Source organism: Staurois parvus, unplaced genomic scaffold, assembly GCF_062004578.1.
Source record: "Staurois parvus isolate SC_StPar_1 unplaced genomic scaffold, SC_StPar_1.0 ptg000720l, whole genome shotgun sequence".
NCBI lineage: Eukaryota > Metazoa > Chordata > Amphibia > Anura > Ranidae > Staurois > Staurois parvus.
In genome coordinates, this window is record NW_028318516.1 from 965,483 (window position 1) to 1,037,571 (window position 72,089).

Below are 72,089 nucleotides of genomic sequence, written 5' to 3' on the forward strand. Positions count from 1 at the left end.
AGCTCAGTGACACCGCACCTTCCAGTGGCCATCCTATGATAGCAGCCAGCAGTTCAGTGACACCGCATCTTCCAGTGACCATCCTACGTAAGCAGCAAGCAGTTCAGTGACACCGCACCTTCCAGTGACCATCCTATGTTAGCAGCAAGCAGTTCAGTGACACCGCACCTTCCAGTGACAGGTACCTAGAACCACATTCATCACCAGCGGCCAGAGACACAGGGACATCCATACTGACCATAATCAGTGGTTTCCACTGCAGCCCGCTGTGCATTCTTCACATCATCCTATCTGCTCCACAGCCTGTTCACCCCCCTTTCCTGCACCACAGTATTATCTTCAGTCATGATTGGTGGAGGGCGATTGTACAACCTTCACTCTGTGCCTTACATATGGACACTGCTAGCAGACACCTCTACCCTCCCCCACCCCCGCTCTACTTCTCACACATGGACACCGCTAGCAGACACCTTTACCCTCCCCCACTTCTGCTCTACTTCTCACACGTGGACACTGCTAGCAGACACCTTTACCCTCCCCCACTTCTGCTCTACTTCTCACACATGGACACCGCTAGCAGACACCTATACCCTCCCCCACTTCCCCTCTACTTCTCACACGTGGACACCGCTAGCAGACACCTTTACCCTCCCCCACTTCTGCTCTACTTCTCACACGTGGACACCGCTAGCAGACACCTCTACCCTCCCCCACTTCTGCTCTACTTCTCACACGTGGACACCGCTAGCAGACACCTCTACCCTCCCCCACTTCTGCTCTACTTCTCACACGTGGACACTGCTAGCAGACACCTTTACCCTCCCCCACTTCTGCTCTACTTCTCACATGTGGACACCACTAGCAGACACCTTTACCCCCCCCCACTTCTGCTCTACTTCTCACACGTGGACACTGCTAGCAGACACCTCTACCCCACTTCATCCAATGAGATCCCATTACTCCATCTTCTCTGCAGATTTGACCCAGTCATTATCATCCCCTATACTCCAACTGTTGAAGGGCCCCATCTATAGCCGGCAGAAGATGAACTCTCCTTGATCTCCATATACTGTATATCCATCGGTAACCCAGAGATGCTCCCACTTCCCATTAGCCAATCCCTGCTCCTCATCCCTCCACACCCGCCCCATATACAGTCCAGGCGTGGCAGTCCCGGGAGTGCAGCTGTAGCTGCGTGAAGCCTGAATGTCCCAGTAGGAGGAGTTCTGCCCGCAGTGTGAGCTGCACTCCTGGAGGACCCTGTTCCAGTCTATGCTGCACCACCCACAGCTTCATGATTGGCCTTCCTCTGCCTCATTGTCTGATATCAATTGTCCGTGTATTGCTACATGTTGGGGATTTCTGCTACAAATCTGAACTAGGAATAGAGAAAGGTAGAAAGGATGGCGCTCTACTTCCTGCTCTCTGTGCTTTCCATCCCCCATCAACCAATCACAATGTGTCCACAATCACCATGGAAATGATCAGATCAATAAAACATTTGTCATAGACAGACCATCATGTGCCGATCATATACACAGACATTTGTATCACGGGAAACACGTATGGAGAAAGACACGGGAAAGTCCCAATATGTGCATTCACCAATCACTCCTTCATTCCCGGTATACACACAATTCCATTGCTTCCATGTGTACACCATCAGTCACTCTTCTAGAATTGGGCCATTTTATTACCACCCACCTCTTCAGTGATCCCCCACCATGCAAGTATTGTCCTCACCTACAACTGTGGGCCTAATTATTTTTATTATTATACAGTATTTATATAGCGCTAAAAGGTTTGCTCAGCGTTGTACAGTATAGTGGGGACAGTACATGAGACAATACAGTAACAGTACAATACACGAGGGGTTTGAGGGCCCTGCTCTTTCAAGCTTACAATCTAGGAAAGAGGGGATAGAGGTAAAGGAGGAAGTGGCTGTGGGGGATGGAGTGGTAGGAGGAGTGGAGGAGATCGGCTGTTAGGTGAGGGTGGGGTAGGCTTCCCTGAAGAGATGGGTTTTCAGGGTGCGCCAAAAGGAGAGTAGGGTAGGTGACAGTCTGATGGATTGGGGTAGTGAGTTCCAGAGGATGGGGGAAGTCCTGCAGTTGGGCATGGGAGGAGGAGACCAGGGAGCTAGAAAGTAGGAGGTCTTGTGAGGAGTGAAGATTACGGGTTGGGTGGTATTTGGGTATCAGGTCGGTGAGGTAGTTTGGGGCAGCGTTATGAATGGCTTTGTATGTCAGTGTTAGTAGTTTGAATTTAATGCGTTGGGCAATCGGGAGCCAGTGGAGGGAATGACAGAGGGGGGTGGCAGAAGCGGAGCGGTTGGTAAGGTGGATGAGTCTGGCCGCTGAGTTCAGGATTGACTGAAGCGGGGATAGTCTGTGATGAGGTAGGCCGGTGAGAAGGGAGTTGCAGTAGTCCAGGTGTGAGATGATGAGGGAGTGAACACGTTGTTTAGTAGTGTCTGGGATTAGGAACGTACGTATCTTGGAGATGTTGCGGAGGTGAAGCCTGCATGAGTTTGCCAGCGATTGGACATGGGGCTGGAAGGACAGGTTTGAGTCTAGAGTGAAACCTAGGACTTTGGCTTGTGGGGTGGGACTGATGGTGGCATTGTCAGTCGTGATGGAGAGGATGGGCGGCACACGGGCTGGGGGGAAAATTAGGAGCTCAGTTTTGGAAAGGTTCAATTTGAGGAAATGGAGCGACATCCAGTCTGATATGTCGTTCAGTAGGTGGGTGATACGGGCGGAGACTGAAAGGGTGAGGCGAGGGGTGGAGAGGTAAATTTGCGTCATCGGTGTTAAGGTGATAGTTGAAGCCATGGGAGTGTATCAGTTTGCCGAGGAAGGGGGTGTAGATGGAGAAGAGAAGGGGCCCGAGGACAGAGCCTTGGGGGACCCCAACAGAGAGGGGGAGGTGGTAGCATTATAGGTAATGCTGAAGAAGCGTTGGGATAGACAGGAGGAGAGCCAGGAGAGAGCGGAGTCTCTGATGCCAAGGGAGTGTAATTTATTGAGGAGGAGGGGGTGGTCGACTGTGTCGAAGGCTGCAGAAAGGTCGAGGAGTAAGAGGACTGAGTAGTGTCCATTAGCTTTGGCTGTTAGCAGGTCATTAGTGATTTTGAGGAGGGCGGTTTCGGTGGAGTGCAGGGGAAGGAGGCCAGACTGTAGTGGATCGAGGAGGTTGTTGTCGGTGAGGAGGGTGCTTAGGCGATTGTAGACTAAGCGCTCAAGGAGCTTGGATGTAAATGGCAGCAAGGAGATGGGTCTAAGGTTGTCAGGTTGGTGGGGTCCAGGGAGGATTTTTTGAGTATGTGGGTGATGTGGGCGTGCTTTAGAGGGAGGGAACATGCCAGTAGAGAGAGAGAGATTGAAGATGTGGGTGAGGGACCATAGGATGGAGGAGGAGGGTGACCGGAGGAGTTGTGTGGGGATAGGGTCAAGGGGGCAGGTGGTGAGGCGGGCTTCTGAGAAGACCTTAGTGACCTCCTCAGTGGTAGCAAGGCTGGAGGAGTGGAGTGTTGGGGAGGTTATAGTGTGTGGGATGTTAGGTGTGGTGGGGGGCAGGGCGGTTGTGAGGTCAGAGGAGGGGAGAGTTGGTGGGGTTATGGTAGGAGGGAGGCTAGGTGGGGAGGTAGGTTGAGCATTGGCGATGTTCTTACGGATTGCGTCGATCTTATTTTGGAAGTGAATGGCAATCTCGTGGGCGGTGAGTGAGGTACTGGGTGGGGGGGAGAGAGTAGGGAGTTGAAAGTGGAGAAGAGCCGGCGAGGACAGGTGGAGAGGGTGTTAATGAGGGCCTAATGAGTGCTTGTAACATTTGTCCACAAAGTATTAATAATAGACCTCCAAGTGTTTGTGAAATCTCCCACCACAAAATGTACTCAGCCAATCACAGGGCAGGACTCCATTTTTATTCTTCTCCTGCTATCAATGGCCAACCCAGTCCCACACTTCATCCATGTCTTTGGGGACCTCTGATCTCCTTATGAACTGTTTCTTCCATGATGAAGATCAGCCATGGAGTATATCTGAGGTGTATATCAGGGTGTGCTTCTTCCCCACATGAGAGCTGGGATGTCCAGCAACATTCATCTAGAAGACGTTTCCCGCACTCAGGGCACTAATACACCTCCAGGGTTGTGTGGGACCCGATGTACAGGAAGACAGGACTTCAGTGCGGAATATTTCCCTCACTAAGGAGTGGAAAGTAGCTTCTCCCTCGTGTGCAAACTCTGATGTTTGTAAAGATGGGACTTCTGTGAAAAACATTTCCCACACTCAGGACAGGAATATGGCTTCTACCCTGTATGAGATCACTGATGTGTATAAAGACTGTACTTCACTGAAAAAAATTTCCCGCACTCAGAACAGGAATACGGCTTCTCCCCTGTGTGAGATCTCTGATGTCTGTAAAAATGAAACTTTTGTGAAAAACATTTCCCGCACTCAGAACAGGAATACGGTTTCTCCCCTGTGTGAGATCTCTAAAGTTTGTCAAGATCAGATTTCTGTGAAAAACATTTCCCACACTCAGGACAGGAATACGGCTTCTCCCGTGTGCAATCTCTGATGAGTGTAAAGACTGGATTTATCCGAAAAACATTTCCCGCACTCAAGACAGGAATATGGCTATTCCCCCATGTGAGACCTTTGATGTCTGTAAAAATGTGACTTTTCTGAAAAACATTTCCCACACTCAGGACAGAAATATGACTTCTCTCCCGTGTGAGATCTATGATGTCTGTAAAGACTGGACTTCACAGAAAAACATTTCCCGCACTCAGTACAGGAATATGGTTTCTCCCCAGAGTGAGATCTTTTATGCACATTAAGACGGCATTTATAAAGGAAACCCTTCCCACACTCAGTACAGGAGAAGCTCTTCCCTATTGGAAGGTCGGCCCGGTCCCGCACAGTCTGAGGTTCCTCAGGATACGAGGAATCCGATGGTCCATCTACACTGGGTGGTGCCGGATGGACATTGGAGGGAGCCGGGTTTTCTCCTGGACTATACTGTGTGATGTCCTCATCTTCTACTTTCCAGTCTGGAGACAAAGTGAGACAATCCTCGGAGGTTTTCCTCATCTCCCGGCCATGGACTAAAATACAAAGACAAAGAGGATTACTAGACAGGAGCTGATTGGTTCCCCCAAACCAGGACTCCACCCACATCAGGCAGCTTGGTCTCTGAGGAGTTTACAATTCCACCCTCAAGGTGTCACGGTCGCCCCCTCGCCTGCTGTCCCTTCCTCCCCCTCCCCTCAGTTCAGGTGGCCTGCAGCAGCTCTCCCCTCGCTCTCCTTTGATCCTCCTCCCTCCCTTCCCCTTGCAGATTCCTCACATCCTGCACAAGGAGAAAACGCCCCCCTGTGGTGCGGGTAGCACCTCTCCTCAGAGAAGCTGCCGAGGAGTCAGGCACCCCGCTGGACCCGCATAGCACGGGCCTCCGGGGTGTCTCTGAACCCCCCCCGGTGGGCGCAACGTGGGAACGAGGCTTCCCATGCTCTGCGCCTGCCAGAGACAAAGGGTGCGCTCCCTGAGCGTGGCCAGAGTGAGGGTGGCGTGCCTCGTTGCCCCGGCAACCCGACACTGGACCGGCCATTGCCAGGGCAACCAGGAAGCGTCCTGTTCCGGCATAAGAGGACCAGAGCGGGACCCGGGAGGTTGTTAGTCCCCTGCACATCACTGTGAGTAGCTGTTGGAAGGTCTGAGCTGAGGCCAGACCCCCACAGCCAGACCCAGCTGAGTACTTTGCTGATCCCTGGGGGCTAGAGGTGCCTGCTGTCTGCTGTGTACCAAAGAATACTCCTGCCTTCTATCCGCTCTGTGCCAACGAGTACTCCTGCCTGCTATCCGCTCTGTGCCAACGAGTACTCCTGCCTGCTATCCGCTGTGTGCCAACGAGTACTCCTGCCTTCTATCCGCTGTGTGCCAACGAGTACTCCTACCTGCTATCTGCTGTGTGCCAAAGAGTACTCCTGCCTGCTATCCATTGTGTGCCAACGAGTACTCCTGCCTGCTATCCGCTGTGTGCCAACGAGTACTCCTGCCTGCTATCCATTGTGTGCCAATGAGTACTCCTGCCTGCTACCTGCTGTGTGCCAACGAGTACTCCCGCCTGCTATCCGCTGTGTGCCAACGAGTACTCCTGCCTGCTATCCATTGTGTGCCAATGAGTACTCCTGCCTGCTACCTGCTGTGTGCCAGAGTACTCCTGCCTGCTATCCATTGTGTGCCAATGAGTACTCCTCACTGCTATCCTCTGTGTGCCAATGAGTACTCCTGCCTGCTATCCGCTGTGTGCCAATGAGTATCCTGCCTGCTATCCGCTGTGTGCCAATGAGTACTCCTGCCTGCTATCCGCTGTGTGCCAATGAATACTCCTGCCTGCTATCCGCTGTGTGCCAATGAGTACTCCTCACTGCTATCCACTGTGTGCCAGAGGTTACTCCTGCTTGCTGTGTGCCCGAGGTGACTGCTGCTTAACCGTGAGTGCTCAGACCCGCCTGTCTGAACTACCCCCCATGGGTCTCCCTATTTTCCCTGCCTGGACTGTCCATGAATCCCCCTATTACCTTGCCTGGACTGGCCCCATTGAATGCCCCTATTTTCCCTGCTTGGACTGCCGTTGAATTTCCCTCTTGTCCCGCCTGGACTGCCACATTGAACACTCATACCTTTCCTACCTGGATTGCTCCATTGAACCTCCCTATTACCTTTGCCTGGAACTGCCTGCTTGGATTAATACTTGCTCAGGCCATTGCTACCCAAATTGCCCTATCGTGGGCCGGATTACAATTGTTTTGGGCTCCTCCCCTCTCTTCCCCTTTTGGGTACCCAGACGCTACCTTCCTACCCTGACTGAGTGCCTCCCATAGTTCAATACAGCTTTGTGGGTTTATCATCCTCCGTGTGTGTTGTGTCCTGCCTACACTTCCATCACACAAGGGAACTAGGAAATGGCTCCTCTGATCTCCTACCAGGTCATTTCTTTATTCATGGACCTTAGTCAGAGAGTGAGGAAACAACCAGAAGTGTCTTTTATAGGAGGGACAGTGATGAGGGGATTATAGGACGAGGGTCCCCACCCCCTCTATCACTCATCGCCATCTTCCCAACACAAGAAGTACTGCACTTCCTTATTTACTCCAAGATTTAGTCATGAAGAACAGCGGGGCTGAGCCCCACCAGAGGTCAGAGAGTATATAGTGCAGGGGTCAGGAGGATGTAATGTACAACATAGAGTATATAGTGCAGGGGTCAGGAGTATATAATGTACAACATAGAGTATATAGTGCAGGGGTCAGGAGTATGTAATGTACAACATAGAGTATATAGTGCAGGGGTCAGGAGTATGCAATGTACAACATAGAGTATATAGTGCAGGGGTCAGGAGTATGTAATGTACAACATAGAGTATATAGTGCAGGGGTCAGGAGTATGTAATGTACAATATAAATTATACAGTGTAAGGGTCAGGGCTCATAATATTGGTATTCAGTAATCAGTGGAAGCTTAAATGTTTACTGTAGACAAGTTGCAGAGATCCCACACCGCTGCCTCCCATCTCCTGAGACTGCACTCAGTGACTTGGGTCTGAGACATACAGACATATCCCTCCACCCGGCACAGCCAGCAGACCACAGAGCAAGGAACCCTGGGAGAAATATTCTGTCAGAGATTTTAACCGAGCATGAGAAAGAAGACCCACAGAACAGGTCCCAGATAACTCAAAACCTATGCTGAAATAAACATTTTGCTGCCAGCTGAACCCCAGAACCTCCATAAATCCAGTCTAGAGACATAAATTGTGTCTGCAGCACAGAGAAGGAAGATTATCCGAGAGAAATCCAGGAATACAGGACGGGGAACACAGCTCAGGAAAGTGACCAGGGGATTACAGGCTGATATCACCCAGTCCCCGCCCTACTCTGGACCAATCAGTGAGCAGTATGGGTGGAGGAATGGATTTAGTGTTCATGACCCACCTGTGCTGATCTCTGTAGGAGTGTCCTCCTCTATAAATGTCCCCGTTATTCCATCCTCCTCCATAGACTGCTGATCATCCCTCACATACGCCTCTTCTTCTTCTGATTTCACCTCAAATTCTATATCGATGGGATCTCCACTCTAAATCAAGGAAATGAGAGAAAATATTATCTGTAAAATGTAAGATTTATGATTGTGACATCACATAAAAAATCCACACTTTGTCTCCTCAAGTCCATGTTCTAGATTCTCCATCCCACCAACCTTGTAATAATGAGGGATGGTGTGACCTTCCTGTGTGGAATCCCGGGAATACAGAGGACGGGGACATCTCTCTGGTGGGTTCCTGTAGCTGGATGACTCCACCATGGTGTCCTGGTACAGATCTTTGTGTTCTCTTAGAAGCTCTGACTCCTCCATCCCCCCATCCTCATCCTCCTCCTCTTTTATCTCTTCTTTAACTTCAACTTTAGGATCTCTCAGGTTTCCACTCTGAATATATAATAAAAATGACATCAATGGTAACAATGCAGATAATGTACAGATCCTAATGATACTATCAGTGATTGTTCCTTATCTACCTGATGATGGTGAGGGACGGTGTGACCTTCCTGTGTGGAATCCCGGGAATACAGAGGAAGGGGACATCTCTCTGGTGGGTTCCTGGTATTAGGTGGCTCCATCATACCCTTGTGTCCTTCTGAAAACTCCTCCATCACTCCATACTCCTCATCCTCCTCTTTATACTCTTCTTTAACATCAATATTATCATCCCCGAGGATTCCACTCTGAAAGATATAATAAAACATTCATTGTAACAAACATGCTGTGTATAAATCACAACTACCAATAATTGTCATCATCTACATGATGATGGTGAGGGATGGTGTGACCTTCCTGTGTGGAATCCCGGGATTCCAGAGGACGGGGACATCTCTCTGGTGGGTTCCCATGACTGGATCCATCTGTAGGAAACACACACACTGACTGAATCCATTGTTTCTATGTGTTTATCAGATGATGGGGGATCTAGGTGGATCCTCCGTACTGCTCTCTCCTTTACAATAAAGTCTCCTGTTACCCGCTGATGTGAGGGGCGGCTGATTGCAAGTCCCTGATGAAGTCACATGACAGTGACGTATCGCGTAGGTCGGAGAGCGGAATATCAAATCAAATGATATTCCCAGAATCCTCCTCACCTCTCCATTCAGGTCTCCATTTTATTAAAGCCCCACTTCAGGCTGAGGTATAATTCCCCCCCACAGGACCCCCACACTACGCAGGGTATAGGCTTGTTGCAGCATTCTGATGTCATTACATACAACGCAGGACCAACAGTCCCACTTTACATGTGAGGATACCAAGGGGCCCCACATCCTAAGAGCATCAGAAAAAAGTCACATGGAGGGACATTGGGGGGAGGAGCTGTGAGGTCAGTGTGATGTCATAGGATTCTCTGACTCTGGATGGAGGAACATTGGGAGGAGGAGCTGTGAGGTCAGTGTTATGTCATAGGATTCTCTGACTCTGGATGGAGGGACATTGGGAGGAGGAGCTGTGAGGTCAGTGTGATGTCATAGGATTCTCTGGATGGAGGAGCATTGGGAGGAGAAGCTGTGAGGTCAGTGTGATGTCATAGGATTCTCTGACTCTGGATGGAGGGACATTCAGAGGAGGAGCTGTGAGGTCAGTGTGATGTCATAGGATTCTCTGACTCTGGATGGAGGGACATTGGTAAGGGGCTGTGAGGTCAGTGCGATGTCATATGATTCTCTTACTCTGGATGGAGGGACATTGGGAGGAGGAGCTGTGAGGTCAGTGTGATGTCATAGGATTCTCTGACTCTGGATGGAGGGACATTGGGGGGAGGGGCTGTGAGGTCAGTGTGATGTCATAGGACATATAGACTCTGGATGGAGGGACATTTGGATGGGGAGATTTGAGGGGTCCTCTTTAGGCGGCTTCCATACAAACCAAATCCTTGTTCCTGGGTGCGTCCTACCTCTCCTAAACTGAAGAGTGACCTTTGACCTTTACCATCCAGAAATCTGTCCGGAATCTGTGGAAGTAAGCTGTCATGTGATCAGGTGACGTGTGGAGGAACGGAGTGTAAATAGCAGACAATTGTCTCCAGAGCCCCTAATGGTGGGGATGGATTTGGCAGCGTGCTGGTGCCAAGTTTCCTCCCCCCAGGGTCACTGCAGGTGTGGAGAAAAGCTGTGTAAGAGGATATGGAGGAGAGATGAGGAGGAGATCCAGGAATCAGGAGAAAGGTCAGGGCAGGCAACAGACAAGTATGAAGACAAGGCGGTTGGCTGCACAAGCAGTGATGTAGGGGATAAAATCCTTTGTTGGAATCCTTTACACACAATGTAGTAACACATGACAGCTCCAGGACAGAGCAGAGGAACAGAAGACGTGTCACACCAATACAGGCTTAGTCATTACTGATTCTTATTTGTCCAGAACAGCTTTAAATAACATGTAACAGCTGATAAGGATTTGTCTGGAATCCGGGATAACAAAGTATACAACAACATGACATCATTAATATCATGACACATAAAGTGACAACAATCCCTGTAATATATGTGGTTCCTCGGACAGGTCACAGATATATGAAATGGAAACCAGCATGATAAGGAAGGATGAGTGACACCTTTTATTTGTTCAGTCCAAGCAGGGAGGTGGAGTCACCCACAATATAATGAGACAATAAATGAAACAATCCTACATAAACATGATAACATCCCACCCGGCACTCAGCCCTGGAGGGAGGTGTCTGCAAATGACAAATCCAAAGAACCTTCTGTTTGTATAGAACACAAAAGCCTGTATTGGTGTGACGCGTCTTCTGTTCCTCTGTCCTGTCCTGGAATTACTACATTGTGTGTAAAGGATTCCAATAAAGGATTTTATCTCCTACATCACTGCTTGTGGGGCCAACCGCCTTGTCTTCATACTGCCCCTGTGACCACGGATCAGGCCGGCACCTACGTGTCTGTGGAGGGGTCATACACATTCCGCACTCACTACAGACGTCTTTTTGTTTTTCCTGTAAGTCAGCTTTGGGAACAAAATATATAATCATCAACTCCTCCCCCTGAAGGGGTTCATCTATGTATTACCTCCTCTGCCGCCAGATCCAGGAACCTCTCCTCTCTGCTTCCTCATTCATGGAACTTCCTGCCCGTACCTGACATCACTTCCTGTCTGTACCTGACATCACTTCCTGTCTGTATTACATAGAGACTTCCTGTCTGGGTAGAAGTGAGATCCTCACCTTGTGGAGCTCAGATAGGTCCAAAACCCCTCCGCTGAGCAGTCATGTATTTCTGTCCCCCTTGGTGGGAGTGGAGGTGACCCCTCTATAAGGATCTACAGTCCATACACACCCAGCACAAGGCCGGGGTCACACTACCAGACGCTTCCCAGGGCTGCAGTTCCTCTGAGCTCCACAAGGTGGGGATCTCACTTCTACCCAGACAGGAAGTCTCTATGGAAGACAGGAAGTGATGTCAGGTACAGACAGGAAGTAGAGAGGAGCCATTGGTGGAAGTGGCAGCAGAGGAGGTAATAAGATGTTATGTTCTATTTACACCCAGTAACCCCCATCATGTCCGCCCTCTTCCTCCATAGTCATGTCTGTCCTCTTCCTCCATGGTCACGTCCATCCTCTTCCTCCATAGTCACGTCTGTCCTCTTCCTCCATAGTCATGTCTGTCCTCTTCCTCCATAGTCATGTCTGTCCTCTTCCTCCATGGTCACGTCCATCCTCTTCCTCCATAGTCATGTCCGTCCTCTTCCTCCATAGTCACGTCCGTCCTCTTCCTCCATAGTCACGTCCGTCCTCTTCCTCCATAGTCACGTCCGTCCTCTTCCTCCATAGTCATGTCCGTCCTCTTCCTCCATAGTCACGTCCGTCCTCTCCCTCCATAGTCACGTCCGTCCTCTTCCTCCACGGTCACGTCCGTCCTCTTCCTCCATAGTCATGTCCGTCCTCTTCCTCCATAGTCACTGTGACGTCTTTTATCTCCAGCAGATGATGATACACACATATATAGTGTGGGAACCCAGATGAACCCCTTCAGGGGCAGAACATTCCCCCACTTCCGGGGCCGGAACATTCTCCTCATTGTGGTGAGGTGGTCTTCTCATAGGAGTGGGCTGAGCTCTCCTGGGTTCGGTTCCAGTGTTGCTCAGTGAACTGGCTGAACTCAATCCTTCCTGAAGTCAATGGCAGCCAATGCACTATAGTTGGGCTAATAGACAAGGGGGTGTCAGACAATCACCCTGAGGGACATGTACAATGCAGGAATCCAGTTGGCCGGGAGCAGGGAGGTTTTAAATAGTTAAAGTGAAACATTATAAATGTCCAACACCTTTAAATGGCATTTCTGGGGAGTGTCCTAATCTTGGGGGGTTTCCTAATAATAGGTGTGTCCTTATCCTGGGGGGTGTTCTTAATCTGGGGGAGTAGCCTAACCCTGGTGGATGTCCTACTCCTGGGGGGGTTGTCCTAATCCTGGGGGGGTTGTCCTAATCCTGGGGGTTGTCCTAATCATGGGATTGTCCTAATCCTGGGGGTTGTCCTAATCATGGGAGTGTCCTAATCCTGGGGGGTGTCCTAATCCCCCTGTGAAGGGACATCTCTGATGTACAGAAAGTGCTGCAGCAGTGCTGACACTTACAAAGGAAATAGTGTTTAACCATTTGCCTACCAGCAACTTCCTGGTTTACAGGAGAGCACGCCGCCCCTTGCTGCTCACGCTGTGGTTGGACACAGCATGAGTTTGTTGTCAGGCTTGCAGCCAATGATTGTGGCTGTGAACCTGCTGATAACTGTGGCCAACCACAGCACAGAGATGAGGGTGTTAGTGATCACACATGAAGATCTGGCTGCTTCTTCTCCCTGATCTCACTTACCGTTCAGAGCTGAGATCAGGAAGAAAATCCATCCAGTCTGGGAGTACAATCAGCACACATACACTTGTTAGGCACACAGTGAACCCCTTGATTGCATTCCTGATCACCCATCACCCAGCCAGTGTCATTAGTACAGTGACAGTGTACAGTATTATCACAGATCTCTGTATTAGTGTCACTAGTGACATCAGTTAGTGTCCCCCCCAGTCAGTGTCAGTTACTGTCAGTCTCTGATTGGCTGCCACATTATCACAGTCACACTATAAATTGCTGATCACTAGTATAGTGTTTCTCTGGACTGGTATACTGGTCACGGTCAGACCAATACTAGTGTCCCCGATGGAATGGTAGAAATTCTGAGGCCCCTCTGCACACTGCTATATACCCTTCAAGCAGACTATGCAATAAATAGGGATATTTAGTTCACACATATTACAATACATGCTTAAGCTGCCAACTGCATCAAAGTGATCCCTCTATGGCCCGTCCTACACAATGGGGAGAGCTACAAGATTCAGGTCTGGATACTGACCCAACAATACAACAAACAAGAGATCCCTGTGTTCAAATCCCAACAGCTAGTGCATGCACTAGCTGTTGGGATTTGAGCACATGGATCTCTTGTTTGTTGTATTGTTGGGTCAGTAGCCAGACCTGAACCTTGTAGCTCTCCCCATTGTGTCTTTTCCCCTATGCTAGCATTGTGTCCACAGTAGCATTTGCGTAGGCAGAGCAGAGTAGGACTGGCCATAGAGGGATCACTTTGATGCAGTTGGCAGCTTAAGCCTGTATTGCAATATGTGTGAACTAAATGTCCCTATTTATTGCATAGTCTGCTTGAAGGGTATATACCAGAGTGCAGAGGGGCCTTAGAATTTCTAGTGTTAATATGCGGTTACACCCCTTTAGCACCTGATGGATAAATGCATGCACTAGCTGTTGGGATTTGAGCACATGGATCTCCCGATGGAATGGTGTCCCCATAAATGCAGTGTTAGGATCAGCCCTGATCACTGCCACCACTTATGTTTAACCCCCCCAACAAATGCAATGTCAGTATAATTTTTCAGATCACTGTCATCTCTGATAGATTGTCTGCAAAATCACAGTGTCAGCAACATCTGAACCTGATCTCTCCTACCACTAGCAGGTCATTTTATTTCTAGCACACAAGCAGTCCCTGATTGCTAGCCAGGAGCTCTTTTTCCCATAGTCACCACTAAGTACCTGTAAATTTAGTGCCCAAAATGTCTAAAAAAAGGTTCCCTAGGGAGGCATACAGGATTCCCAACATGACAGATGAGAGTGAAGGGAAAGCCTCACTATCAGAATCAGGCTCAGATTATGAACCTGTAGAGAGCAGTGACACCCCAGCAGGTAGCTCTGATGATGGTGAAGAGGACCCTGCTAAGATCAGGCATACCCAACCCCATTCCCAGGTTGCTGAGGTGCTAGAAATGCAGGATTATTCTCATATGCAGCACAGTGACAGTACTAGCACTGCACTACCTTTTGGTGGATTGACAAGCCCCAGTACTTCCTAGCCTTTTATACATCAGCACTGCAGTATTTCATGGTGAAGTGGTGAGTCCCAAGTGCAGTACAAGCTGGTGAGGCGGCTAGCACTCGTAGCATTATGCAACTGCATTCACCAAGAATTCAAGCACAGGCCTGTAGAGCCCATGGTGTCCATCCAGAGGTGCCTACAAACCTTAATTGGCTTCCCCCAGATTCAGCAGCACCCATCATCCCCCCATTCACAGCCCCGGGTTCAGGTGGAAACAGTGAACTTAACAACGTCCCTTTTTTAGCTGTTTTTCATTGAAGACCTCTACAATTTGATTGTGAACAAAAGCAATCTTTATGCCCAACAATACATCTCTGCCAACGCAAATTCAAAGTGTGCCAGGATATTCGAGTTCAAACCTGTCACGGTTTCTGAATTTAAAGCTTTTTTGGGCCTAACCCTTGACATGGCCCTTACAAAGAATGAATTGTGCTCATATTGGTCCACAGACCCGATTCATCATATGTCTGTGTTCTCTGCTGCAATGGCCCCCGATGTCCAGACTACATGGAGAGCAGTGGTTAGATAGTGTGGGATTTGTTGTCACCCTTGTTGAATATGGGGTACCATTTGTACGTGGACAACCTTTATGCTAGCATGCAACTTTTTAGACATTTGTTCCTTCAAGAAATTGGCTGCTATGGCACCATGCGATCTAATCACAAAGGCTTTCCCCAGTGGCTTGGTAACACCCCACTTAGAGAGGGGAAGAATTCTGCTTTTGCATGAAGAACTACTCGAGTAAAATGGAAGGAGAAATGTGATATATTTATCCTGTCTTCCATTCACTCAGACACAACGGTCCAAATTTACATGGCCTCTGGTGTTGTTGAAAGGCCTATCTGTGCCAGCGTCAGAATACACAGATCAATGCTGCAGCTGACTGGTGTTCCTGCAAAGCAAATAGTTAACAATAACACAGTAACAATATAACATTATTTAAATACAGTTGTGGCCAAAATTATTCAACCCCCACTGAAATTGAGTGTTTTGGCCAGTTTGACATTGCTTTTGATCATTCAGTCATCTTGCTTACATTTACATTAAAGAGGCACTTGTAGGTCAGACAAATATAACATAACAGTTATAATGAAATAACCACAAATGTCTTTTCTGTGCTCACAGCATTATCAGTTTTATTCAACCCCCAAGTGACATTCAATCTTAGTACTTAGTACAGCATCCTTTTACAGTTATAACAGCTTTTAAACGTGAAGCATAGCTTGACACAAGTGTCTTGCAGCGATCTACGGGTATCTTCGCCCATTCTTCATGGGCAAAGGCCTCCAGTTCAGTCACATTCTTAGGCTTGCGCACTGCAACTGCTTTCTTTAAGTCCCACCAGAGGTTCTCAATCGGATTTAAGTCTGGTGACTGCGATGGCCACTCCAAAATGTTCCAGCCTTTCCTCTGCAACCATGCTCTAGTGGACTTGGAGGTATGCTTGGGATCATTGTCCTGTTGAAAGGTCCAACGTCTCCCAAGCCTCAGGTGTGTGACGGACTGCATCACGTTTCCATCCAATATCTCCTGGTACTGAAGAGAATTCATGGTACCTTGCACACGCTGAAGCTTCCCTGTACCTGCAGAAGCAAAACAGCCCCAAAGCATGATTGACCCTCCACCATGCTTCACAGTAGGCAAGGTGTTCTTTTCATCATAGGCCTTGTTCTTCCTCCTCCAAACATAGCGTTGATCCATGGGCCCAAACAGTTCTAATTTTGTTTCATCAGTCCACAGAACACTATCCCACAACTTTTGTGGTTTGTCCACATGGCTTTTGGCATACTGCAGTCGACTCTTCTTATTCTTTGGAGACAGCAAGGGGGTACGCCTGGGAGTTCTGGCACGGAGGCCTTCATTACGCAGTGTGCGTCTTATTGTCTGGGCTGAAACTTCTGTACCCACATCTGACAAATCTTTTCTCAGTTCCTCAGCAGTCACACGGGGACTTCTCTCCACTCTACGCTTCAGGTAGCGCACAGCAGTCGAAGTCAGCATCTTCTTTCTGCCACGACCAGGTAGCGTTTCAACAGTGCCCTTTGCCTTGAATTTGCGAATGATGCTTCCTAAGGTGTCTCTTGGTATGTTTAACATCTTTGCAATCTTCTTATAGCCATTGCCCTTCCTGTGAAGAGAAATCACCTCTTCTCTTGTCTTCCTGGACCATTCTCTTGCCTTCACCATGTTTGTAACCACACCAGTAAATGTCTAGAAGGAGCTGAGTATCACAGTCATTTTAAAGCTGCCTAATTGGTGCTTATTATGCTTGATTGCTGCTCGGTGACATCCACAGGTGTTTTCAATACCTGATGGAAAGCACCTGTATGAACCTCTGTTCTTCAGAGTGGTAGTCTTTAAGGGGTTGAATAATTGTGGCAATGAAGAAACCACATAAGAACCATTTACTACTGTATTACATAAACAATTGATGTCATTTTAGTTGCATTTGGGTAGTTACAACGTCCTTGTAGGATTTGATTCTGAATACAATTCCAAATGTACACTATAGTCCCTAAACCCCTTTACAGCATTGGGGGTTGAATAATTTTGGCCACAACTGTATATATATATATTTTTCCTGACTACCTATGATCTTTAGAGACCTGTCCTGTGCTGAATTGTGTGGCCCCTATACTGTGCCATGCTGTACTCTGGAGTTTCTCCCCTTATTCCATGTTTACCACAGACACATCATTTTTGGGATGACTTTTGTGTTGAGGTAGGTGGGAGGACATCAGGAAAATGCCTCTCATGAAGCCGGCTAACTGCATCTGGATTTGGGTTTTGGGCCGCAGTGCCTTCTGGATACTAAAAGGCCGTGATGATCTCTTCCTGATATTTTAGGAAGGATCTGGTTCTTCCAGTAGCTTTGTAAATAACAAAAGCATTGTATAGAGCCAATTGACATTATTAAATGTCATTATTTAATGATAAATATATAGACACTTTTTTATACCAATGTCTAGCTCTGCAGGTGGTTAAAAATGGCTTCATCATTTGGTTGTTGAAGTCTACACCTCCCAGGCTTTTGGAAAATGAAGAAAAAAAAATATTTTTTATTTTCATCTTTCATTCCTCAAAACCTTGTGACAATAAAATGAGATCTGCAAAATACTCAGCATGCCGCTGGTTAAATACCTTGGAGTGTCTACTTTCCAAAAAAGGGTCATTTAGGGGTGTTTGTACTATTGGGGCATTTTAGAGTCTCTAAAACTGTGATAAGTATTCAGGACATCCAATGAATAATTAATGCCCCTTGAAAGCCTGAAGGTGCTGATTGGATTTTGGGCCCTGTACATGGATAGGCTGTACTTGTTTGGGGCTGTAATTACACATATACCCATGGCATGTGTGAGAAATATCTCATTAAAGTGACAACTTTGTGTAAAGAAAAATAAAATTTTTGTCATATCCCAAATACTTGTGGCAAAAAATAAAATCTTCCATGGATTCAACATGCCTCCCAGAAAATACCTCAGACTGTCAAAAATGAGGTCATTTAGAAACATAGAAAAGTGAAGCAGAAAAAACTGTGTGGCCCAGCAAGTTCTTTTGGGGGGGAGGTGGGTGGGGGTTTGTTTGGTAACGTTTTGTCTGAGTATAGAGCTCTGCTTATCCCAAGCATGTTTGAATCTATTTACTGCTGACTGGCTCACTACCTCTGCTGGAAGTTTACTCCAAGCATCATCTACTCTTGTGTGTACTGTCCTGGCATTTTAGCACCTCAAGAAATGTGATAGGCAGTAGGAAAGTCAGAGCTGCTTAAAAGCTGCGTAGATTCTAGTATATATCCCGTAGTTTGTAGACTCTATAACTTTCACACACAACAATTAATATACACATCCTGGGGATTGTTTTCCAAAGACAAGTAGTGGACGACATTTTGGCCTAAATTTACAAAGAAATGTGATTTGGTCAGGTATTTTTAATAACAGAAAGTAGAAAATATTGTTTTTTTTTAATGTTGGTCTTTTTTCATTTATATGTAGCACTACCCCCTCAGGAGTCGCTGAGTATTTTAGGTTCCTTGTTCACTTCTGAGCCCTGGCTGCTGCACAACCCCTGCTGACACCATTGTAATACCTTGGTCAGGTGTCCCCCCCTGGCTATAACACACAATAATCACATAGCATTGAATGAATAGTAAATCAGTCTGTATTAGAGTCAGATTAGCAGCAATATACACATGAAGAATCAACTGATGTGAGGAACTATGAACCGTTCAGGAGAAATAAACAACATATTACAGCACAATACCACGTTAAATAGACTGAATTGTCCTCCAGGAATCAGAGTTTTATTGTTTCTCTCCTACCCAGAGAACTTTCCCAAAACAGACAGAAAAGGGGAGATTAGGAATGTTAGGCTTGCTCCCTTGTGGGCTCCCAGTAAACAGAACCAGTGCTTAACTCTCTGAGGGTTTCAACAAGCAGAAAGTCCCATATAAGCCCCATCACCCAATGCAGGAAAGACTCTTCTGCTGGCTTTGGTGGAGCTCTTTACGTTGGTGTACAGTGGAGGGGTCATCCCTTTTCTTCATGAGAAAATGTCCCTTCCCTGGTGATGAGGACACAGCAAGCAGAGTTCCCCTTCAATAAAGGCAGCAATCTAGGAGTTTACTTGGGTATGGAGGTTACTCAAACTGAGGAGGGTGAGAGCAGACTTCAGCAGAAGTATGTCCCTTTAGTGTGAGACTTGGCTGGTGGAACTTTGTGTAGAACAGGCCGGAGGTAATATGATTTTACTTTTTTCCAGTTCCTGCCAATCAGACAACAGAATCTATTAGGGCTGATATACTGTGTGTGATACTTCAATGGGCTTCTGGTGTAGATAGGCCACAGCACTGATTGGGCTACAGAGACTGTGTCTCTATGTGACAGTCTGCATTGTAAGTATCCTGGACTTAGTAACCGGCAACAACATATATGGAACCTGTATCACATGGTGGTGTGGTATGGGTTAGGAACTCTCTCACCCAGTCCTTTGAAGTAGTGGTGTGAAATGATGTCCTTGTTGCTGGGGGGCCCCTTTTCTGGCTGTCTTCCCATGGAGATAATGGTGCCAATGCAGATGACTTGAACCACCTACATGCAGGATTGACTATCCTGCCTCTCAGTACGATCAACAATCTGGAAATTCCCTTCTCCATCCTCTGATTCAGTCTGATCCAGCCTGAGGCCTCCTGGATCGGCACTCTGTTCTCACACGCACCCTGCCTCTCTTCTCCTCTCCTCCTGGGCTCTTCTCCTTTTATACGCTCCAGCCCCTTTACTTACTGACTTGGGATCTGCAGTTCTATGTCAGCAGAACTGAATGAAGAAATCCTGCTTGCAGCATACAAGTCCCAGCATTCTCAGCGTTGCTGTACAATTTCCTGTGTCAGCTGAACTGCAGAGCACAGCCATCTTGTGGCCATTTAACAATCTGCAATTAGTAACAATGCAGTGTGTTACATACATAAAAAAACCCCAGTGGTGATCAAATACCACCAAAAGAAAGCTTCATTTGTGTGGAAAAATTGTATCAATTTAATTTGGGTTCAGTGTTGCAAAACTGAGCAATTTTCCATTAAAGTAGTGCAGTGCTGAACAGCAAAATATAACCTGGTCATGAAGGGGTAATATCTTCTGGAGGTCAAGTGGTTAAACTGTGCGTTAGGTTCTTTACTGTTAGAGCGGTAAGGATGTGGAACTCCCTTCCACAGTTGGTGTGTCAGCGGGGAGTGTAGATACATTCACAAACCTTTTAGATGTGTTTCTTAGGGAACACAATGTAAAGTGATATGGAAGAGGATGGTGCCATAGACACGCAGATACACACAATGCGGCTGAACTGGAGGGACGAGTGTCTTTAGTCAACCTTACCGACTATGTAACCATTTATCATTCCTTGTCTGCAGATCTAAAACTCATCAAAACCAGTTCAGAGACAAAACAAACCCAACAGAGAAAAGGGGATTTCTGATCCGGCAGACCAAGAGAGTTCTGGGGTCTAAACACTAAACAGTCTAAAGTAAACGTGTTCCCATGGGGGGCGGTAGTTCATAAGGTGTAACTAAAGGTAAAACTTTTTTTATAGTTTTGGAGTAGAGCGGAATTAGAGCATCTGTCAGTTTTGTATTGCGGTTTGTGCCCCCATTTGTCCCGGTGACCATTATAATCAAGAGTGAAAGAGAGTCCCAAATTTTGGGTTGACATCAGAACACTAATAGAGGGTATATCGTCCAATGGGGAAACTAGTTCTGGAGACACCCCAGAATTTCCTCACTTTGGGGGGATTTCCTCTCACTTCTTGTTTTGGCTTAGAGACAGGAAGTGAAGGGAAATCTCCCCAATGGGACACAGATGGCAAAAACACCTGACAGAGGTTATAACCCTCCCTTACTCTATCCAAAATGAAACAAGTGGTTTGTCTTTAGTTACACTTTAAATGTCCAGCAACCCTCCTATTCCCCCCTCACATCCACATCCTATTATTGTGTGACCAATACCATCCAAATCATTCTTACTTTCATTTCCCAAAGTTATCCGTCTACAAGGAGACCTGTATAGATCACATGATGGCACCAATGAGGATGGAGGAGGACCGGAGTCACATGACTGAGAAGATACTAAACCTCACCCTGGAGATCATCTACCTGCTGACCGGAGAGGTGAGGAGGATTCTGGGAGGTCACATGACATCACTCTTATCTCTATTAATAAAACAGACCTGACCGGAGAGGTGAGGAGGATTCTGGGAGGTCACATGACATCACTCTCATCTCTATTAATAAAACACAGACCTGACCGGAGAGGTGAGGAGGATTCTGGGAGGTCACATGACATCACTCTTATCTCTATTAATAAAACACCAACCTGACCGGAGAGGTGAGGAGGATTCTGGGAGGTCACATGACATCACTCCTATCTTTATTATTAATACACAGACCTGACCGGAGAGGTGAGGAGGATTCTGGGAGGTCACATGACATCACTCTTATCTCTATTAATAAAACACAGACCTGACCGGAGAGGTGAGGAGGATTCTGGGAGTCTAACATGATATTTCTATTGGTTCCCCAATACAGAGATTTCCTCCTCTGAAGTCAGGTGATCATATGACCATCACAGTGCCTCCATGTGACTCCCTAAACCCTGAGAGACACAACATGCAGAAGATTCTAGAAGTCACCAGAGAGATCACTGAGCTGCTGACAGGAGAGGTGAGCGGTGCCGGGAATTCTGGGACATTCTCCAGTAACAGACAAGGGATGTGTCTGGATGGTGACTGTATCATTGTGTGTGTCAGGTTCCTATAAGGTGTCAGGGTGTCACTGTCTATTTCTCCATGGAGGAGTGGGAGTATTTAGAAGGACACAAGGATCTCTACAAGGACGTCATGATGGACAATCAGCCGCCCCTCACATCACCGGGTAAGAGGAGACTTTATTGTAAAGGAGAGAGCAGTACGGAGGATCCACCTAGATCCCCCATCATCTGATAAACACATAGAAACAATGGATTCAGTCAGTGTGTGTGTTTCCTACAGATGGATCCAGTCATGGGAACCCACCAGAGAGATGTCCCCGTCCTCTGTATTCCCGGGATTCCACACAGGAAGGTCACACCATCCCTCACCATCATCAGGTAGATGAGGAACAATCACTGATAGTATCATTAGGATCTGTACATTATCTGCATTGTTACCATTGATGTCAATTTATTATATATTCAGAGTGGAAACCTGAGAGATCCTAAAGTTGAGATTAAGTCAGAAGAAGAGGCGTATGTGAGGGATGATCAGCAGTCTATGGAGGAGGATGGAATAACGGGGACATTTATAGAGGAGGACACTCCTACAGAGATCAGCACAGGTGGGTCATGAACACTAAATCCATTCCTCCACCCATACTGCTCACTGATTGGTCCAGAGTAGGGCGGGGACTGGGTGATATCAGCCTGTAATCCCCTGGTCACTTTCCTGAGCTGTGTTCCCCGTCCTGTATTCCTGGATTTCTCTCGGATAATCTTCCTTCTCTGTGCTGCAGACACAATTTATGTATCTAGACTGGATTTATGGAGGTTCTGGGGTTCAGCTGGCAGCAAAATGTTGATTCATAAGCTCTGCTCAACCTCTTTTTTGTTCCCCCTATTTCCTACCAGCTGGACATTTTATATCGGATGATGTGATTGGAGCACAGACTTTTACATGGTGATAATAATGTGATCACATCCTCCAACTTTGGACCCTTAAACAGAAAGTGATAATGAGGGAGGAGTCAATACCCCAATGATGGTGGTCTTCAGGATCAGTCCAGTCTTCATCTTGGTTGTTCTCCCCCCATCCTCACTCTCTGACCTCTGGTGGGGCTCAGCCCCGCTGTTCTTCATAACTAAATCATGGACTAAATAAGGAAGTGCAGTACTTCTTGTGTTGGGAAGATGGCGATGAGTGATAGAGGGGGTGGGGACCCTCGTCCTATAATCCCCTCATCACTGTCCCTCCTATAAAAGACAGTTCTGGTTGTTTCCTCACTCTCTGACTAAGGTCCATGAATAAAGAAATGACCTGGTAGGAGATCAGAGGAGCCATTTCCTAGTTCCCTTGAGGGTGGAATTGTAAGCTCCTCAGAGACCAAGCTGCCTGATGTGGGCGGAGTCCTGGTTTGGGGGAACCAATCAGCTCCTGTCTAGTAATCCTCTTTGTCTTTGTATTTTAGTCCATGGCCGGGAGATGAGGAAAACCTCCGAGGATTGTCTCACTTTGTCTCCAGACTGGAAAGTAGAAGATGAGGACATCACACAGTATAGTCCAGGAGAAAACCCGGCTCCCTCCAATGTCCATCCGGCACCACCCAGTGTAGATGGACCATCGGATTCCTCGTATCCTGAGGAACCTCAGACTGTGCGGGACCGGGCCGGCCTTCCAACAGGGAAGAGCTTCTCCTGTCCTGAGTGTGGGAAGAGGTTCCATTCTAAATCCAAACTTAATGAGCATAAAAGATCTCACACAGGGGAGAAGCCATATTCCTGTCTTGAGTGCGGGAAATGTTTTTCAGTGAAGTCCAATCTTTACAGACATCAGGGATCCCACACAGGTGGGAAAATATATTCCTGTCTTGAGTGTGAGAAATGTTTTCTACAGAAGTCTGATCTTTACAGACATCAGAGATCTCATACGGGGGAGAAGCCATATTCCTGTGCTGAGTGTGGGAAATGTTTTTCACAGAAGTCCAATCTTGACACACATCAGAGATCTCACACGGGAGAGAAGCCGTTTTCCTGCCCTGAGTGTGGGAAATGTTTTCCACACAAGTCCCATCTTTACACACATCACAGATCCCACACAGGAGAGAAGCCATATTCCTGTCCTGAGTGCGGGAAATGTTTTTCACGAAGGTCCAGTCTTTACAACCATCAGAGATGTCACACGAGGGAGAAGCCACTTTCCTGTCCTGAGGGAAATGTTCCTCACTGAAGTCCTGTCTTCCTGTACATCAGGGATCCCACACAACCCTGGAAGTGTATTAGTGCCTTGAGTGCAGGAAATGTCTTCTAGATGAATGTTGCTGGACATCCCAGCTCTCATGTGGGGAAGAAGCACACCCTGATATACACCTCAGATATTCTCCATGGCTGATCTTCATCATGGAAGAAACAGTCCATAAGGAGATCAGAGGTCCCCAAAGACATGGATGAAGTGTGGGACCAGGTTGGCCATACATATCATGAGGAGAATAAAAATGTCCTGACCTGTCATTGGCTGAGTACATTTTGTGGTGGGAGATTTCACAAACACTTGGAGGTTGGTTTAAAAAAAGAATGAGCTGAATGAATGTGACCGGCATTCGCCCAGCTGGGATGAACATTGGCCATATTTTATTTCATACTCTAATTTTCTTGGCTCCATCTAGTGGCCATAATGCAGTATTGCACTACTTTTACTGATTGAGGTATTTCATGAATAATACCTCATTATGGTCACTAGATGGAGCTGACGGTCATAGGAAATCAATGTGTTACATTACAGCCAGAATCTGTAAGGGCTCCATGAATTTGTGTCACATTCGTCCAATGAATTTCTATCAGCAGACCCCTTACTCTCCTTCTTCAGGCATGGATTCATACTAATACACTTCTGACTACAGTAGACATGGAAGGATAGAAGGTGATCTGTATGTAAATCTTCACCTTGTAATACAACCAGTTCTGGTAAACATAAAAAGAAAGGCAAAGCGTTTGTGTATAGATAGAAAAACATTAGAAATACATTTTCCCCTTTTTATAAGTTATAACATTCCCTCTGTTCTCAGCTGTATATGGGAAGGAGAAACAACAGCACAATTGTCTTCTGTTTACTGGTCTTCCCAGTGAATGGCTGGCTGAGCAGGGGGGTGTCAGGACAAGTCTTATCATTGAAGGAGAGCAGGCTTTGTTTTCAGCATGGATGGAGAACTGACTACGATAGTGACAGGGAAGCAGAGGGACTGGCAGGATCACCGGGGATCTCACACAAAGGAAGTGATACAGAGAGAACTTTAGATTGTACGCCCCTTGAGGGTTAGGGACCTTAGATTGTACGCCCCTTGAGGGTTAGGGACCTTAGATTGTACGCCCCTTGACGGTTAGGGACCTTAGATTGTACGCCCCTTGAGGGTTAGGGACCTTAGATTGTACGCCCCTTGAGGGTTAGGGACCTTAGATTGTACGCCCCTTGAGGGTTAGGGACCTTAGATTGTACGCCCCTTGAGGGTTAGGGACTGATGTGAATGTACAATATATATATAAAGTGCTGTGTAAATTGAGGGCGCTATATATGTACCTATAATATATAAATAAATAACAGGAGACGTCTTCATACCAGGACATGGGACAGCCGGCACAGATCAGGAATAGGACATTGACCCCCCCAAGCCATTTCTGACACTTTGTTTCCATGTAACATCCAGTATTTTTGCTAGAAAATGTCTTTGAACCTGCAGTGCGCATGCGCTGGGCCGGGACAGGTTATGTGTTGACCGCGTTCTGCACGTCCTCCACCATCTGAGATAAATGAAGCAAGTGGGGCAGAGGAGGGGTCCTGGAAACAGCAGCACTAGCTGGGGGAACACAAGATGTACAGTCGGTGCTAATGGTGAAAAAGAAGCCCACACAGCAGCCTCAGTCAGACCGCCAGTCCCCTCTTCTGCAGTGAACTCCTCCAGCCAAGATGGCACCGGTGCAGAAAGCCACAACACACAGCAGCCCACCACTGCAGCAGCCCTCACCTCCATCACAGACAGCTTCTCAGGAGGACACACTCGGAGACCCATTTTCTTGAGGTTGCCTGTGGGTTTCCCTTTGTATCCCGAACAATTCTTCTGGCAGTTGTGGCTGCAATCTTTCTTGGTCTACCTGACCTTGGCTTGGTATCAAGAGGTACCTGAATTTTCTACTTCTTAGTGGAAGTGATGACTGGCATATTCAAGGCTTTGGACATCTTTTTATGTCCTTTTCCATCTTTATAAAGATCCATTACCTTGTTACGCAGGACTTTTGACAGTTCTTTTCTGCTCCCCATGGCTTAGTATCTAGCTTGCTCAGTGCTTCCACGTGAGAGCTAATAAACTCATTGACTATTTATACACTGACACTATTTGCAAATTAAAAAGCCACAGATGTGGATTTTAGTCTCTAATTGCCATTGTAACCCGTGTGTGTCACCTTGTGTGTCTGTACCAAGGCCCAACATTCCAAGGGGGAGGGAAACTTCTAATCCGGGGGTGGGGACTTCTGATCCGAGCCATTTGGGTGATTTCTGTTATCATTATGCTTTAAAAAGAGCCAAAGAACTATATGATTATAAATGGCTTCATATGATCACTTCCCTAAATAAAAGACAGTTTTTTGGCAGATCAGTCATATTTTCTGTATCAATACCAAAATGTCACGATTTCTGCCAGGGTATGCAAACTTTTGAGCACAACTGTGTATACTGTATATGTGTGTGTATATATATATAAAACATGTATATATAATATATAATGCCCAGTACATGACTGCTATAAAATAATGATGTTGATCACTGAAATGAATAATAAAAGTATGAATACAAATAGTAATAAATCCATGATTCAGCTTTACCTGTACATTGTGATTAGAGCATATCGATCTTTTGCTGAGTGATTTGCATTAAATCCATGTTATTAGAGCTCTTAAAATGCTTCAACAACTCTTTAGAACTCTTTCCAAGTGATCAGACAGGTTTAGAGGAATATTATGAGGAAGTATTGTGTTCGATGTGTCAGAATTGTAACAACGGCAGTGGAGAGAGGAACTTCAAACAATCAATCAACAGCAGAGGCTGCTCAGATGGCGGTGGAATGCACGCCGGTATGTAACCACTAATGGGTGCCTGCTCAATGCGTTGCAGCCGCCATCTTTACTTGTCACTGGAGGGCATATCACAGGAGGTGCAACCGAGAAGCCGCTGAAACCGCCCATATGTAAATCCGAACAGACGGAGGGCGGCTGCACACAGCCACAGTCTACTGCTCACTGCGTCGTCACTTGCGGGATGGAGAGCCCAGGAACCAACACCTCCATCACACAACACAAGGAGGGATGGAGGGGCACAGTGCCCACCTTGCACTAGATGGAAGAGTTTATGGATTATGATCCAAAGAGCAGGGAAAAAAAGGGGGGAAATGATGCAAATAACTTAAAAAATAAAATAAATAAATGATTAACTAACAATTGATGGACCACAACACTGGTAAATACAAAAATAAAACAGGAAGACCATAATAATAATTAATTAAATAATAATATATGATGAATCATAATAAATGATGAATGATAAAAATGAATAAAAGACCAAAAACCGAGAACCTTCCAGGCCTCTATGAATTTTGGGGATAAATGAATAAAGAAATAAGAAAAGACATTGGGCTGGAGATAAATTATTCATGAAAAGAATGGGTAGATTTCATGTGATGTAACTCCTGTTTAAAACAGACTTTTCATAGGGACTAGATCAAGGCATGAGTTTCAAGATCATCGTTCAAACCTTTTGGGGATAAAGTATGTAGTGTAAAAATCCAAGTGTTTTCTCTCCTGCAGAGTCTTTGGTGTCTCCTGCCATTGTCCAGATCTTTCGGTATGGCCTCCACCCCAAAGACTCTGATACCACAGTAACTACCTTGGGGGACGTCTTTAAAATGATGGGGGACAGAGTATTGGTCTTTACCATTTTTGATACTGCTTGTATTTCACTGATGTGAATTCTCAAAGGACAGGAAGTACAGCCTGTATAGAGTAAGCCGCATGGGCACAAAAGTCCATACACAACAAAAGAAGTACTACATTTAATGATCCCAAGTGATCTCGCAGGTGCCACAGTTGGAGACACCACATCTATAATTCCCTTTTTGGTCAAAGAGACCAGACCATGGGCCTGGAACAGATTTATGGAGGCTCGTAGTCTTGAGTATCCTACTGGGAGCTAGGATACATCTAAGGTACGAGATTCAGAACGGTTCTGTACGAGATTTAATAATAGATCCTGGGCCATCAAACAGATTCTTTCCAAAAGTTGGAACATTCTCAAAAATGTTCCTGCCCTGGGTCACTCACTTCCACAGAAGCCGAGCTTGATCTTTAGGAAACCCAGAGACCTTAGAAATAATTACTTTATTATTAATAATCCTTAATAAGGGCATCAATGTATTTTCCAATTCACTCCAAGGGTCCTTTAATGGCTGAGATGATGGGCCTCCCTGATGGAAAAACCAACCTCTTATGTACCTTGGGGATAATGTAGATAGTGGGGATGTTATAATCCTCCACATGTAGATAACTGTATTCCTTCTTGGTGATAAGGCCCACCTCACATGCCAGGGATAGTTCATGATTAAGGAGCGAGACTACCCTGGGAAAAGGATTCCTCTCTAGTTTACTGTATGTAGAAGTATCTTGAAGCTGCCTTTTGATCTCACATTCATAATCATCCGTAGACATGAACACCACATTACCTGTTTTGTCACAAGGTTGGGTGCTTCCTTAAGTTCCCTGAGTACCTGTCTCTCACGCTGTGAAAGTTATCAACACCACTTGGTCTCCAATCAAGCTGTGCCAAGTCATGATGAACCAGATCAAGGAATACTCCCAGCCATCGATTTTTCCGGATCTGGGGCATTTTAGTAGATTTTATAGGTAGACAAGCCTGTCTTAACCCTAAATTGCAAGGATCAGTATAGGACTCGGAGGTTACATCCTCCATCAATGAAATGAGATTGTCCATAGCCTCCTGATCCCTATCCTGTAATATAGGGGTAATATACAGGTTGGAACCAGTTCCTTCCTGTCTTCCTTCCTATAGTGACCTCAGGTAGACCTTTCTGAGTGAATTGGAAAATACATTGATGTCCTTATTAAGGATATGGTGATGGCACTTCCTTCATATGTTCAGGACACATGAGATGTACTGTCAAAGATTGCTCAGATTCAGGTACAGCCAGGTACACTTTTGGTGGGTATTGATGTAGAGTCTCTCTATACCTCTACCCCCTATGATTGGGGGATTGGAGCTTTAGCCAATTTCCTAGATAAAAGCTACCCAATGATGGGAGCTCAGAATGAATTCCTTATTGAACTGCTAGAGTTTGCCTTAAATCAAAACATTTTACAATTTCTAGGTACATCATACCATCAAATTCTTGGGACCTCAATGGGAGCCCCCTGGACACCTGCGTATGCGTGCTTGCACGTTGGCTGGCGGGAGGAACAAATTGTTTATTCACCCCCCTGTACATCGATGATGTCCTCATGCTATGGGAAGGCACTGAGTCGACGCTTCATGCGTTTTTGTCTGAACTCAATAATAACAATCATAATATCAAACTCACCTATACCTTTAACTATAGGGAACCTCGTTCCTTGATCTGTCAGTATGGATTGAGGGTGATGCCCTCCATATTAAAATGTATAGGAAATCTACAGCTGTCAATTCCTTGCTCCTCACCTCTAGCCCCCATCCACATTCTCTGATCCGGGGGATCCCCACTGGACAATGTCTGTGTATTTGCAGAAATTGTACCTGTGGTGACGACTATGAACAAGAAGCAGATGGCCTCTGTAACAGATTTCAGGAAAGGGGGTATCAACATAGTACTCTTAGACAATCCAAAGTGAAAGCCTCTAAATGTAAGCGGGAAGTTATTACATACATGTACTGACAATTCTGTCTCTCATGATCTGTCTTCTGTGCATATTATTACCCGGTTTGGGATCCAGTGGGAGGCGGTACGGGAAGTTCTTACTAAGCATTGGCACATCCTTACTCAGTCCCCTGAATTATCTGATTGTAGGCCCTAGACCCCTTATGGTCACTAAGCGAGCAATGAACCTGAGGGACAATCTAGTTAAATCTGAATTCACACCAACAAACAATTGGCTAACAGATTTAGCTCCACTCATCGGAATGTATCCCTGTGGATGATGTATTATATGCAGGTATGTTGACCGAAAAGACAGATTTACTGCTGTCAACAGAGAGTTTTTCATAGCAAACAATTCATGAATTGTGCCACCACACGTGTGAAATACATGCTCCAGTGTCCTTGTGACAAAATATATATTGGAAAAACAAAACGGCAATCACGTGTACGTATGGGTGAACATTTAGGAAGCATTTGTAATAAACACAATCGAACTCCTGTAGGTGAACATTTAGGATGCATTTGTAATAAACATGATCAAACTCCTGTAGGTGAACATTTAGGACGCATTTGTAATAAACATGATCGAACTCCTGTAGGTGAACATTTAGGACGCATTTGTAATAAACATGATCGAACTCCTGTAGGTGAACATTTAGGATGCATTTGTAATAAACACGATCGAACTCCTGTAGGTGAACATTTAGGATGCATTTGTAATAAACACAATCGAACTCCTGTAGGTGAACATTTAGGATGCATTTGTAATAAACACAATCGAACTCCTGTAGGTGAACATTTAGGATGCATTTGTAATAAACACGATCGAACTCCTGTAGGTGAACATTTAGGATGCATTTGTAATAAACACGATCGAACTCCTGTAGGTGAACATTTAGGATGCATTTGTAATAAACACGATCGAACTCCTGTAGGTGAACATTTAGGACGCATTTGTAATAAACGTGATCAAACTCCTGTAGGTGAACATTTAGGATGCATTTGTAATAAACGTGATCAAACTCCTGTAGGTGAACATTTAGGATGCATTTGTAATAAACACAATCGAACTCCTGTAGGTGAACATTTAGGACGCATTTGTAGTAAACACGATCGAACTCCTGTAGGTGAACATTTAGGACGCATTTGTAGTAAACATGATCAAACTCCTGTAGGTGAACATTTAGGACGCATTTGTAATAAACACGATCAAACTCCTGCAGCTGAACATTTTGCTAAATTCCACAATTCATCTCCTGCCGGTTTGCGTGTGAAGGCCATTTATGCACTCAATTTGCCCAATTGTAGGGGTGACTTTGATACAATTCCTTTACGTAAGGAGAAGGAATGGCTCTTTAAAATTGGATCCCAGCACCTAGTGGCTTAAATACTGAATTCAGTTTACAGGTCTTTCTTGACCCATAACTGTCCTTTTTGCCCCCTACTCACTGCTATAATTCCCATTTGTTAACAATCGGTTATATATGCTGACTAATCCTATCTCTTTCCTGTTTGGCCATTGGGTTACTCTGGCTCACTATGGCACATACTGTACTTTATATGGGGTTCTAGTTGCCCCTCTGTATGGGAATGTTTGCCCCGTTATGTATATTTGAATCCCCTCTTTTTGTTTTAATTATATGATGATTTGTAGCATTTTTGCATTGCTGGAATGACTTTTCTGTAGTGGCCATTTTTCCTGTGTGACGACTGTGTCCCCTATAAATGTCTTCAACAATATGGCCGCTACATCCTGAATAAGCTCACGTGATTCAATGGGCAAAATGCATTGACATCACAGCGTTGTAACGCTCACTTCCTCGCCATCCAGTCCTCCTTGGCGGCTCTACACTCTGACCACACCGGACCATCTGACAGACTCTCCGTCCCTGGACAACCACATGGCATGCTCCTGCAGCTCTCATGTTGCAGCAAGTCAGGATCACCATAGATGTCGGTATATGGTTGGCTGAACAGACATTGTTTTCACAGTAAGGCATCAATATATTGGGAAAATTCCCCACAATAGCAAATTGCTTGGTTGAGTTACTTATTGGATGTATTTATCCTTATGGCGGGAAAGCGATTCATTACACATCTGTACAACAGCTCACCCCCCATTTATTGTATCCTGTATACTGCCAATCATACATACTGAGATTATGGACATTTACATCTCCAATCAAGGATGATTTAGTGGACTGTCCTCTATGGGAAGTATATGGGTCTGTCATGCATCTATGGCCTCAACAACCATCAAGGGATTGATCCATATGGTCTAATAAATGATAACCGTTTGTCTCCCCATTTCTATATACTGCTTCCGGTTGTTTTATCATTTCCCTCTATTGGGGGTCCATCTATTTGGTTTATAGGAACAACGGGCTGTATTCCTATCCTTACAATTATCTTTCACACATGTGAGTGTTCTGGACTGCCTTCTATGGATATACCGGGATTCATATACACCTACACAAGGACTGCCTGAGTCTGTTTTATTGTTTTTTGATCCTGCCACAATCTACATTTGGCTCCACTGACGTCCGTGATTACTCTACTTCCATTTTTTTTTTATTATTCTTGATCTCCCTTGATTTCTATGTTTGATGTGGAATGACCCTCTTTGGGTTTCACAGTCCCTCATTATATTGGCCAATCTTAGTGCTGTAAGTGTAGCGTGGACCCGGGTGTCCAGGTGGGGGTTTCTCTGTATGGCAACGTTGTCATGATTTTATTGTGCTGGGTGGAGGGCATTGTCAGCTTTCTATTGTTGTCATGTCAATTTCAATACAAATTGTGTTTCAAGCCGCAGCTCTGTTCTCTTGAGGACTTCTCTTCCAGTGAGTTCTTTACTCGTGGGTTTCCATTGTTATCTCTGGATTTCACCTCAAACAATAAAGACTTTGAATTCTGCGTTTCACACCTCAGTGTCTGAATTGCATTATTCCCAGAGTACTTTGTATCCGGCGTGATTGGACGGAGGGTGCCGGCACAAAACCGATCTATCCTAACAATGGCCAAAACTCATCACAGCTGGGGGAAGGATCGTCACATTCATTCAACTAAGATTTTTTAAATAGATCTCTAAATAGTTATGAAATCTCCCACCACAAAATGTACTCAGCCAATGAAAGGCAATGGCTCCATTTTTATTTTTCTACTGTTATCAATGACCAACAATTTTGGTGTGCCCACAGTGACAGAGTCTGACAGCCCTGCACTAGATGGTCATAGGAAACCACTATATGAAATCAAATATGGACAATATGTCTCATGGCTAAGCAAACACATTTCATATTTATTCCACTCATTTTATAAATATAGACCTCTAAGAATTTGTGAAAGATTACACTGAAAAATGGCCAGCCCGGTCCCACACTTATCTCCTTATGGACTGTTCCTTCCATGATGAAGATCAGCCATGGAGTATATCTGAGGTGTATATCAGGGTGTGCTTCTTCCCCACATGAGAGCTGGGATGTCCAGCAACATTCATCTAGAAGACATTTCCTGCACTCAAGGCACTAATACACCTCCAGGGTTGTGTGGGATCCCTGATGTACAGGAAGACAGGACTTCAGTGAGGAACATTTCCCTCATCCAAGACAGGAAAGTGGCTTCTCTCCCATGTGAGACCTCTGATGATTGTAAAGATGTGATTTCCTTGAAAAACATTTCCCGCACTCAGGACAGGAATACGGCTTCTCTCCTGTGTGAGATCTCTGATGTGTGTAAAGATTGGACTTTCTTGAAAAACTATTCCCACATTCAGGACAGGCATACGGCTTCTCTCCTGTGTGAGATCTCCAATGTTTGTGAAGACTGGACTTCTCTGAAAAACATTTTTCACATTCAAGACAAGAGTAAGGCTTCTCCCCCGTGTGAGATCTCTGATGTGTGTAAAGATCAGACTTCTGTGAAAAGCATTTCTTGCACTCAGGACAGGAATATGGCTTCTCCCCTGTGTGAGACCTCTGATGGATTTGAAGATTGGTCTTTAATGAAAAACATTTCCCGCACTCAGGACAGGTATATGGCTTCTCTCCTGTGTGAGATCTCTGATGTCTGTAAAAATTGGACTTACCAGAAAAACATTTCCCGCACTCAGGACAGGTATATGGCTTCTCTCCTGTGTGAGATCTCTGATGTATTTGAAGATTGGTCTTCAATGAAAACATTTCCCGCACTCAGGACAGGAAAATGGCTTCTCACCTGTGTGAGATCTTTTGTGCATGTTAAGATGTGATTTAAAACAGAAACCCTTCCCACACTCAGTACAGGAAAACCTCTTCCCTGTTGGAAGGCCGGCCCGGTCCCGCACAGTCTGAGGTTCCTCAGGATACGAGGAATCCGATGGTCCTTCTACACTGGGTGGGGCCGGATGGACATTGGAGGGAGCCGGGTTTTCTCCTGGACTATACTGTGTGATGTCCTCATCTTCTACTTTCCAGTCTGGAGCCAAAGTGAGACAATCCTCGGAGGTTTTCCTCATCTCCCGGCCATGGACTAAAATACAAAGACAAAGAGGATTACTAGACAGGAGCTGATTGGTTCCCCCAAACCAGGACTCCGCCCACATCAGGCAGCTTGGTCTCTGAGGAGCTTAAAATTCCACCCTCAAGGAAACTAGGAAATGGCTCCTCTGATCTCCTACCAGGTCATTTCTTTATTCATGGACCTTAGTCAGAGAGTGAGGAAAAAACCAGAACTGTCTTTTATAGGAGGGACAGTGATGAGGGGATTATAGGACGAGGGTCCCCACCCCCTCTATCACTCATCGCCATCTTCTCTTTCCATGTGACAACACTGAAGAAATGACACTTTGCTACAATATGACGTAGTCAGTGTACAGCTTGTATAACATGTAAATTTGCTGTCCCCTCAAAATAACTCAACACACCGCCATTAATATCTAATCCACTGGCAACAAAAGTGTGCCCACTCCTAACTAAAAATGTCCAAATTGTGCCGAAAGTGTCAATATTTTGCGTAGCCACCATTATTTTCCAGCACTGCCTTAACCCTCTTGGGCAGGTGTGTTAAATTTGTTGTTATCGCTCTCACTCTCTCATACTGGTCACTGGAAGTTCAACATGGCACCTCATGGCTAAGAACTCTCTGAGTATCTGAAAAAAAGAATTATTGCTCTACATAAAGATGGCCGAGGCTATAAGAAGATTGCCAAGACCCTGAAACTGAGCTGCAGCACGGTGACCAAGACCATACCGCGGTTTAACAGGACAGGTTCCACTCAGAACAGGCTTCACCATGGTTGACCAAAGAAGCTGAGTGCATGTGTTCAGCGTCATATCCAGAGGTTGTCTTTGGGAAATAGACGTATGAGTGCTGCCAGCATTGCTGCAGAGGGTGAAGGGGTGGGTGGGGGAGTCAGCCTTTCAGTGCTCAAACCTTACACTGCACATTGCATCAAATTGGTCTGCATGGCTGTCATCCCAGAAAGAAGCCTCTTCTAAAGATGATGCACAAGGAAGCCTGCAAACAGTTTGGTGAAGACAAGCAGACTAAGGACATGGATTGCTGGAACCACGTCATGTGGTCTGATGACACCAAGATCAACTGATTGGGTTCAGATGGTGCCAAGCATGTGTGGTGGCAACCAGGTGAGGAGTACAAAGACTTGTCTACAGTCAAGCATGGTGGTGGGAGTGTCATGGTCTGGGACTGCATGAGTGCTTCCGGCACTGGGGGGCTACAGTTCATTGAGGGAACCATGAATGCCAACATGTACTGTGACATACTGAAGCAGAGCATGATCCCCTCCCTTCAGAGTCTGGACTGCAGGGCAGTATTCCAACATTATAACAACCTCAAACACACCTCCAGGACCACCACTGCCTTGCTAAAGAAGCTGAGGGTAAAGGTGATGGACTGGCCAAGCATGTCTCCAGACCTGAACCCTATTGAGCATCTGTGGGGCATCCTCAAATGGAAGGTGGAGGAGCGCAAGGTCTCTAACATCCACCAGCTCCATGATATCATCATGGAGCTGTGGAAGAGGACTGGTGACCTCCATGCCCAAGAGGGTTAAGGCAGTGCTGGAAAATAATGGCACAAAATATTTACACTTTCGGCCCAATTTGGACATTTTTACCTAGGAGTGGGCACACTTTTGTTGCCAGCGGTTTAGACATTCATGGCGGAGTGTTGAGTTATTTTGAGGGGACAGCAAATTTACATGTTATACAAGCTGTACACTGACTACGTCACATTGTAGCAAAGTGTCATTTCTTCAGTGTTGTCACATGAAAAGATAGAATCAAATATTGACACAAATGTGAGGGGGGGACTCACGTCTGGGAGATACTGTAGCAGAGGGTGGAGGGTGGAGAGAAGAAGTCAGGACTATGGAATGTACAATATATTGTATAAGATACAACAGATAGGACTATATAGTATCAGAATGATGTAATGTACAATATAGAGTATATAGTGCAGGGGTCAGGAGTATATAATGTACAACATAGAGTATATAGTGCAGGGGTCAGGAGTATGTAATGTACAACATAGCGTATATAGTGCAGGGGTCAGGAGTATGTAATGTACAACATAGAGTATATAGTGCAGGGGTCAGGAGGATGTAATGTACAACATAGAGTATATAGTGCAGGGGTCAGGACTATGTAATGTACAACATAGAGTATATAGTGCAGGGGTCAGGAGGATGTAATGTACAACATAGAGTATATAGTGCAGGGGTCAGGAGTATGTAATGTACAACATAGAGTATATAGTGCAGGGGTCAGGAGGATGTAATGTACAACATAGAGTATATAGTGCAGGGGTCAGGAGGATGTAATGTACAACATAGAGTATAGAGTGCAGGGGTCAGGAGTATACAGGTAAAACTAAACTCTCCTGGTAGACGGCTGCGTTGACCCCGGACTTAATGAAGCACAGTGGACCAACACCAGCAGATGACATGGCTCCCCAAATCAACACAGACTGTGGAAACTTCACACTGGACTTTAAGCATCTTGCAGTGTATGCCTCTCCATTCTTCCTCCATACTCGGGGTCCTTGGGCCTCTCCATTCTTCCTCCATACTCGGGGTCCTTGGGCCTCTCCATTCTTCCTCCATACTCGGGGTCCTTGGGCCTCTCCATTCTTCCTCCATACTCGGGCTCCTTGGGCCTCTCCATTCTTCCTCCATACTCGGGGTCCTTTGGGCCTCTCCATTCTTCCTCCATACTCGGGGTCCTTGGGCCTCTCCATTCTTCCTCCATACTCGGAGTCCTTGGTTTCCAAATGAGATGCAAAAGTTGCTCTCATCAGAAAAGAGGACTTTGGACCACTGAGCAACAGACCAGGTCTGTTTTTCTTTAGTCCAGGTAAGACGCTTCTGATGTTGTTTGTTGTTCAGGAGCGGCTTGACAAGAGGAATACGACATCTGAAGCCCATGTCCAAGATCTGTCTGTGTGTGGTGTCTCTTGATGCACTGACTCCAGCCTCAGTCCACTCCTTGTGAAAGTCCCCAACACTTTTGATTGGCCTTTGCCTGACAATCTTCTCCAGCCTGCGGTCATCCCTGCTGCTTGTGCACCTTTTTCTTCCACACTTTTCCCTTCCACATAACTTTCTATTAATGTGCTTTGATACAGCACTTTGGGAACATCCAACTTCTTCTGCAATGACCTTTTGAGGCTTTCCCTCCTTATGGAGGGTGTCAGTGATGGTGTCAGGTCAGCAGTCTTTCCCATGATTGTGATTCCTACTGAACCAGACTGAGAGGCCATTTAAAGGCTCAGGAACCCTTTGCAGGTGTTATGGCTGAATGAGCTGATTAGAGTGGGACACTTTGAGCCGAGAATATTCCACCTTTTCACAATATTCTCATTTTCTGAGATTGTGGATTTGGGGTTTTCATGAGCTGTAAGCCATAATCATCACAATGATGACAAATCACGGCTTGAACTATCTTGCTTTACATGTAATGAGTCTCATATATTAGTTTCACCTTTTAAGTTGCTGCACTGAAATCAATGAACTTTTGCACAATATTCTAATTTTTGAGTTTCACCTGTATAATGTACAACATAAACTATATAGTGCAGGGGTCAGGGGTATGTAATGTACAACATAGAGTATATAGTGCAGGGGTCAGGAGTATGTAATGTACAACATAGAGTATATTGTGCGGGGGTCAGGAGTATATAATGTACAACATAGAGTGTATAGTGCAGGGGTCAGGAGTATGTAATGTATAACATAGAGTATATAGTGCAGGGGTCAGGAGTATGTAATGTACAACATAGAGTATATAGTGCAGGGGTCAGGAGTATGCAATGTATAACATAGAGTATATAGTGCAGGGGTCAGGAGTGTGTAATGTACAACATAGAGTATATAGTGCAGGGGTCAGGAGGATGTAATGTACAACATAGAGTATATAGTGCAGGGGTCAGGAGTATGTAATGTACAACATAGAGTATATAGTGCAGGGGTCAGGAGTATGTAATGTACAACATAGAGTATATAGTGCAGGGGTCAGGAGGATGTAATGTACAACATAGAGTATATAGTGCAGGGGTCAGGAGTATGTAATGTGCATTATAAATTATATAGTATGTCAGGACTCATAATATTGGTATTAGTAATCAGTGGCAGTTTACATGTTTACTGTAGACAAGTTGCAGAGATCCCACACCGCTTCTTCCCAGCTCCTGAGACTGCACTCAGTGACTTGGGTCTGAGACTATACAGACATATCCCTCCACCCGGCACAGCCAGCAGAACACAAAGTAATTCTGGGAGAATTGCTCTATCACAGAGCCTTTTAAATCCAGGATATGGGGTAGAAGACCTCAGGTACATTCCCCAGGTACCTAGGTCATAGAATTCCTATGAAGGAGATCAACATTTTGCTGCCAGCTGAACCCCAAAACCTCCATAAATCCAGTCTAGAGACATAAATTGTGTCTGCAGCACAGAGAAGGAAGATTATCCGAGAGAAATCCAGGAATACAGGACGGGGAACACAGCTCAGGAAAGTGACCAGGGGATTACAGGCTGATATCACCCAGTCCCCGCCCTACTCTGGACCAATCAGTGAGCAGTATGGGTGGAGGAATGGATTTAGTGTTCATGACCCACCTGTGCTGATCTCTGTAGGAGTGTCCTCCTCTATAAATGTCCCCGTTATTCCATCCTCCTCCATAGACTGCTGATCATCCCTCACATACGCCTCTTCTTCTTCTGCTTTCACCTCAAATTCTATATTTATCAGATCTTCACCCTAAATCAAGAGAAGAAAATAAAATAAGACAATATATTATTATTGTGACATCACATAAAATATCCACACATCATCTCTACAAGTCCATCAGATGCTCCATCTCACCAACCTTGTAATAGTGAGGGATGGTGTGACCTTCCTGTGTGGAATCCCGGGAATACAGAGGATGGGGACATCTCTCTGGTGGGTTCCTGGTATTAGGTGGCTCCATCATATCCTTGTGTCCTTCTGAAAACTCCTCCATCACTCCATACTCCTCATCCTCCTCTTTATACTCTTCTTTAACATCAATATTATCATCCCCGAGGATTCCACTCTGAAAGATATAATAAAACATTCATTGTAACAAACATGCTGTGTATAAATCACAACTACCAATAATTGTCATCATCTACCTGATGATGGTGAGGGATGGTGTGACCTTCCTGTGTGGAATCCCGGGAATACAGAGGACGGGGACATCTCTCTGGTGGGTTCCCATGACTGGATCCATCTGTAGGAAACACACACACTGACTGAATCCATTGTTTCTATGTGTTTATCAGATGATGGGGGATCTAGGTGGATCCTCCGTACTGCTCTCTCCTTTACAATAAAGTCTCCTCTTACCCGGTGATGTGAGGGGCGGCTGATTGTCCATCATGACGTCCTTGTAGAGGTCCTTGTGTCCTTCTAAACCATGTAAGCCAGCTTTGGGAGCAAGATATATTATCAACTCATCCCCCTAAAGGGGTTCATCTACGTATTACCTCCTCTGCCGCCAGATCCAGGAATGTGGACTCTCTGCTTCCTCCTGATTCACCTCTCCCCTGGAACTTTCTGTCTGTACCTGACATCACTTCCTGTCTGTACCTGACATCACTTCCTGTCTGTCTTCCATAGAGACTTCCTGTCTGGGTAGAAGTGAGATCCCCACCTTGTGGAGCTCAGAGGAACTGCAGCCCCGAGAAGCGTCTGGTAGTGTGACCCCGGCCTTGTGCTGGGTGTGTATGGACTGTAGATCCTTATAGAGGGGTCACCTCCACTCCCACCAAGGGGGACAGAAATATATGACTCCTCGGGGGAGGGGTTTTGGCCCCTTTGATTTTGCAGTAACATTGATTGCAGATTTAGTCCTGTAGAACATCTGGTATATGGATACAAAGCCCCCCCAGCTGGGAGTAAAGGGTGGAAATGGCTGGTGACCCCCAGATTTGGGCAATGATGTCATCACTATAAATGGATAAAACCCGCGCTATGTGTAACAACTCCAAACCTACAAAAACCTTCTAGCGGACTGCTGCTGTAACAAAGGGAAGGATTCCCTGTCATCTAGAAGAGCATTATGTGTCACAGCGCTGTCCTATTGTGTGTGCACAGAAATCATCACAAATACACTACAAATATGTGGAGACATTCAGAGATAAAGAGCTCGGGGCTCCAAATCCTATTCTCTGCACATCCACTGCTTCCACTTTACACCCACTTTATTGGTCTTATGGTGTTTATCAATAAATGAAGGAAACTAGTTTGCAGAGGATGAGCCTGAACATGGTGCCAAGCAGCAGATCAATGTGAGATCTCCCAGCACCAGGCGTCTCCAATGTCCCACTAGAGCACAGGAGGAAATCCCCTAGGAGCAGCTGCCGTGACCTACCTGGGATCAGGAATGGTCACCTGTGGAGGAGAGCAAGGTGGGCTGGCCGGCTGGTGACGGAGAGTGAGAGCGCGGCTGAGGCTGGAGGAGGAGGAGAGCAGAGATCCAGCGTGGATGCCGAGCGGTCACATGACTCACTGCAAAGGAGTCCTGAGAGCTGGGAGAAGCTGGCTGGTGTGAAGGAGTGCAGGAAATGGCGGACCTCTCTCCCCTCTCCTTACCACCCCCCTCCTTGATACCATCAGGCTGGAGCTGTTGGGTCCCCTGTAGGGGCACTGAAGGAGCCCCCCCTTGAAAGCTGTACCAACAGCCAGGGAAGCAGACATCTCACTCATTCAGGAGAAGACCCATCTAAAGACTGAATCACCTGGTGTGGAGGAAGAAGAGATCAGGATGGTGACTGAAATGAAATGAAAAAGGAAAATTTAAATGAAATAACTTATTATAATTGATTGGAACTGTGAAGTAAGTCTGAGGGGGGGAGGCACCCAGGGGACAGAACCCCGGGGATCATGAAAAAGAAGGGGAAGGAGGATAAAGTAAAATCGATAGGACCCAAAAGGGGACTGGATACTAACAGAGGTCTATAGGAGGGGAGAGAAAGGAGAAAAGGAAAAAAAATGTCAACAGTATGAAAAATAAAGGGATAAAAGGAGGAGGGCCAAAGGCCTCCCAGACAAACTCAATTCAAAATATATACCCCAACAAGAGAAACAGACCCCCGAGAGACAGCAAGGAATAAGTGGAAGAACAGAGATGGAAGCACTGGAGAATGCTCTAGATTGTCCTGGACATGACCAACGTTAGTCAGGATATAGAGGAAAGGAGATACAGGAAAAACAGCGGATTTGGAGAACATAGAAGAACAAAAAAGAACTCTCAATTACCCACTAAAACAGACATTGCAGAAATGTTTAAAGGGTTAGAAAAGTCAATAAAACAGGAGATGGCGAAACAGCACAAAGATTTGGGGCAGGTATTGAAGAGGGTAGAAGAGACGGAGGAAGAATTGGATAAACATGCCCAAGCCATAATAAATTTAGAGAGACAGATGACGGAAATGAGAAAAGAACAGAGAAATCTGCTATATAAACTGCAAAATCAGGAGAACGGGGATAGAAGATGCAATTTAAGGATTCGAGGTTTCCCCGAGACTTCCCAAGGAGAAAATGTAATGGAAACAACAGGGAAAATGCTTGTAATAGTAATGGACAGACCAGCAACCTGTAATGGAAGCGTAGGCAGGACAGAACGCACACGGAGGATGATAAACACACAAAATTTATTGAAAGACACTCAAGGTAATAAGGTAGCATCCGGGTATCCAAAAAAGGGGAGAAGAAGGGGAGGAGTCAGAACAGCAATAATCCGGCCCACGATAGGGTGATTTGGGTAGCGAGGGCCCGAGCAATCAGTTGGGCAGTCCAGGTAGCTATGATAATCCAGGCATGCAATAGGACAGTCCGAGGAAGTAATAATCCAAGTGCTCAATGGGGTAGTCCAGGCAGGTAGAATGTGGGCGTACAATGGGGCAGTCCAGACAAGGGCAATAGGGAGATTCAATGAGGCTGTCCAGGCAGGGAGAATAGGGCATTCAATGGGGCAGTCCAGGCAGGGAAAAAAATGGGCATTCAATGGGGCAGTCCAGACAAAAGCAATATGGAGATTCAATGGGGCAGTCCAGGCAAGGAAAATATCAGCATTCAATGGGGCAGTCCAGACAGGGCAATATAGAGATTCAATGGGGCAGTCCAGGCGGGGGAAATATGAACACTCACGGTTTTAGGCAGGGGTAACTCCTCAGGCACACAGCGGCAGCAGGCAGGGGTACCTTCATAGAGACACAGTGGTCAGCAGGCAGGGGTAACTTCTCAGGCATAGCGGTCAGCAGGCAGGGGTAACTTCTCAGGCACAGCGGTCAGCAGGCAGGGGTAACTTCCTGGGCACACAGCGATCAGCAAAGCAGGCAGGAGTAACTCCCCAGAGACACAGCGGTCAGCAGGCAGTGGTAACTCCTCAGGCACTCAGCAGCAGCAGACAGGGGTAACTCCTCAGGCACACAGTGGCAGCAGGCAGGGGTAACTCCTCAGGCACACAGCGGTCAGCAGGCAGGGGTAACTCCTCAGGCACTCAGCAGCAGCAGACAGGGGTAACTCCTCAGGCACACAGCGGTCAGCAGGCAGTGGTAACTCCTCAGGCACACAGCGGTCAGCAGGCAGGGGTAACTCCTCAGGCACACAGTGGCAGCAGGCAGTGGTAACTCCTCAGGCACTCAGCAGCAGCAGGCAGGGGTAACTGCTCAGGCACTCAGCAGCAGCAGACAGGGGTAACTCCTCAGGCACACAGCGGTCAGCAGGCAGGGGTAACTCCTCAGGCACTCAGCAGCAGCAGGCAGGGGTAACTCCTCAGGCACTCAGCAGCAGCAGGCAGGGGTAACTCCTCAGGCACACAGCAGCAGCAGGCAGGGGTAACTCCTCAGGCACACAGCAGCAGCAGGCAGGGGTAACTCCTCAGGCACTCAGCAGCAGCAGACAGGGTAACTCCTCAGGCACACAGCAGCAGCAGACAGGGGTAACTCCTCAGGCACACAGCAGCAGCAGGCAGGGGTAACTCCTCAGGCACTCAGAAGCAGCAGGCAGGGGTAACTTCTAGGCACACAGCGACAGCAGGCAGGGGTAACTCCTCAGGCACACAGCAGCAGCAGGCAGGGGTAACTGCTCAGGCACTCAGCAGCAGCAGACAGGGTAACTCCTCAGGCACACAGCAGCAGCAGACAGGGGTAACTCCTCAGGCACACAGCAGCAGCAGGCAGGGGTAACTCCTCAGGCACTCAGAAGCAGCAGGCAGGGGTAACTTCTAGGCACACAGCGACAGCAGGCAGGGGTAACCCCCAGGGACACAACGATCAGCAGAGCACGCAGTGGGGTTTGGGCTGTGTGGTCTGGCCTTGGCTCAGACCTCACACAGCTGTTCTCTCTCTGAGCAGGGGACCAACAACCACCTGGGTCCTGCTCCTGTTCTCTTATCCCGGAGCAGGACGCTTCCTGGTTGCCCCAGCAAAGGCCAGCCCTATGCCGGGTTGCCGGGGCAATGAGGTGAGCTACCCTCACTCCGGCCATGCCCAGGGAGCACGGCCTTTGTCTCTGGTGGGCGCAGAGCATGGGAAGCCTTGGGGCCACGCTGCGCCCACCAGGACAAGGAGGAGGGCATGCAGAGACAATCCAGTGGCCTGCACGTGAAGAATCCACATGCAGGCACAGCGGGGTGTCAGACTCCTCTGTGGCATCACCAGGGAGAGGTGCTAACCACACCACAGGGGGCAGTTCCTGACATCCTGCACAGCCTTTGATGTAGGCTTGTGCCAGACCTTGGAACCTGTAAGGGGAAGGGAGGGGGGAGGATGAAAGGGATCGAGGGGGAAGCCGTGACAGGAGGAGGGAGGAAGATGAGGGAGAGCGAGGGGGAACCGTGACATATTCCTCTATCCCTCATAAGAAGGATTTAAATGTTATAGAAAATCACTCAGCAGCAGACCTAGAATCATTTTGCACATAGACATTTTGTTCTCGGGTTACTCAAGTTTTTGTTGGAAAATAATCCATTCCTGTTGGATATAAATGTTATTGCCAAGCACAAGGCACTACAATGGGGAAAAATATGTGTACCGGCCTACACTAATCTTTATGTTGAAGAATGGGAGACATCAGTGCTTGGGGATGAGGCCTTGTCAGGGTACCTGAGCAACATCGCCGGTTGGTTCAGGTACATCGATGATGTCCTCATTCTCTGGCATGGTGAACCTCAGGAAGATGAGAGGTTTGTAGATTTATTGAGATAAAATTAGTTCAATCTGAAATCCACGTATACCTACCATGCTAGGACCATTACACTTTTGGATTTGACTATCCAGAATATGGAGAATGGTACCTCTGTATTTGTGTTGATATTGGGTGGCTTTGGGGTGTTTTGTATATTTAATGTAAAGTACACTCTTTGGGCACTAGCATCTGGTGTTTATTGGCTCCCATGTTCCAGTTTGTTTGTCCTTTTGGGATACCAACCAAACCAGTCACATGTCAGTCTTTTCCCATCTTATCCTATGATGGTGCTCTCTATATCTCTCCATGATGGATACACTTTGGTTCTTACCTGGATCAAAGGTCCTTTGATCTGAAGCTCCATGACAGTGAGTGGACTTTTATATATTTTTATGGTCATCTGCTTTATGGGCTCCTAGTAATCTGGGTGCTATCCAAGCCATGCATAGATGGTATCAGTGGTCCCTGTAGAAATCCATATATATGGACATTTGTGCATTATTAATTACAGACTAAATCCACCTGGGGACACAGGTTCTATATGTAGTCTCAGGAGTCCCTGTGGAAGTCCATGTGTGGACATTTCTACTATGATAAATAACAGGCCAAACCCTCTTGAGGTATTTATCCACACCTGGAGCATGCTGCATTCTTGGAGAATGTCTACACAGTGTTTCCAGATTGGCTTTATCACCCCAACGAGCTCGCTCCAGTTCATGGATGTCATCATTATGTTTGGAGGATCTCACCAGTCAGGAGCCTTTCCTGTCATCCTACATGTTCCCTTCTGAGGATTGTTCTATCCTTCCAAACAAATGTATGAAATCATGGATGAGTCCTCCTTCTATGTGATCTAGAAGATCTTCAATCACAATGTCTTTATGGATGAAGTGGATGGCCCAGTTTATATATTATTTATTGCTTTACAGCTTTATTCCCTCCAGGATTCATTCTTTATTTATAGAACCATTCAAGGAAGTGTTCTTACTTTGAGAGATCTCCACCACCATTCCTCTGTGACCATTACATCCTTGTCATTTATGTCTAACATCTTCATTATCAGTGGATTGATATTTATTTTTATACTTTAGGATGTAGTTTTGCATTTTCTTCAACAAAAAGATACATTTCGGAGGGATCTGTTTCACCTTTACCTTTTTTTCTAACTTGTATTCCGTGTCTTTAAGACTTTTATTTATGTAATAAAATATCTTTATTAAACAGTTGGCTGCAAATGATCTAGATTTATTTTTTCTTCTGTTCTTCTGATCTTCTGTGGTAGACCTGTAAGGTATATATTATACAGGAATTGTTATTATGAGACATTTTGTCAAGTGATGTCAGGTACAGACAGGAAGTGATGTCAGGTACAGACAGGAAGTGATCTGCAATAAAGACAGGAAGTTACATGTTGCAGAAATAAGAGGAGACGTTGGTGGAAGTGGCAGCAGAGGAGGTAATAAGATGTTATTTCATATTTACACCCAGTAATCCCCCTCCCATTATGTCTGTCCTCTTCCTCCATAGTCACGTCCGTCCTGTTCCTCCATAGTCACGTCCATCCTCTTCCTCCATAGTCATGTCCATCCTCTTCCTCCATAGTCATGTCTGTCCTCTTCCTCCATAGTCACTGTGACGTCTTTTATCTCCAGCAGATGATGATACACACATATATAGTGTGGGAACCCAGATGAACCCCTTCAGGGGCAGAACATTCCCCCACTTCCGGGGCCGGAACATTCTCCTCATTGTGGAGATAAATTCTAGTAATATGGTCCTCTAAACAAACAGCACTGACAATAAATAGACAAGACAAGGACCATCCTGACCATACATGGCCTACAAAGGGCAATGATGACACTACACAGGCAGCCAATGGGCAATCATTACACTATGCAGCCAACACAATGATGGAGTGCCGGGGTCAGGAGTATGGAGCATAGAGCCCCTTACATTGCTGCTCAGGAGGAAGAATACATTCCAAATGAATGAAGAGTAATCACCACTGAAGTGCTATGTTCCCTCTTTTGTACATTGTAGAGGGTCTGGTTTGAATATGTCCAAATAAAGGTGATTTTATCAGATGTGTGCCCGGACTGATTTTTCTTCTCTACCAGGAAGAAAACATTCCCCAGCCTGCCATGAAAAATATATTCAATCATTGGTGTTGGAGGAAAAAAATGAGGGGTGTGAGGGATGAAGGGGAGTTGAGGGGCCTCCAAGGGGGTACTGAGGATGAGAGACTTTGGGACCCCTGAGGGTGTAGAGTAGATGATGAAATTTGGGTGGATGGAGTTGGCATGTAGCATGTCCCTGAGGGAAGAGAAGGTTGTTGGGCTCAGGGGGACTCTGAGGTAGGGAGGGGGGCTCTTGGTCTCTGATTGTCCTCCCACCTGCACTTACTTTCCAGACCTCCTTACAAAACTCCTACCAGGAAAGGAAAGAAACCTTCACCTTCTTATCTCACTGGTCAAATAACATTTTCCAAGATACCACGTGGAATGAAGAAGGGAAGTCCTTCACCCCTTGGTGGGAACTCGTTCTTAGAGGAGGTCTGTTGGTGAATTATCAACTAAAAGGTAGTCAGGGATCAGTGCTGAACATCTTCAGGAGACACTCCAATACCTCCCATGACATAGGCTCTGGCAGTGCCGGTGCTGGAATTCAGAGCCCCAGGAACCCACCACCACTCTGTACAATGTTCTGTGTACTACAGTATACTTGGCAATAAAAAAAAAACAAGATCGTACCCCCTGCCATCCTCCTACCTACGCTGCGCTGTCATTGGAGGGAAGAGAACAGACTCCTCCCTCACAGCTCTCTACTCCACCAGCACCATCTTCCTGCTATCCCATCCAATCCCTTCTCTTACTGCAGAGAGTGACAGTGACATCACTCCTGTCAGTCAGCAGCCTGCTGGAGATTGGAGCCTTGCAGCCAGAGTTCTGCCAATTGTCCTGATTATCCAGCAACTCCAGCCAATAGTCAGCAAGTTCCCCTTCCTGGACCTCATGATGAGCCGACATTGACCTCACAGCACTGCCTCAGAGCAAACAAGTCATAGGAAGGATCGTATTTATCATTCCTTGTCTGCAGATCTAAAACTCATCAAAACCAGTTCAGAGACCAAACAAACCCAACAGATTAAAGGGGATTTCTGATCCTGCAGGTCAAGAGGGTCCTGGGACCTCCAAAATGTAGCAAATACTAAACAGTCCCAAATAAGCATCTTCCCATGGGGGTGGTAGTTCTTAAATGTCCATCAACCCTCCTATTCCCCCCTCACATCCACATCCTATTATTGTGTGACCAATACCATCCAAATCATTCTTACTTTCATTTCCCAAAGTTATCCGTCTACAAGGAGACCTGTATAGATCACATGATGGCACCAATGAGGATGGAGGAGGACCGGAGTCACATGACTGAGAAGATACTAAACCTCACCCTGGAGATCATCTACCTGCTGACCGGAGAGGTGAGGAGGATTCTGGGAGGTCACATGACATCACTCTCATCTCTATTAATAAAAACACTGACCTGACCGGAGAGATGAGGAGGATTCTGGGAGGTCACATGACATCACTCTTATCTCTATTAATAAAACACAGACCTGACCGGAGAGGTGAGGAGGATTCTGGGAGGTCACATGACATCACTCTGATCTCTATTAATAAAAACACTGACCTGACCGGAGAGGTGAGGAGGATTCTGGGAGTCTAACATGATATTCCTATTGGTTCCTCAATACAGAGATTTGCTCTTCTGAAGTCAGGTGATCATATGACCATCACAGTGCCTCCATGTGACTCCCTAAACCCTGAGAGACACAACATGCAGAAGATTCTAGAAGTCACCAAGAAGATGATGGAGCTGCTGACAGGAGAGGTGAGCGGTGCCGGGAATTCTGGGACATTCTCCAGTAACAGACAAGGGATGTGTCTGGATGGTGACTGTATCATTGTGTGTGTCAGGTTCCTATAAGGTGTCAGGGTGTCACTGTCTATTTCTCCATGGAGGAGTGGGAGTATTTAGAAGGACACATCACCCCCCACCCTTCCCATCACCGATAAGAAGACACTTTAGAGGGACGGAGCTTCTAGAACATGGACTTGTGGACATAATGTGTGGATTTTTTATGTGATGCCACAATATTGAAGCTCATGTTTTACAGATGATATTTTCTCTCATTCTCTTGGTTTAGGGTGAAGATCTGATGTATATAAAAGTTGAGGTGAAAGCAGAAGAAGAAGAGGCGTATGTGAGGGATGATCAGCAGTCTATGGAGGAGGATGGAATAACGGGGACATTTATAGAGGAGGACACTCCTACAGAGATCAGCACAGGTGGGTCATGAACACTAAATCCATTCCTCCACCCATACTGCTCACTGATTGGTCCAGAGTAGGGCGGGGACTGGGTGATATCAGCCTGTAATCCCCTGGTCACTTTCCTGAGCTGTGTTCCCCGTCCTGTATTCCTGGATTTCTCTCGGATAATCTTCCTTCTCTGTGCTGCAGACACAATTTATGTCTCTAGACTGGATTTATGGAGGTTCTGGGGTTCAGCTGGCAGAAATATGTTAATTTTCACCATAGATGTCTGTGGACATAGACATGTCCAAGATCTCTGACAGAACATTTCTCCCAGGGTTCCTTGCTCTGTTGTCTGCTGGCTGTGCCGGGTGGAGGGATATGTCTGTATAGTATCAGACCCAAGTCACTGAGTGCAGTCTCAGGAGATGGGAGGCAGCGGTGTGGTTATAAACTTTCCATATATCCAGTGCAATGACTGGCCTCAGGTGATACACAGAGATGAAACAAATCCTCCTACATACGTTGTACCTTTTTATCTTCAGCCCTCTCTTCTCTACATCTGTTCAAAGTCCAGAATTTATACAGCTTGTCTGAGAAGTCAGAAAAAAAGGAGCAGAGAGCTGGTCACATTCTGCAGAGCTCAGTAAAGTGAGCTCTGAGAGATGATTGGAGGGAAGGGACACACCCCCTTCACACAGGAACATAGCTGAGGCTGTCAATCACAGGCTGTGTGCTGGAGTTCCTCCCTTATCATACTTTTTCTCTTGGTGTCAGGAAGACTTGTCAGAAGTGACTCATGCTGATTGTATAGGAAGGAGACAGCAGACAGAAATGACACTTCGTGCTCTGGACTGAGACAAGTACACACTGTAGAGGGATATGCTTTGTTCATATTCCATGTCTGAGGGTTACAACCACTGTAAGTGATCTCTGATTACTAAACACCAATTTGATGTGATCCTTACACTATTTATTAGTGTGGCCCCCTTGTCCTGAATAGAGGTACTATGTGGGTTTAGTTTGTGGCTGGGCTGTACTTGGCTCAGGCTGATTGTATAGTTCTTCACTTGGTTTCTCCCTAAGTTTAGGTTGTCTTGTGATGTCTCACTGTGGCCAGTAGATGTCACTGCTATCACTGGACATAGGATGAGATTTCACCAACCAAACTAAAGGGATATTAGACCACAAATGTCCCATATTGCAGCTTACCAATCATTGGATGTGGCGGCTGCATTCCTTTTCTTTGGCTTTTTTCCCTGTTTTCTCCTGGTGATCTGGCCAGTAACACACCTTCTGTATTAGAGCGCCCCCACTGTGGAGACAGCAGCATGGTCAGTCTGGGGGGAGGGGAGTGTTAGATGTATTAGCAGATATAAAAACAGTAACTAATTGAAGTCAAACTCCAGTTCACACTTCATAATCAGTTACATCAAACAGTTTTTTTTTCCTTTTGGGATAAAAGTTTCACATGAATGAATAAAAGCTGCTCATTGTAAGCCCCCTGTCAGTGGTAAGTGGTCTGCCTCATCCCTGGAACTGATACATTCTGCTGTAAAGTTTTTATAAAACAGATTTACTGGCTAGATCACCAGATGAATATAGAAGAAAACTAATGCAGACATCACATCTCAGAATCGGTATGCTGCAATATAATAAATGTTTTCTTTGTGTTTAATATGGGTTAAGTTAATGTTTATATTTTCTTCAGCCAATCCAGTAGAAGGTTTATGCCCCTGGAGCATGCCGGGGCAGGAAATAAATATTTGGGCCAGACCATGTGCTCTTTCCATGGGCTGAGGTCTAGGGAGGTGCTGCTGGATGGCGCTCTGCTGTTAGGCCCAATAGCCTGTTTTGGGACCTAATGTGTGAAGTGGTCCTGAGGCTGTCCTGTCTGGTCTGGAGGAAGCTGTGCCAAGGAGGAGACCCTGGGGAGGCCCCTGGCTGGAGGGAGCCATGAAGAAGGCTGGTCTCTCAGAAGGACCCGGGTCTCTCTTGGAGGACGCACTGACATTTGGGAACGTGTTTACAGAGTCATTCAGTCGGCTTAAAGGTTCTGACACTGTGAGGCTGGACATTGATCTGCAGAGTCTGTCAGTGATCTGTCATGATATCTGGGTCCCCTAACCCCCACCTCCCCAACCCTTCTAAATAAAACTTTAAAAAGACAAAAGTGATTGGTGCCCAATATCCTTTCTCAGTTCCCGTATTTTACCCATGGACTTGGCCCTGGGGTGAGCACCCCTGACCTTTGGAGGTGCCATCCTGCCTTTGGGGTGTCAGAGGGGTTCTACATTCATATTGCACATTACATACTCCTGACCCCTGCACTATATACACTATGTTATACATTACATACACCTGACCCCTGCACTATATACTCTGTTGTACATTACATACTCCTGACCCCTGCACTATATACTCTATGTTGTACATTACATACTCCTGACCACTGCACTATATACTCTATGTTGTACATTACATACTCCTGACCCCTGCACTATATACTCCATGTTGTACATTACATACTCCTGACCCCTGCACTATATACTCCATGTTGTACATTACATACTCCTGACCCCTGCACTATATACTCTATGTTATACATTACATACACCTGACCCCTGCACTATATACTCTGTTGTACATTACATACTCCTGACCCCTGCACTATATACTCTATGTTGTACATTACATACTGCTGACCCCTGCACTATATACTCTATGTTGTACATTACATACTCCTGACCCCTGCACTATATGCTCCATGTTGTACATTACATACTCCTGACCCCTGCACTATATACTCCATGTTGTATATTACATACTCCTGACCCCTGCACTATATACTCTATGTTGTACATTACATACTCCTGACCCCTGCACTATATACTCTATGTTGTACATTACATACTCCTGAGCCCTGCACTATATACTCTATGTTGTACATTACATCCACCTGACCCCTGCACTATATACTCTATGTTGTACATTACATCCTCCTGACCCCTGCACTATATACTCTATGTTGTACATTACATACTCCTGACCCCTGCACTATATACTCTATGTTGTACATTACATACTCCTGACCACTGCACTATATACTCTATGTTGTACATTACATACTCCTGCCCCCTGCACTATCTATGTTGTACATTACATCCTCCTGACCCCTGTACTATATACTCTATGTTGTACATTACATACTCCTGACCCCTGCACTATATACTCTATGTTGTACATTACATACTCCTGACTTCTGCACTATATACTCTATGTTGTATATTACATACTCCTGACCCCTGCACTATATACTCTATGTTGTACATTACATCCTCCTGACCACTGCACTATATACTCTGTTGTACATTACATCCTCCTGACCACTGCACTATATACTCTGATGTACATTACATACTCCTGACCCCTGCACTATATACTCTATGTTGTACAGTACATCCTCCTGACCCCTGCACTATATACTCTATGTTGTACATTACATCCTCCTGACCCCTGCACTATATACTCTATATTGTACATTACATACTCCTGACCCCTGCACTATATACTCTATGTTGTACATTACATACTCCTGACCCCTGCACTATATACTCTATGTTGTACACTACATCCTCTTGACCACTGCACTATATACTCTGTTGTACATTACATCCTCCTGACCCCTGCACTATATACTCTATGTTGTACATTACATACTCCTGACTTCTGCACTATATACTCTATGTTGTATATTACATACTCCTGACCCCTGCACTATATACTCTATGTTGTACATTACATCCTCCTGACCCCTGCACTATATACTCTATGTTGTACATTACATCCTCCTGACCCCTGCACTATATACTCTATATTGTACATTACATACTCCTGACCCCTGCACTATATACTCTATGTTGTACATTACATACTCCTGACCCCTGCACTATATACTCTATGTTGTACACTACATCCTCTTGACCACTGCACTATATACTCTGTTGTACATTACATCCTCCTGACCCCTGCACTATATACTCTATGTTGTACATTACATACTCCTGACTTCTGCACTATATACTCTATGTTGTACATTACATCCTCCTGACCACTGCACTATATACTCTGTTGTACATTACATCCTCCTGACCACTGCACTATATACTCTGATGTACATTACATCCTCCTGACCCCTGCACTATATACTCTATGTTGTACATTACATACTCCTGACCCCTGCACTATATACTCTATGTTGTACATTACATCCTCCTGACCCCTGCACTATATACTCTATGTTGTACATTACATCCTCCTGACCCCTGCACTATATACTCTATATTGTACATTACATACTCCTGACCCCTGCACTATATACTCTATGTTGTACATTACATACTCCTGACCCCTGCACTATATACTCTATGTTGTACACTACATCCTCCTGACCACTGCACTATATACTCTGTTGTACATTACATCCTCCTGACCCCTGCACTATATACTCTATGTTGTACATTACATACTCCTGACCCCTGCACTATGTACTCTATGTTGTACATTACATCCTCCTGACCCCTGCACTATGTACTCTATGTTGTACATGACATACTCCTGACTCCTGCACTATGTACTCTATGTTGTACATTATATACTCCTGACCCCTGCACTATATACTCTGTGTTATACATTACATACTCCTGACCCCTGATAGAGGGGGTGGGGACCCTCGTCCTATAATCCCCTCATCACTGTCCCTCCTATAAAAGACAGTTCTGGTTGTTTCCTCACTCTCTGACTAAGGTCCATGAATAAAGAAATGACCTGGTAGGAGATCAGAGGAGCCATTTCCTAGTTCCTTTGAGGGTGGAATTGTAAGCTCCTCAGAGACCAAGCTGCCTGATGTGGGCGGAGTCCTGGTTTGGGGGAACCAATCAGCTCCTGTCTAGTAATCCTCTTTGTCTTTGTATTTTAGTCCATGGCCGGGAGATGAGGAAAACCTCCGAGGATTGTCTCACTTTGTCTCCAGACTGGAAAGTAGAAGATGAGGACATCACACAGTATAGTCCAGGAGAAAACCCGGCTCCCTCCAATGTCCATCCGGCACCACCCAGTGTAGATGGACCATCGTATTCCTCGTATCCTGAGGAACCTCAGACTGTGCGGGACCAGGCCAGCCTTCCAACAGGGAAAAGCTTCTCCTGTACTGAGTGTGGGAAATGTTTCCATTCAAAATTCCTTGTTAATAGGCATAAAATGTCTCACACAGAGGAAAAGCCGTATTCCTGTCCTGAGTGCGGGAAATGTTTCCGTTTTAAATTCCATCTTAATGTGCATAAAAGATCTCACACAGGGGAGAAGCTGATTTCCTGTCCTGAGTGCGGGAAATGTTTTTCATGTAAGTCCCATCTTTCCATACATCAGAGGTCTCACACGGGGGAGAAGCCGTATTCCTGTCCTGAGTGCGGGAAATGTTTTTCACAGAAGTCCCATCTTTGCACACATCAGAGATTGCACATGGGGGAGAAACCGTATTCCTGTCCTGAGTGCGGGAAATGTTTTTCAGAGAAGTCATATCTTTGCAAACATCAAAGATGTCACACGGGGGAGAAGACATTTTCCTGTCCTGAGTGCGGGAAATGTTTTTCACAGAAGTCCAGTCTTTACACACATCAGAGATGTCACACGAGGGAGAAACCTTATTCTTGTCCTGAGTGTGGGAAATGTTTTTCACGGAAGTTCAATCTTTACACACATCAAAGATCTCACACAGGTGAGAAGCCGTATTCCTGTTCCGAGTGCGGGAAATGTTTTTCACAAAAGTCTGATCTTTACAGACATCAGAGATCTCATACAGAGAGAAGCCATATTCCTGTCCTGAGTGAGGGAAATGTTCCTCACTGAAGTCCTGTCTTCCTGTACATCAGGGGTCCCACACAACCCTGGAGGTGTATTAGTGCCTTGAGTGCGGGAAATGTCTTCTAGATGAATGTTGCTGGACATCCCAGCTCTCATGTGGGGAAGAAGCACACCCTGATATACACCTCAGATATACTCCATGGCTGATCTTCATCATGGAAGAAACAGTTGATAAGGAGATGAGAGGCCCCCAAAGACATGGATGAAGTGCAGTAAATGTCGGGGTGCAGAGTGGTCAGTAGATCCTGGAAATGAAGGACACAACTTCAGCCCTTCTTGGGTGTCGGAGTTGCGTTTCCTGATAATGATATAGCGGGTTACAGAGCTAGAAGCCGGGAGAGCCCAGATCTCGTTATCGGGGAACTTTACACAGACAACAAGAACTTCTGAAGTTGATGTCCTTCATTTCAAGGCTCTACATAACAGTGGTGACCCCGAAGCGTCTCTCTGTCTTCAGTCCATCCTTCTCCCATCCCCCAACAGGAGGGAAGGAGAACTCCACCCCAAACTAGGGGGGAACTTTCCTCTCATTATTTCCCTTGGCTTCTGTGTGGGTTTGGGTGGTTGGAGGAGTGCGGCACGAGAGGGAACACAGCTTGTTGTTCTATGTCTACATATGGGGTCTGGGTAGAGGGGATCCACCGGAAAATATTTCTACTCTTTGATTTTGTGCAAATCGTTTCTGTTGTCACTTTGAAGGGCGATATTATGTGTGGTTTGTAAAAGGGATTGGCCCAATAGATACCACCCCACTTAGAGAATAGATGAACTACTATGACCAGCATTCATTCAGCCATGTCACATGTTGGGATCTTTTCTACAATACTTTGTTATAATAATGGAACACGTTGTGTATTGTATTGTACACTAATAATAATGACTCCGCCCCCACATTCCAGACAAGGGATCTTTCTGACCAATCCGATTCCTTCCTTTGTTATTTCCTGATTCTATGATTACAATCTTGTTAGAAGTAAAACTATAATAAAGAATTTATTGAGTGAAAAGAATTGTGTGTGTCGGGGCCACGATGGGGATCTTTGGGGCCCAAACATTTCTCACAGGAGACACTTTACAAGCCTTTACAGGTCATCCAGTTTCTGGTTCACCATGAATAATGGCCCAGAGTGCAGGGGTCAGGAGACTACTTCATACAGCCCTGCAAACAACGTGCAGTGGTCAGGAGTATGTGATTTACATCCCAGAGTACAGATTGTAGTGGTCAGGAGTATGTGATTTACATCCCAGAGTACAGAGTGTAGTGGTCAGGAGTATGTGATTTCCATCCCAGAGTGTAGTGGTCAGGAGTATGTGATTTCCATCCCAGAGTAGAGTGTAGTGGTCAGGAGTATGTGATTTCAATTCCAGAGTGCAGTGGTCAGGAGTATGTGATTTCCATCCCAGAGTGTAGTGGTCAGGAGTATGTGATTTCCATCCCAGAGTAGAGTGTAGTGGTCAGGAGTATGTGATTTCAATTCCAGAGTGCAGTGGTCAGGAGTAAGTGATTTACATCCCAGAGTACAGAGTGTAGTGGTCAGGAGTATGTGATTTCCATCCCAGAGTGTAGTGGTCAGGAGTATGTGATTTCCATCCCAGAGTAGAGTGTAGTGGTCAGGAGTATGTGATTTCAATTCCAGAGTGCAGTGGTCAGGAGTATGTGATTTCCATCCCAGAGTGTAGTGGTCAGGAGTATGTGATTTCCATCCCAGAGTAGAGTGTAGTGGTCAAGAGTATGTGATTTCCATCCCAGAGTACAGAGTGTAGTGGTCAGGAGACTACTTCATACAGCCCTGCAAACAACGTGCAGTGCTCAGGAGTTACATTCCAGAGTGCAGTGGTCAGGAGTATGTGATTTACATCCCAGAATACCGAGTGTAGTGGTCAGGAGTATGTGATTTACATCCCAGAGTACAGAGTGTAGTGGTCAGGAGTTACATCCCAGAGTACAGAGTGCAGTGGTCAGGAGTATGTGATTTCAATCCCAGAGTGCAGTGGTCAGGAGTATGTGATTTCCATCCCAGAGTACAGAGTGCAGTGGTCAGGAGTATGTGATTTCCATCCCAGAGTGTAGTGGTCAGGAGTATGTGATTTCCATCCTAGAGTACAGAGTGTAGTGGTCAGGAGTATGTGATTTCCATCCCAGAGTACAGAGTGTAGTGGTCAGGAGACTACTTCATACAGCCCTGCAAACAACGTGCAGTGCTCAGGAGTTACATTCCAGAGTGCAGTGGTCAGGAGTATGTGATTTACATCCCAGAATACAGAGTGCAGTGGTCAGGTGTATGTGATTTCCATCCCAGAATACAGAGTGTAGTGGTCAGGAGTATGTGATTTACATCCCAGAGTACAGAGTGTAGTGGTCAGGAGTTACATCCCAGAGTACAGAGTGTAGTGGTCAGGAGTATGTGATTTACCTCCCAGAGTACAGAGTGTAGTGGTCAGGAGTATGTGATTTACATCCCAGAGTACAGAGTGTAGTGGTCAGGAGTATGTGATTTCCATCCCAGAGTACAGAGTGTAGTGGTCAGGAGACTACTTCATACAGCCCTGCAAACAACGTGCAGTGCTCAGGAGTTACATTCCAGAGTGCAGTGGTCAGGAGTATGTGATTTACATTGCAGAATACAGAGTGCAGTGGTCAGGTGTATGTGATTTCCATCCCAGAGTACAGAGTGTAGTGGTCAGGAGTATGTGATTTCCATCCCAGAGTACAGAGTGTAGTGGTCAGGAGTATGTGATTTCCATCCCAGAGTACAGAATGTAGTGGTCAGGAGTATGTGATTTCCATCCCAGAGTACAGAGTGCAGTGGTCAGGAGTATGTGATTTCCATCCCAGAGTACAGAGTGTAGTGGTCAGGAGTATGTGATTTCCATCCCAGAGTACAGAGTGTAGTGGTCAGGAGTATGTGATTTCCATCCCAGCATACAGAGTGTAGTGGTCAGGAGTATGTGATTTCCATCCCAGCATACAGAGTGTAGTGGTCAGGAGTATGTGATTTCCATCCCAGCATACAGAGTGTAGTGGTCAGGAGTATGTGATATACATCCCAGAGTACAGAGTGTAGTGGTCAGGAGTATATGATATACAGTCTCTATACAGAGTGAAGTAGTCAGAAGTAGTATGTCATGTATGTCACAGTGGGTAAGATAATGTCTTATACAGCCCAGCATTTAGAAGTGGTCATCGGTCAGGAGCATGTCATACATGGCTCAGAAAAAAAAGTGCAGTGGTTAGGAACATGTCATGTACAGCCCTTTGTACAGAGTGCAATGGTCAGGTTTATATCTTAGGTCTGTGTACAGAGTGCAATGTTCAGGAGTATATCATATACAGCCCTGTGTATAGAGTGCAGTGGTCAGGAGTATGTCATATACAGCCCTGTGTATAGAGTGCAGTGGTCAAGAGTATATCATATACAGCCCTGTGTACAGAGTGCAGTGGTCAAGAGTATATCATATACAGCCCTGTGTACAGAGTGCAGTGGTCAGTGTTATATCTTAGGCCTGTGTACAGAGTGCAGTGGTCAGGAGTATATCATATACAGCCCTGTGTACAGAGCGCAGTGGTCAGGAACATGTCATAAACTGCCCTGTGTATAGAGTGCAGTGGTCAGGAGTATATCATATACAGCCCTGTGTATAGAGTGCAGTGGTCAGGAGTATATCATATACAGCCCTGTGTACAGAGCGCAGTGGTCAGGAACATGTCATAAACTGCCCTGTGAATAGAGTGCAGTGGTCAGGAGCATATCATATGCAGCCCTGTGTACAGAGTGCAGTGGTCAGGAACATGTCATAAACTGCCCTGTGTATAGAGTGCAGTGGTCAGGAGTATATCATATACAGCCCTGTGTATAGAGTACAGTGGTCAGGAGTATGTCATATACAGCCCTGTGTATAGAGTACAGTGGTCAGGAGTATATCATATACAGCCCTGTGTACAGAGCGCAGTGGTCAGGAACATGTCATATACTGCCCTGTATATATTGTGCAGTGGTCAGGAGTATGTCATATACTGCCCAGCATGCATAGTACAATGGTCAGGATTTTGTGGAAGAACAAAAATATTTTCTTTCCAAGATAACACCTAAGAGGAGATCACCAGGAGCCCTGAAGGAAGTTTGCCTTGTATGGACATGACCAATTAGAAGCGTATACGTAGCCCAGTAACACTGCTCACCACCCTTGCATTATCTTGTATATATAAACTCACTTTTTCATTCCAATAAACTAGAAGTTTTCATAGACTACACGTGTGTCAGTGTGGCTTTCTTCATGTGTGCACTAAAGAGCTAGCATGATTAAATAGGACAGGAACAGATAATCATCGGACACTTAGTCCGGACTAAATCACTCCCATAACAAGCTGCTTGCTGTGGGGGCACTCAACAGGAGGGAGGGGCCAGGAGCACCTGTGGGGGACCCAAGAAGAGGATCCAGGCTGCTCTGTGCAAACCCATCACACACAGCAGTAAGTATGACATGTTTGTTTTAAAAGAAAAAAAAATTTGCCTTTACAATCGCTTTAAGAGGAGTTTACTAATGGACACGACACCCTCCGACACCCACAGATCATAAACAAAGCAAAAGTGACACATAAATGTGACAGCAAATAACCAACCTAACAACCTGACTATAATACACTGTGTACAAATGGAGGGAAGCTGACATACACCGGGCAGACCCAGGACTAGTAATCGGGAGCAGAGATGGGGGGAACAGGATGCAGGAAACCAGAATCGGGAAAGTATACAAGATACAGGACACAGGATCCAGCAGGGAAGCAGCTCACAGGCAGAACACTGAGGCACTGATGAAAACTACAGGGGGGGATTATATACCTTCCCAGCAGCCAGCATCAGGTAGAGCCTCATTACTGACATCTTCTGTCTGCTGGGAGACACAGCAATGTCTCCTCTCCACTTCCTTCCAACTCACCTCTCACCCAGAGCATCCTGTCTGTACCTGACATCACATCCTGTCTGTACCTGACATCACTTCCTGTCTGTACCTGACATCACTTCCTGTCTGTACCTGACATCACTTCCCATCTATACCTGACATCACTTCCCATCTGTACCTGACATCACTTCCCGTCTGTACCTGACACCACTTCCCGTCTGTACCTGGCATCACTTCCCGTCTGTACCTGGCATAATTTCCCATCTGTACCTGACATCACTTCCCATCTGTACCTGGCATTACTTTCTGTCTGTACCTGACATCACTTCCCATCTGTACCTGACCTCCTGTATGTACCTGACATCACTTCCCATGTGTACCTGACATCACTTCCCATTTGTACCTGACATCACTTCCTGTCTATACCTGATATCACTTCCCATCTGTACCTGACATCACTTTCCATCTGTACCTGACATCACTTCCCATCTGTACCTGGCATCACTTCCCATCTGTACCTGACTTCCTGTATGTACCTGACATCACTTCCTGTCTGTACCTGACATCACTTCCCATGTGTACCTGACATCACTTCCCATTTGTACCTGACATCACTTCCTGTCTATACCTGATATCACTTCCCATCTGTACCTGACATCACTTCCTGTCTGTACCTGACATCACTTCCCATCTGTACCTGGCATCACTTCCCATCTGTACCTGACTTCCTGTATGTACCTGACATCACTTCCTGTCTGTACCTGACATCACTTCCCATCTGTACCTGGCATCACTTCCCATCTGTACCTGACATCACTTCCCATCTGTACCTGGCATCACTTTCCGTATGTACCTTTCATCACTTCCCATTTGTACCTGACATCACTTCCCATCTGTACCTGACATCACTTCCCATGTGTACCTGACACCACTTCCTGCCTCTACCAGACATAATTTCCTGTCTGTACCCGACACCACTTCCCATCTGTACCCGACATTATTTCCCGTCTGTACCTGACATCACTTTCCATCTGTACCTGACATCACTTCCTGTCTGGGTAGAAGGGTGCTCACCACCTGGTGGAGCTCAGAGGAACTGCAGCTCCAAGAAATGTCTCATAGTTTGAACCTTGTTGTTGTTTCCAAGTGTTCTCCAATGTTCATGTCCATGTCTGGCAGGTTCCAGGACTCTTCAGAGTGGCAGTGAGGTGACGACTCCGGAACACTCTCTGGGTTCCATCACCAGGCACTGCAATTATACCCGACTGCTGGGAGCCGGCATCTCCTTTCCTACAGTGAAAGTATAATTCTGACATCAGCAGAGAGGTAGTGGGAGGGTGGGATCAGGTAAGTACCACCACTGACCACCTATGCTGGGCTGGGGGTACACTTTATTCTCACTGACACCAACAATGGGGCTTATTTTATCTCACTGACACCAACAATGAAGCTTATTTTATCTCACTGACACCAACAATGGGGCATTTTTTATCTCACTGACACCAACAATGGGGCTTATTTTATCTCACTGACACCAACAATGGGGCATTTTTTATCTCATTGACACCAACAATGGAGCTTATTTTATCTCACTGACACCAACAATGGGGCTTATTTTATCTCACTGACACCAACAATGGGACTTATTTTATCTCACTGACACCAACAATGGGGCTTATTTTTATCTCACTGACACCAACAATGGGGCTTATTTTATCTCACTGACACCAACAATGGGGCTTATTTTATCTCACTGACACCAACAATGGGGCTTATTTTATCTCACTGACACCAACAATGGGACTTATTTTATCTCACTGACACCAACAATGGATATCAAGGAAATCATGCCCACAGTGACTGGGTAACTGGAGATCCATGATTGGTGGAGAAGGAATGAGGGTGGAGCTTTCTCTGAATTCTCATCTGCTGACAATTGATGGACTGATCTGAATTCTGTGTGAAATATATCTGGTTGTTAATGATTGGCTGGAAATCAGGCGGTCACACCCCTAACCGATGACTCCTCATCTGTCGGCAGGTTTCCCCACTGACAGCTGAATGTCCACAAAAGAATTGTCAGCAATTACAAAGTGTGGAAAACCCCTCAGAATGTCTCTGAGAAGAAATGATATTTTATCTTCTCTCCAACTCAGACTATATTTGTCTTAGACGTAAGAGGCCCAAAATCCCGAGTCCCTGTCAGGTCTGAGCTCCAGCCGGACACAATCACCTTCTCCACTCACAGAGTTTGCTTTTGTAAATGAAGTGAGTACAGAATTGAGGAAAGCGAGGACACCCGGCAACAATGGGATTCTGTCCTATCTCCTGCACCCGGAGCAAATGAACAACATGTACCAGCCTTCCCAGCCCCATCAATGTACACTGTGGAGGCATCTTGTATGAAGACTCTGGATTCAACAAACCAGCAGCCTGGCCATTCAGGAACGTACCATTGTTCAGCTCTGGGGGGGAAACAAACATCTCTCATGGAAAGGAGCTCTGGGGAGTCAACAGACCAATCTCTCATCTATACATATGTTTCCATCTCTCCACATCACTCCATTCTTTTTCTGGACAAAACCATTATAAATATCAGCGACAGATTTACAAATCTAGGATTTTACAATGAGAACACAATGTCACAAGGGATCTATAAAAGATTTTATCCGGACACAAGATCCCATTGTAAGAAAGGAATTCTGAATATGAACAGCGACTGTTATGTGGGATCCCATTATATTCAGGGCGGGGAAATGTATCTTTTATATTTTACTGAAACCTTAGATAATAAATTACATTTATGTCCCAGAAATTAACTTTACTGTATTTTTAACTGAAATTGTACCTTTCATAAATCATTGCAGTAATATTGAGTAAAATAATAAAAATCATAAAACATCAGAACTACTAACAATTTATCCTCTAGTGTGTCTGCTGTTGTGAAGAAATATATATAATATTTGGGGGTTTTAAGTAATTTTAAGGTAGAAATTATTTTTAAAACATGTAAACAAAAGAATTAAAAATGTCTCCAGGACTCCATGGACCCCTTCATTCCACACAGTCTCCAGGAACCGGGAAACCACAGAGAAACCAAGTGTCCCCCGACTTCCTCTCCAGGCTGGGATGTCCCCCTGGTTGGGTGCCCCCTACAGTAGAAGAAGCAGACTGCACCTGCCTACATCTTCTTTATGGTTTGTCTGATCAGGATGGCGGTCATTTCTCCCTGAACACGGAGCCCCCTAAACACGAGGTAAACGTGGTGCAGCATTGAGCCCCGTCCAGCTGTAGTGTAGACTTTGACAGGCTGCAGGCAGCGGGGCTGGACGCTGTACCTGTGCCTACCAGGTGTATTATAATGCCAGCATTGCACCCACAGGGGCTGGACCCCCCCATGTACAAGGGGCCTAAGAGATACCATCAGCTGGTGTCCCATTCCATCAGACCCCTATAACTGGAAGAGGACATGTTTGGGGGGATGTGTTGTAGAAGAACCCAGACCACGGTATTGTGCGGTGAAATTATAATTCAACTTTATTAAATGTGACACTTTAACAACAGAAGAAAAGAGATAAATTGTTGATCTATTTATACCATTTATATAATCTATTCTAAAAAACTGATTAGCATATGACACACCCCTCATTAACACAAACCACGCCCACTTATGTATCCCTCTAAACATCCAAATCCCTGTAAATTCCCAGAAGACACTTTCATCTTTTATCCACAACAAGCTGATTGGGTACAAGAGAACCCCGAGCCCCTCCTGCTCATTCCCACACAACAAGACCATGTCACCATCTACAAGGTGAGAGGACCTGAAGGAGAACAAGACCAGGACCACCAGGACCATCGCCTGACTGAAGCCATGCTCACATTTCTTTCTAATGCTGCTTCTATGGTCTCCTCAGATACAGATTTGGCAGATGTACATTAGTGGAACCCTTTCACTCCGGCCAACGTAAGGTTTCCATCAGCAGCAGCACGGCCTTATAGCTACAGCACCCGGGGGTTGTCTACATTTGTTAGGCCAACTGTCAGCTTTCTGGTGGAAGTGATTCAGCCGCACTGAAGGTCCTCCCCCCACCATGTATTCCTGGCTCAGCTGTCCCTCCTGCAAGCCCAAGACAGACATGGTGGGTGTCAGTGGTGAGGGCAGAAGCAGATCATCCAACATCTGATCTCTGATCTCCCCTTCAGTGAATGAATGTGGGAGGTGGGAGATTATGTCATTTCTGGGTTCAGCGCTGTCATTCTCCAGTCACTATGGTTTGGGAAGGAGCTGATTAGGCATGATCTGTGCTTGACCATCTTTCTTGGGGTACAGAGGTGACATTAGGGGTCTAATAATGTTCTGATGTCTCTTTAAAAAGGACCTGTGACCAGAAATATGTATCACGGGGGCTATCAACCCCCTATATGACAGAAGCCATGTTAAGTGAAGAAAGAGATGAAAAAAAATTAAACCCTATAAAAATTTTAAAAAACACAAAACAAATCACACGACACATTTTACATATCATTGCACAAGTGAGAGTGAGAACAATCATTCTGAGGCCATCGTTCACGGATAACTATCTGAACTGATAACCTATAAAGGCTCTTAAAGCGTCACCTTTGAACAATTTTTGGTACTGAAGTTTGTCACCATTTCACAAGTACGCACAATTTGTAAAGTTTGATATGTTTGGTGTCTATATACTTGATTCCAAACCCATATTTTATATTTCACCAAACAAATTGGGTCATATATTGTGTTCTTTGTGCACTAACATTATCTTTTTATACAGAAACAAATTTGATAAACAGCTGTACTAATATTCTGTGACATGAAAAATGGCAACTACCGCCATTATATTCTCCAGAGTCTCTGCTTTCAGAAAATAAAAGAAATGTTTGGGGGTTTAACTAATCATATGGCCTAAAATGTGAATTTAACTAAAAACAAAAGCAAAATAAACTCTGGCAGTGAAAGAAAATACAGCAATATATAACATTTCAAAATCAAAACTATGATAGCAAATAATGGCTTAAGAAGCAAACCCACCATATTACTCAACCAGGTTCCAACTAAACCCACCCAAAACATTGGATCCCACCTCCTCCCACCCAGGTTCCTGTTGGAACTCCTTTACCTTGTGTAGATATCCCCTTCTGAGATCCTCATGATCTAATATAAATGTACAACTCTCTGACACCAGTTTGTAGACTCCACCTTGGTCTTCCAAGAGATAGTCAGCAGCCAAGCAGTTCTGTGACACCACCTTAGGTGGTGGAGCCACTTCTGCTGCCAGCTCTGCTATAACATCAATGGTGTCATTGGTTACCTGATCTGTGACTCCAGTACTCCGGTTCATCTTACTTATCTTAGATTCCCCATCCCGTCTATGAAGGGCTCACTGCATAAAGCAGCTCCAATCCAGAGAAAATGTTTCTTCTCACTGGAAGGCCAGGGGAGTATTGGGAGAAATTGAGGTTTCCCTTACAGATATGGGGGAGGGGCAACATAACCTCAAGTACAGCTATGGGTGGAATTGAAGGGAAGACATTTTAGGGTGCTCCTTCCACACAAGAAGTAAATGTTATCTGGAAGGACTAGGAATCCATTGGACCAATGGGGATTAAACATTCTGCAATTACATTGAGAAACCATGAAATGTTACTGGCCTGTGATTGGCTCTCCTATTGTTAGTGAAGTAAATGAGACTCCCCTTGTCGGTGCCATTAATGGAATTAAATGTTTCTTCCAAATCCAAAAAGGTGACCCCCTTGGGTAAGTACCCATCCTACTATTCCTGATATGAGTTTGTAGTCCCTGCTATACAGGAAACATGTGGCCGATCATTTACACCTTTTACAGCAGGACAGTAAATATCAGAACACAATTCAAACATCAGACCAACAGCAGGAAGTCTGCTAACTGAATGTGTAATGCAATCTGTCATTAGCATTCCCAGAGTTCCCTCTGCAACATAGTTGTATCAGTTGTTGGTCCTGTCTGTAGATCTGTTATTTCCCCACCTTCTGCAACAGGGTGACAACCCTGATCATTCTGCAGGAACATTACACAGCAGCGTTGTCACCCTGTACAGGGAAGTCTTAGATAGATTATAAGGAAGACACACAACAAGTAAAGTCCAACTCCAGCTGACGCTTCTACAGCAGTTACAGCAACAGGATTTCTATAAGGTTCAACCCCCCATATGAATGGAAGATGACAGTTGTAAGCACCCCCAGCAGTGTTATATGGTGTTTCCCAACCCCCCTAACTTTCATTTTTGCCAAATAGCTTGGCCTTCTACAGGAAGCAGAAAAAATCAGATCTACTGAGATGGTCAACAGGTAATAAAAATATTACAAGGGGAGACTTGGAAAAACATAAAACGTTTATGCTAATGACAGATTGCACCATTTATGTAATTATTGATTTTGCCCATTGTTACACTTTAGTGCCGATGTCTTAGCATTTCCAGGAATAATTAGTGCTCTTTGCTAACTTTGCCCCAAAAAGGGATCCGTTCATTCAGAGTCATTAAGGTGAACCCCAATAAGAGGAATTTCAGTCTCCCAGAAGAAGTGGTAGGAATATGACCGCACACTTAGCACTTTGTAAGTTCAGATCTCTTGCAGTTGTACCGTGTGAATAGTTTATGGAGATGAGCAATAGTGGACAAAACAAAAAAAGATAACAAGGACATCCAATCTTCACCTGATAGAATCCCTTTTGAGAAAACCAGATGAAACATAAGTGGTCAGCTGGGAGTAGGTGATACTGTTGAATATGTCCCCTAAAACAGCATTAACTCCGTGTTGGAAGGCCTACACCAGCTTAAGAAGTTACTCTCTAACCAGAGACCTCTATCTGGCTGGTATCGCAGCTACAGACCTGCCTGCAAAGCTGTCATCCATGAGAGGAGATGGAACATGGAAAGGAGGCATTGATCATGGGAGAGGAGGTGGAACATGTAATGGGAGGTGTGGACAAGGTGGGCTTAGCTGGAACCCTCAAGCCTAGCTTATGATGTATCAGTTCTCAAAAGAACCTGGAATGGACTCTCCTAATGAGGTTTCAGAGGCATGGCAAGAAGCCATTGGACCCCATCCTAGACTCTGGTACTGAGGCATTGTTGGTCATGTATTGGTTGGTCAGATTCTGGCAATGAAGAAAACACATGGGAACATAGCTCAGTTAGTGAATGATGAAAATGCATTACATGTTCAGTCAATACTCCATAAAAAAGGATAAAGATGAGAATGATGAAGAATACAGTTCAGTCATTGCTGCTTGTCTGAAGAAATGTCCAAAGGTAAAATATTCACAGGCCTTCTAGGTGTGTTCCTGATGGACATAAGCACTAAACCCAATGAATCCAATCATTAGAGTCCTGTTTGTTCAAAGTTTTTTTTTTTTAAGTAGCATCATGTCTTCCCTAGTTTGTGGGAAGACATTGGGCCTGTGAGCCTAATGGGACAGCTGTGACTTCTTTAATATTGCCCCTTCTTCTGGAGTTTCCTCTATGTAGCTCAAGCTTGTGAATCCTCTGGTGATAGATTAGCCCGGCCTTACCTGTAAAAGCTTTGTCACATTCAGAACACTGATGTGGTTTCTCTCCAGTGTGAATCCTCTGGTGTATGATAAGATCTGACTTATGTGCAAAAGCTTTGTCACATTCAGAACATTGATGTGGTTTCTCTCCAGTGTGAACCCTCTGGTGTGTGATAAGATATGACTTATGTGCAAAAGCTTTGTCACATTCAGAACACTGATATGACTTCTCTCCAGTGTGAATCCTCTGGTGTGTGATAAGATATGACTTCTGTGTAAAAGCTTTGCCACATTCAGAACACTGATATGACTTCTCTCCAGTGTGAACCCTCTGGTGTATGATAAGATATGACTTATGTGCAAAAGCTTTGTCACACTCAGAACACTGATATGGCTTCTCTCCAGTGTGAATCCTCTGGTGTGTGGTAAGATTTGACTTCTGTGTAAAAGCTTTGTCACATTCAGAACACTGATATGACTTCTCTCCAGTGTGAATCCTCTGGTGTGTGATAAGATATGACTTCTGTGTAAAAGCTTTGCCACATTCAGAACACTGATATGACTTCTCTCCAGTGTGAACCCTCTGGTGTATGATAAGCTTTTTCTTGGTTAAAAAAGCTTTGTCACATTCAGAACACTGATATGGCTTCTCTCCAGTGTGAATCCTCTGGTGTGTGATAAGACTTGACTTATGTGCAAAAGCTTTGTCACATTCAGAACACTGATATGACTTCTCTCCAGTGTGAATCCTCTGGTGTGTGATAAGACTTGACTTATGTGCAAAAGCTTTGTCACATTCAGAACACTGATATGACTTCTCTCCAGTGTGAACCCTCTGGTGTATGATAAGCTTTTTCTTGGTTAAAAAAGCTTTGTCACATTCAGAACACTGATATGGCTTCTCTCCAGTGTGAATCCTCTGGTGTGTGTTAAGACTTGACTTATGTGCAAAAGCTTTGTCACATTCAGAACATTGATATGACTTCTCTCCAGTGTGAACCTTCTGGTGTCTGATAAGATATGACTTCCACGTAAAAGCTTTGTCACATTCAGAACACTGATATGGCTTCTCTCCAGAGTGAACCTTCTTGTGTGCGATATGTTTTGCCTCCATTGTAAAATCTTTGTCACGTTTCAAACAAGAAATAGCTTGAAATGACTCCTCTTATGTATACATGGGTTGGACTTTACTGTAAAGCAATTGTCACTTCCAGAACACTGAAATGATTTTTCTCTTGTTATCCTCTGAGGTTGGATCAGTGTTGAAGAGGACCCAAAGCACTTATGACATTTAGAACACGGATATGACTTGTGTCCTGTGTGACTCCTCCAGTGAACTGCGATACAAACTTTCAGTCAATTACAACACCCAGACGTTTGGTTTCCCATGTGACTGAGTTGTATTCACGAAGACCAGCATGACCAAAAACGTGGCTCATCAATCCACCTGTACAAAAAAAATAAAAATCAGAATTCTATATAAAAGGGCTAAAGTTGGTTTTTATTTTTAATGATCATTAATAAATATATCTTATATATCATCGCAGGCTGTGTCAGCATTATGGTTGTCCTCAAAGGGCCAGTTGTAATTGTAAGACTAGATGTCCAGAGCATCTCACCCCCCCCCCCCATTACATCAGATGCCAAGAACCCCACACCCACCCTAACATCACCGTGCACCTCCTTTGGGGGCAGAGCTGGAAAGCAGAAAGTGCAGGGTCTGGAGGAGGACCAGAGGAGGAGTGGAGTCAATTACCAGAGTCTGCTGAATGCTGAGACCAAGGGAGGCGGAGATGAGGGGATGCACTGAGAAGTACAGGATTTGGAAGAGGAGTTATTTTCTCCTCTCTGCTGCCGACTGCTGAGACATGGTGGAGGAGGAGACAAGGGGGTACCTGCAGGAGAGATGCAAGGGCTACATGGAATAACCTAGAGGGCAGGATCTGGATACAGGTGTTTGACACCTGTGTTATATATATAGAAAGCATATGTACATCATCATTTGTATATATATATATATATAATATTTTTTTTTAAATTAAACTAAATTGTATTGTTTAAGTTTTTAAGTGCACACAGTATATCCAACATCCAGCCCAGACAATGGAGTCATACATTCTAATGTATAAGCAGTTGTGGCAATGTTACAGATCATACAGAACAATAACTTGCTTTGTCTCTGGTGTCACTTTTACTTTCTATAAACAAATGAAAAGAGAAAAAAGAAGCAACGTAGAACAATTCACCTGTACATGGCAAGTAACTCTCTCCAGTACAGACATAGATAGCTGACTCCGTTCAAGTAGGCCTGTGTCTACAGGATCATACACCAAGTATCGGCCTCCAATGTAGTTACCATTTAGTAGGGTACAGTTGGCCGGGTCCATTTTTAGGGGCCTAAAAAAGGTAAACCTATAAAAACCTATGACAAATGAAGTATGGGGAGTGAGTACCGGAGTATCCAGCCAGTTCTGCCAGACAGCCATAAGTCTCCTAGGAGAAGTTAGGTTTTCATGTATTATTATGGGGTTCACCTGCTCAATCCATGCCTGGTGGGAGTATGAGTTGATAACCAGAATGCTTGGATTCGATTTGCAGGTACGTTCAGAAAGTGCATCTAAAAATCCAAAAATTACAAGCTTAATCTCAGCTAGGGAGAGACTTTGTTCAATTAAAAGAAAAATGTCAAAGACAAGTGAGAAAATGTAAATAAGCAGCTTAGAGAAGAGCTAAAAACACAAACACCCCCCCAGATCTATCCTAGAAATTCGATCTAAAATTTAATAATTACAACAAGAAAACCCTCAACTGAGGGAAGAGATAATGACACCAAAGATACAAATGGAGCTCAACAATCAGGAAAGAGAATCAAAGAGGATGATTTATACAAAGTACCCATCAAGGAACAACAGACCGGTGAGACCAATCAGCTTCCGAAATGTAACAAGACAAAGACCAGCAATAGCCAAGACAACTCTACTAATCCTGAGACCACAAATAGTGATGGCCGAACACCCCCCTGTTCAGGTCGCGGTCAAACATCCGAACCTACAGAATGTTCTACAGTGAATGTCAAACATGAAGGACTGAGAGGTGTCTTACCACATCTGAGTATGAAGATCCCGCTCAGTTACTAATATCCGGCATGAGTTATATGATGAAGTCACGCGGTATTTTAGTAGTGAGACATTCATTCATGTTCCTGGTGTCAGTGGGGTTTCCTGCCGACAGCTGAATGTCAAAAGAATTGTCAGCATTGCCCAACAATTAAAAAAAAAAAAACTTGTTGTCCCCCTCTCATCCACACCAAGCACTTTGAGACTGGTATGAATTTTGAGAGGAACCCTCTATGCCAATCATTTTTTTAAAAATGGTATGGGGGTCCCCCAAAAATCCATATCAGGAGGCGAGCACCCCCTCTCCTGAACCATACCAGGCCACATGCCCTCAACATGGGGGGGTGCTTGTCCACATATTGATGGGGACAAGGGCCTCTTTCCCACAACCGTAGCCTGAGGTTGTGGGGGTCTGCAGCCTGGGGGCTTATTGGAATATGGAAACCCCCTTTAACAAGGGGGCCTCAAGATCCCACCCCCCCACCTATGTGAATGAGTAGGCTGTATATGATACTGCTACCCATTCACAAAAAAAGTGTAGTGTAAAAAATGATAGGAGACAGTCTTTGACAAGTCCTTTATTAAAAATAAACATTTTAAAAAATGTCCCCCAAAGTAGATCCAACATCAATCACGATGCCACCACCACCGCTACCCAAAAAAGGGGGGAAAAAGCTCCGCTTGCGATGCTGGCTCCTGGCTGACAGCTGTGCCCATGACAACAGTTTTTATATACCCCGCCCCCTTGTGACATCACCACACACTGTGATTGGTCAAAGTATTACACCTGACTTGTGGTTAGGTGCATTGCTTTGTCCAATCACAATGCACTGTCAGGGTAAACAGCCCACTGAATGCCCGTACCGTTTCTGTTTGCCGAACACACGAACGGCCATGTTCAAATCAAACTTAGGTTCAAGTCGAACATGAAGCTCATCCCTACAAACAAACAATCATCAAACCACAAGAACAGGCAACAAATTCCGGATACTTTTTGTTAATAATAGACTCCAATGGGAAATATCTAAACACCAAACGGCTCTTCCCAGGAACAAGAGACAACAAAATTCAAGTTCAACAACTGAACAAGCGATAGGAGTCATCAATGATCCGTATTTCACCAACCCCAAACATATCATCATACACACCGACCCAAACATATCATCATACACACCGACCCAAACATATCATCATACACACCGACCCAAACATATCATCATACACACCGACCCAAACATATCATCATACACACCGACCCAAACATATCATCATACACACCGACCCAAACGTATCATCATACACACCGACCCAAACGTATCATCATACACACCGACCCAAACGTATCATCATACACACCGACCCAAACATATCATCATACACACCGACCCAAACGTATCATCATACACACCGACCCAAACATATCATCATACACACCAACCCCAAACGTATCATCATACACACCGACCCAAACGTATCATCATACACACCGACCCAAACGTATCATCACACACACCGACCCAAACATATCATCACACACACCGACCCAAACGTATCATCATACACACCGACCCAAACGTATCATCATACACACCGACCCAAACGTATCATCATACACACCGACCCAAACGTATCATCATACACACCGACCCAAACGTATCATCATACACACCGACCCAAACGTATCATCATACACACCGACCCAAACGTATCATCATACACACCGACCCAAACGTATCATCATACACACCGACCCAAACATATCATCATACACACAGACCCAAACATATCATCATACACACCGACCCAAACATATCATCATACACACCGACCCAAACATATCATCATACACACCGACCCAAACGTATCATCATACACACCGACCCAAACGTATCATCATAC

The 72,089-nt window shown here is 45.4% G+C and overlaps 1 protein-coding gene and 1 pseudogene across 1 annotated transcript; both read right to left on the minus strand.

Moving 5' to 3' along the window:
- Positions 1-3,903: 3,903 nt before the first annotated feature.
- On the minus strand, positions 3,904-33,894 carry LOC149445468 (uncharacterized; annotated as a pseudogene).
- Positions 33,895-66,958: 33,064 nt separating this feature from the next.
- On the minus strand, positions 66,959-68,188 carry LOC149445469 (uncharacterized). Its single transcript, XM_089653773.1, has one exon. It carries the CDS (start codon positions 68,186-68,188, stop codon positions 66,959-66,961), a length of 1,230 nt encoding a protein of 409 aa, XP_089509899.1.
- Between the last annotated feature and the right edge of the window lie 3,901 nt (positions 68,189-72,089).

What these genes read in the sequence shown, in the direction of transcription:
- LOC149445469 (XM_089653773.1), bottom strand. Translation starts at nt 68,188, where the DNA reads ATGGAGGCAAAACATATCGCACACAAGAAGGTTCACTCTGGAGAGAAG.